Source organism: Prosopis cineraria, unplaced genomic scaffold, assembly GCF_029017545.1.
Source record: "Prosopis cineraria cultivar Desert tree isolate PC_DT_omini unplaced genomic scaffold, ASM2901754v1 PC8, whole genome shotgun sequence".
NCBI lineage: Eukaryota > Viridiplantae > Streptophyta > Magnoliopsida > Fabales > Fabaceae > Prosopis > Prosopis cineraria.
In genome coordinates, this window is record NW_026555339.1 from 12,140,587 (window position 1) to 12,212,675 (window position 72,089).

At 31.1% G+C, this 72,089-nt stretch overlaps 1 long non-coding RNA gene and 2 pseudogenes across 2 annotated transcripts; 1 reads left to right on the forward strand and 2 right to left on the reverse strand.

Annotated features, from left to right (window-relative positions):
• Nucleotides 1-5,646: 5,646 nt before the first annotated feature.
• On the reverse strand, nt 5,647-10,659 carry LOC129319006 (uncharacterized). Of its 2 annotated transcripts, none has more exons than XR_008595391.1 (5): nt 10,519-10,659; nt 10,201-10,389; nt 9,940-10,127; nt 9,063-9,131; nt 5,647-5,812 (listed from the first exon to the last, which is right to left on the reverse strand). It is a non-coding gene; the product is annotated as an uncharacterized LOC129319006 (long non-coding RNA). The 2 variants fall into 2 exon arrangements; XR_008595390.1 differs by lacking the exon at nt 5,647-5,812 and adding an exon at nt 6,299-7,993.
• Nucleotides 10,660-33,962: 23,303 nt separating this feature from the next.
• Nucleotides 33,963-36,749, reverse strand: LOC129317310 (probable E3 ubiquitin-protein ligase RHC1A; annotated as a pseudogene).
• A 32,064-nt stretch (nt 36,750-68,813) lies between these two features.
• Nucleotides 68,814-69,225, forward strand: LOC129317313 (uncharacterized; annotated as a pseudogene).
• The last annotated feature ends 2,864 nt before the right edge of the window (nt 69,226-72,089 follow it).

The following is a 72,089-nucleotide window of genomic DNA, read 5'->3' on the forward strand; positions in this document are numbered from 1 at the left end:
CCATTTGATTGATAACAACTAATTTTAATCAAAATTTTGTTCACGTTGATTTTACAATTAAACAGATTAATTTTGGGAGAATGACAGATTAATTTTGGGAGAATGACTTTTAAGACCTCTCAAGGAAATTTGTCATAATAAGGGTCCATCAGTTATGCATAGGGCATTATCTTGTGAAGACACATATGTATTATTGTTAAAAACTCAACCTTAACTTTGAAGTTTTTGTTAGGGTTTCCTTAAAATTTAAAAATTTAATGTTTAGCTTTTTAACAACAAAATATATGTGTTTTCATAATACAATATTTAGTGCAAAACTGATGGGCCTTTATTGTGATAAATTCCTTTGTGAGGGCCTTAAATGTCATTCTCCTATTAATTTTTACCATCATACACATGTTTATATATTTACTTAAAATAAGGTTAGATGAAAATTGTTACAACAATACCACTTGATTTTATTTTTATTATATACATTGATATTGATGTTGATGATTTTTTTTTCATTGTCATGCAAACCTAAGGGTAATATTATGAGTCCAATATTAAAAAGCCTTACAAGTGAAGTAGGATTTATAAGTTCAAGGGGCTCTCCATTCAAATGGGTTAGTCTTTTAAGATAAACTCTTCCTTTAAACTTGTACTCATAACAATAGTGCTTTCAATGAAAGGTCTATATCATGAAAATAACTACTCATGGAGGGTTTTGATCAATAGAAGATCGAGAGAAGTACGATGGAGTAAAGCTACTAGGGACGCTGGCTCTCGAATGAGGTGGCATTGTTAAGTCTAACATTGAGGCATAATTTGATTAATGAATATTTTAAAAAAAGTTATCACAAGAATAGTAGGGTTGAAGTAGAATAATGGATATGGATAGCTAGCCAGAGTAGGAAATAAAAGATGGTTGAACTAAAAAATGAATTAATTAATAATCACAAAATTGAGACTAAATCTTTATAATATGAAGACTATGATTTTTTTGGTTCTTTGGCCCATAAATATTTGGGCTACGATTTCATGTAAAGCACATTCAGTACTCAAGGGCTCTTGTCAAAAATCAAAAAATTTCTAGAGCCAAAGAAATAGTATAAATACATTTAGTACTTATGGAATAATGCCTAGAACTAAGAAATGAGTCGGTTAAAGTCCAAAAGAGTCCAAAATAGACTAGGAGGAATAAGTATATATAGGTATTTCTTAGGAGAGTAATAGTGGCATCTAAGATTAGCCTTAAAGAATAATCACTATAGTTTCTAAATTAATCAGAAGTAAAGTTATCTAACAACTTTATCTCAAGTATTTAGCCTCAAATTGAGATCCCAAGAGTCACAATTGATCTAAAAAGGGCTAAGTGAAATTGTAGTTAGATCTCAAGATCTCACATATAAATCCCATGATCACATTAAACTTACATATAGTACAAAGTTACTCACTCACAGAGTACAACAATTCTCTAGGAAGATAATAACCTAGGATGATTTTAGAATACAAAGATAACTACCTAGGAAGAGTCTAGATAAATATTATAGAGAGAGTACCCTTGACAAATCTTCACATGCAATTTAAAAGTCAATTTTTAAAGTTTACAAATCTTTTAGAAATTCACAACTTAACTTGTGTTTATGTAATTTATAACTGAGTTTGTCTTAATTAATTTATAAATCCTTTTCCAAAATTTATAAGTCCTCCTTTCAAATTTATAGCATAACTAGTGTATCCAAGATTTATAAATGAATATGTTTTTCAATACCAATTGAGTTTCAAATTAAAATAGTGTGATAATTTATAAGTCTTTGACCAAAATTAATGAGTCATCGTTATGGAATTTACAATTTATAAATATGTTTCTTAGATAATCTAATGTAGCTTAAATTCCATTAATCTAACCACCATTTTATCTGTATGGGGATATATGTCAGAATCTGAAAGTTGAGGGTGTGATTTTTAAACATCTAAAGATGAGGGATTTTCTATGCAATTGAGCTAAAGCTAAGAGCAATTACGGGTACTTTGCCCTGTTCAAAATTAATCTTTCTCATCCAAAAATGCAAAAGAACAAAAAACAAAAATAGAAAACAGAAAACATTCATTAAAATTTCAACTTTCAACTTTAGTGATTTTTTGGCCCAAAAAAGTTTCAAGTGCTTTGCCTCAATTGGCCCAAAAAAATTCACTTTGCATAAAAAATGACACTTGATTGATTTTTTTTTTTTTATTAAGATAGGTTTGGTTTGGTTTTTAGGAAGTGGTTTTATATGGATCAAGTTTTAATATTTTTAACATATAAAATTATATATTAAGGCTAAGCATAACTTTTTATTCCCTTTTTTCTTTCATATTACAACTTCAAGTCACATTCTCACTTTTCATTTATGAATGGAAATGAATGTCACGTCCAAATTAACAATATTCAAATTTCATGATCAATAAATATCATGGTATATGCATTTGTAAGTAACAAAAGTTAAGTTTCATTATAACTTGTCTCAATGTCTATAATTAACATGAATTTTATCAATAGTGTGTGTATTTATATATTCAAGTAATATTTGTACCTTCTTGAGTTTTCAACATGGAGATTGAACAACCTAAATCCAAATTTCAATCCTCAATACAATGAGCAAACTTGATTGCCCCACTCCAAACCAAGTTCCTCTCTTATATATTTCACTAAACACTTTATGGGCATCAATTTCCAAACCAGTCAATCAAACTTCTTAGTCTTTATATCTCTTGTCCAAATATTTCCAGTCATCAATACTTAAATTTACAATGCTTCTTAATAAGACAATTCCCTAAACAAATAAATTTAACTAAAGAAAACTAAATCAATCTAAACTTAACTTTTCCTCTAGCGGCAGCCAAAGTAATTGAAGAGAAATTATCTTTTTAGAAGATACCTTGGAACTTAAATTTAAGCTTACTTGATATTCCAATCTACCCTACACCTCTCTAGCAGCCCCTAAAATAGAGATGGAGGATAAATCAATTTTTAAATGTGCATACACCTCACGGACAGCCACTCTAACAGAGAAGGAAGATCAATCATTTATATGTGTGTGTATAGAAATATATATATACACATATATATATGTATGTATGTATACTGCCATAAGCTCCACAATACACACATAAAGCAATCAATGATAATAAAATCATAGCGCAAACATCTAACACATACCCACAGAATCAGGGAAGAGGAATTGAGAAATTGACATTGTCCCAAGCAAAAATACTTATGATTCACTCTCTAACAGTGGCGCTGAACCAGGAAAAAGAAATGGAAGCTGAACAATATACACTCATCCATCTTGCGCGAGAGCCAAAACAGGGGAGGAGGAAGAATGACAGTGGGATAGAAGAACCTCTATGGCAGCGAGCATCAGTGACGTGAGGTAGAGAAAATGATGAAGAACTCTGACACTCCCTCTTAGCAATACAGCAAAGGAGGGGGAGGAAAGTTTCATTCACGGTCACCGGTGATGGCAAGAGGGAGAAATTTTGATCTGTTACAGCAACCAGAGAGGGAAGAAACGAGGAACTACAATGAACACTCTCAAGCTTGCCGGTCAACTAGACGGAATCAAGAAGAGGACGAAGAGATCTAATGAGGAAGGACAAGCACTCTCTCCTCTGGTCTGGCATGTTCGAAAGAATGAAGAGAACGCTGAAGAATGAACCCAAATCCTGCATTAATGTGTCTGCCCCTTTTCTTGTTTGTTTTTTATAGGGCAAAATTTTAATTGCGAAAAGCTAAAGCAAAATAATAAAAATTTTCAGTCTTGGTCTTTGGAAGATTCAAACCCAAGACCGATTAAATAAGTGATCGCATAATCTCCATTAAACCGGCTGTTTTTCTCGCCAAATTTGTTCAAAAAATTAATAAAAATACTCCTAAAATATATCATTACCTATTTTAAATTTTACTTAAAAATTATGGGTTATTACAATTTAAGTGTCTTTGTTGCACTCTCCACAACTGCACAAGCCATGACAAGTAATATAATATTACTATTATTTCCATGAAGATTTATTTAAAAATAGGATCAACCAAAAAACTTAGCAAAAATTTGGTTAATAGACACGTTTACAACAGGGCAGAAAAGAATGAGTTTTTAAATGTTTAGGAGAGGAAAATAACCAAAAGGCAAGTTCAAAACACGTGCAGGCCTAACATGAATAATTTGCGAGCAAAAATAACCCTAAACCCTATATAATAACTATGCATGCATTTTGAAAACTTTAATTGCCACTCTTTTTTTCCTTTGACATAATTTTTTTATGCAACAAAATTCTAAGTATTGAGTTTTTCTTGTGTTAATTGTCATATATGCAGGAGAAATTCCCAACGAGATTAGTAGTCTTACAAATCTGAATAAATTATACTTGAGTACTAATCAATTGTCCAATCACATACGAAAAAGCATTGGGATATTGACAATGCTTCAAGAGCTATCTCTTGACAACAATAACTTAGAAGGTATATGCTTTTATATAAGTGCTCTTCACTTTTCTTTTACTACGATATCTTATACATAAGCAATCAGTAGATTTAGTACCTTTTGGCTGCATATCAAGAGAGAGATTTGGAACTTAGACAATGCTTCAATGGGTGTATATATTCTCTTGAGTTTAACAACATAGAAAGTAATCGATGAAGTAGTAGTGTTACTATCATTCTTTTTAAAATGGCTCTATCATTGTAAACATGACAAAAGTGTTGTTTATTTTACTTTAACTTTTTATGCACTGACACTATATGTTCTATTTTTTTTTTTTCATTGCAAGAAATATTCTCAATGAAGTTAGAAGCCTTGCACATCTAAAAATTATAGACCACCTATCAGTTAATCAATTATCAGGCCACATACCAAGAGACATTGGAAATAATTTAGAAGGTATATCTTTACCCCCAATATTGCGCTACTATCATTTTTTCTGTTAATATGATATTCTATGCATCAGCTATATATCATGCATATTAATAGTGGTTTTTCTTCTTTTGTTTCCATGATACAAGAGATGTTTATATATAGATATATTGGGGACTATGCCATTAAGACTACTTCAATGGTTATATATTTGTTGTAAGAGATAGTGGCTACATGACTAAGATATTGACTACATACCATGAGGCATTAGAAATTTAACTATACTTTATAGGGAAAATCACTCTAAGGTCCCATGGAAGCCTTAAAATACGTTGAGGTCCCATGAATTCAAGAAATCATTGCTAGATCCCAATGAACTTAAGGGTGAATAAGTCTGAAAATGAAATTACCCATTTACCCTGCATTTGAAATACTTGAAAATTAGTTTGTTTCCCAGTAACCCACGAAAGCCGAAACCCATAGTGAATGGTTCTGTGTTCCTCATTCTAACATCTTTCAAAGTTCATCGCCGACCACCGTTCTCACATTCGCATTCTGTCGGAGAAGACTATTATCACGCCCCAAAACTAGAGGGTAACTGGCATGAAATGTGAACCTTATCATATATCCTTTAAACCTTAAATTGAGAAATCTTTCCATTTTTAAAAACATAGTTGAATTTGTACTAAGAATTATAACATACTTAATAAAAATCATTATAATAAAAGTTTCAACATTTTTGAAGAAATTTCAGTAGACAACATATAACAAAATAGAATCCTAGTTATAGGTTATGTGGAGCATCTAACCTTACTTCAAAATAAAATACATGAATTCAAATATTTACATCAAAAGAAGATAGTACTAAACAAAATTCCACATAGAACAGTTGTATGCCCCTCAAAGGTCAGCGAGAGGATCAGCATCAAATAATAAATCTGAGACCAAAATAAATTTTTAGTGAATAGCATCCCAACAATAAATAATTAAATATGCATAAAAAGAAAGTTTAACAAAATTATGTGTAATAGAAATAATAATTTTTGCAAACAAATATTTAATAAACTTCATCATAAAAGAACTCTGTGTAACTTTAAATAAATTCTTGATTCATTAAAATATCATATCAAATGTTATTATCATGTAATTCAATAAAACAAATAATTGCATTAAATAATTATAAATATGCCATTAATCAAAATCAATGAAAAATAGATCCATCAAATAATAAAAAACTCATAATTATAAGAACTTATTAGAATAAGTAACAAACATGGACACACAATCCATGAGGGTAAATAACCAAATACGGCTTATGCCACGAAAACAAACGTAGACACATAGTCCATGAGGTTAAGTAACCAAACATAGCTTGAGCTACGAAACAAATGTGGACATGTTCTACGAAGGTAATGCTAACTAAATGCGACTCGGAGCCACGAAATCAAATGCGAGTATTAGACCCACGAGCAACAAATGTGAGTGCGACACTCACAAAAGTCAAACTAGTTAGTCATTGACCATGGCACGCCAAGGGTTAACGGAATTGCCATTAGCAACTAATGTTCTGTATAAGGTCCCCCTTCAAATCTATTTTCAAACATGTAAGAAAATTATCACTTTTAAAATAAAATTTTCATTTTCAATGTTAAACTCGCATGAATCATTTTTCTAAAGTAGTTCAATAATTTCAGAATGAAATCCCATAAGTAAAATCCAAACTTATATTTACTGATTAACTAAAATAATCAATTCTAGAAAAATAATTTCATGAAATAAAGTAATTTAATCAATAAAATATCTAATAATCACATTGTTGTTGTAAAAAAAAGAATTTGCATAAAAATATAATATTTTAATGAAGGAAATTTTTAGTGAAATATCAGTTAGGACGCTATCCACTTACTTAAAATTTCTTGAATTCAAGGATTTACCTTTCCATATCAATTAAATTTCTCCTCCTCCAAATATCCTATAAATTAAAATTAGATTGTTTTTAAAATAAACTATATATAATTTCAATTATTTTCTCCCAACATCTCTACTATCAAAATGTTGCTATAGTAAATTTGAAATTTTAAGAGAAAACTTTACACATAAAATCCTTCAAAAGCCATAGCTCAACACTCCATTAAATTACCATCTTCACTTAATCTTTTTTGTCAAACACCAACCATGTATCATTTTCAACCCCCTCATAAGGTCTTTTAAAATTCCAATCTCTTATCACACAATTCATCCACAACCATATAATTTTTTTTTCAAGAATTCAAATAGTTTGACATTAATCTCATGCTCAAATTTCATTTGGGGTCTCCAACTTAATTTCATAGAGCATTAGTACTCAACTTGGATATATCACTCACAAGGATTAATAAAGTAAAAAAAATATGTACTAATTTTTTTAAATTTTTTTTCAAGCTCAAGCAACTTCTTTCTCTTATATTCTATTTCCCAAAATTCTCTAATGTATAAATAAATAAGTAAATTAGCTTCCTAACTCCAATCTCTTCATTGAATAAATCAATCTTAACTTAGAAAATTAAAGCATCATCTTCGACATTTCACATGATAGCACTAAACCAGAATTTCAACTTCAATTTAATTTCTATCCTTCTCGTACAGTCACGACAACAACAAGTAAAAAGGAGAAGTTGGATCCTCAATTATGTCCACACCCCAAAATAGGAGGTGACCGGCACAGGATGCGAACCACACATACATCCCGTAAGCCACAAATTCAAGGTTTATTTCATTTAATTACAAAAAAGTACTCAATTATTCACTAACATTTTAATACTATTACTACTAATTATTTCAACATCTCGTAAAAATTTTAACAGAACCATCTTTGTAAATAAGATCTACCAAAAATTCTGTATCATAAAAATTTTCCTCAAACATTATATCTATCAAGAACTCGGCTCCTTCAAGCCAGCAAACAAAATGTATAATAAACTAAGGATTTTAATTATAAGTTATGTGGAGCACCTAATCATATCTCATGACATAATACATAAATTTCATATTTACATCAATAAGCCATGTTTACAAAGCAAGCCTCCACTCCGAAAACATCCGTCATTGGTAAGTAAGACGTACAGCGTCAATTATGCTATCTGAGACCAAATAATTTTCCAGTGAATAACGTCCCAACAATAAATAATTTCACATGAATAAAATGAAAAGTTTGAAATAGTTGTGTAAGTTAAACAGACAAAATCTTTATAAAAATTTAATAAACTTCACAATAAAATGGCTCTGTAAATTTCAAATAAAATCTCAATTTATTGAACTATCATATCAAATGTTAATTTCACTTGATTTTAAGAAGTCTCATAACGGAAATAAATACTTGTAAATAAATTACTCAATAAAAACCAATGGGATATCAAATCACCAATAACCAGATTCATAACCATAGGGACTTATCAGAACAATTATCAAACGTGGACACAAAGTCCACGAAGGTAAATAATCCAAACGCGGCTTGTGCCACGAAGACAAACGTGGACACATAATCCACGAGGGTAAATTACCAAACGCAGCCGAAGCCACGAAACAAACGTGGACACCCAGTCCACGAGGGTAATACTAACCAAACGTGGCTCAAAGCCACGAAATCAAACGTGAGTACAATGCTCACGAATAACCATCCCTCCGTTCCACGTGCGTTGGCCATCGCACGGGGCTAGCACCTCCTATAAACACCCTGCTAGCTAGGTGTACTATGGCGCGCCAAGGGCTAACGGAACTGCCGTTAGCAACCAATGTTCCGTATAAAGTCCCTTTTTAAAACCATTTTCAAACATGCGAGAAAATCATCATTTTCAAGATACAGTTCTCATTCTCAAAATCAAACTCGCATGAATACTTTTGAGCATTAAAACATGCCACGATAAAATTTCATATCTGAAGTCCATATTTGGCATTTATTGCATAACTCAGAATAACCAGGGTTGATAAAAAATAATCTCATCAATTTTTTTAAAAGTATTCATTATAAAAAAAAACATACGCATACCATAACTCAATTATCTTTCAAAACTTCTTTATAATTTCCCAAAATAAGAATTTAAATGACAAATATTCAATACTTAACATAATTGTCATTAAAATGATTTGCATAAATATAATATTTCAGAAACTAATTTTTATGATAATGCAGTTGGGACGCTATCCACTTACCTATAATATGCCCGAGCATCAAAATTCATTTCTTAGAACTTCAATCAACTCCTCCTTTCTCTTAGCATCCTATTCAATATAAAGAAAGATTTAATGGACTTACTTTAGTTAAATAAGTTATTTTCTAATATTGAAAACACTATAGTGAATTGACTTCAAATCATTATAATTTAATCAACCAAATCTTAATTTCTTCCATCCTTTGAATACTTTACATGCCTACTTCCCATCCAACAAATTGCTTATATCTTAATTTGTTTTCCCAACTATTCTTTAAATTATGTAACCAAACATTAATCAGGTTGCGTATAAACATATCTAAATACACACACACCCCCACATTTACTCTCTCAAGTCATCGAACATCTTTCATGCATATCAAGATTAAATAATTCAACAACACTAAGGTTTGTAAGTATCAACCATTAGACTCTCAAGAGCTTAGCTAATCAATTCTTCCTCAAATCTCAAGTTAATACATCAATAACCTATACCAAGTATGCTAAAAAAAATTTTTAGTAAACATTCAAAAAAATACATATTCAAGTAGACTCCACCTAACAGACATTTCATCTAACAACTTGTAAACATCAAATCTTAATTTATAATTCCAAATTAATTTCTTATTAATTCTCATTCTAGTCAAATTCTCAATATCAACCAATCTAACAAAATTTAATTCAGATTAGAATCCAGACCCATATATATATGTGTATATATATATATATATATAATGAAGCCTTGGAAATCACTTTCTAGCTCCCACAACAGCACGAGCAACAGCAGTAGAATACTCTAAAAAATTCTGTAATTTCAATATCAACTCACACTTCCTCTCACGCAAGTTCATCAAGGAAGAAAGCTGAAGAGTTCTCACCTTAGTTAGCCGACAGTGCACACACACAGAGGGAGGAAGAAAACTGAATCCACAACTGAACAGGGGAAGAAGAATATAGCAATATTTCTGCCTCAACCCACAAATTAATCCTTCCACAGCACCATATCAGCTCTTCCTTCACTTCCCAACCACAAACGAACAAAATAAAGGAGGAAGAAACCAAGGGGCTGTCAATCGAATAGGGAGAGAAGAGAAGATATTTGTCTGAACCAAAAAGAAGGAAAACAGAGCATCACTCACGAGAAGAAAAAGGAACTCAGCGCTGATTCGGATTGGCGATCAGTACACCCACTCCAGCGACCTGATTTCTTCCATCAGCCAACGACCCAGATGTGCACAGCAAGATAGAACAGTAGCACGAAAAAGAAAAGGAACAGAGGCAGAGAGCATGAAGAAGGACTCGCTAATGGCAGCACCTACAGAGACACACTGACAGCAAAAGAACAAGAAGGACGCTTCCAACCGTCCACAGCCTCCAGAAACTCAGCCTTTTACGCACACCGACGACGTAGATACAGCAAGGAAAACAAAACAGAGATAAGAAGAATCATGGAGAACCTGGGCATTTTTGCAAGGCAGTGCTGAGCATCCACGATCGCCGGTGACACGGGAAGAACATTGGAGAAGGAAGGATGAGAAAGACCGATGGAGAAGACAGAGAAGCTCGAAATTTCTAGACCCAGAATTTCTCTCCCTCTCTCCCCTCGTGCTCTGTTCTTGACCGACCAGGGAAAGAAATTTAAAGAGATAATGTTTATTAGGGAAAATTACAAGAAACCCTATAGATATTTTCTAAAATTACACAAGAGGTAAGGGCATTTTGGTAACTTCATTCGATGCCAACAAAAATGAAATTTTCTCTAATATAGGTAAGATTCGAACCTCCTACCTCCAAGTAACAAATTACCATAGTTCCCACTAAATCATTACTCCCTATTTATTATATTTAAAACAATAAAAAAAATCATTTAATTTATCTTCTTCCTTTTTTTTTTGAAAAAAAAAATTTTAAGGTTATTACAAATTATCCATTTAGTCATTTACACACAAAAACTATGAGAAATAAGTGGGCTCAAGACTTCTTTACCTCCATTAAAACTGGCATACATAAGGAGGAAGTAGTGACAACTGGTGCAAGAGAAGAGTGTCAGCCAACAAAAATGAAAATTTAACAACATTTATTCACTAAATCCTTCACTCAAGTATTATTACAAACACCTTGAGAGCATTACTCAAATTTCAATTTACAATAAGCCTTTCCATATTAACTTTCTCATCAACATTTAACTTAACATCCCAATAAAATTATATAAAGTATCAACCAATTCAAATTAGCTCTTAATTTCTCAAAAGATTCACGGCAGCAACAAGAAAGAAAATAGAGGTAGAATCTTCGATCACAAAAGGAGAAATAAGAAGCTTACCATATGCATGTGTAATGGCTAGAACTGAGGAGAAAGAGAGGTTTCAGGCGACACATATACGCACGCCAACCCTAAATAAGGGAATAGCAGATGACGATGACAAGGGAGGAGGATTCAGTGACTCAATCCCCTACAATAGCTGACAATGTAGAAGAAGAGAAGAGTAGCAAGTGGCAATGACAGCAACGAGAATAGTCAATGGTAATGTATAAAGAAGCAATCGACTCGGTGAAGGGAAGGAAATTTTAGACACTCCATCTCGCTCTCTCCCCCTTCACATGCTTTGTTTTTTTTTCCAAATGGCAGAGGGATAATAACAAAGGAGAAGATGGTGACTAAGGGCACACATAACAATGAGAGATCACCCGAAGCTTTGAGAGGCACATGGGGAGACAGAAATGATGAACTAGATTGAGAGTCGAAGGATTTAGAAATTATTTTTTTCCTGACATGTGCGTATGATTGAGAGAAAAAGAAATATGAACATTAAGGAAATTAGGAATATTACAAGAAAAGGCATAAAGAAAATTACAAAAAAGGATATAAAATTTTTTATAATTTAAAACAAAATGAAACCATACTTTTGGTAGATAAAATTTGAACTTGCGACCTTCAAGTAAGCAACCAACACACATTTCATCAAGCCACCACTCACCATTTTCTATAAAACTAAAACAATTAAATAAAATATAAATTAGAAGAGAAATTTATTTAATTTAAATTTTATGGTCATTACAACTATAATGTCTCTTATTAGAGAGTCCAAGACTAGGAGTAAATAAAGAAAGTAGCAACCTATCACTTTATTGACTTAGATATGCCTTAACTGCCATTATCGAACTATCTTTATAGTAGTCTAACCTGGCAAATGAATTTCTTAGATCCTAAAGAAGATATACTTTTGACTTGCTTAAGGATAATGGTATAATTGTTTGTAAACAAAAAGAAAAAAGGAGATAATGATCAGCTGTATAATGACCAAGGTTATATGAACAGTTTCTAAAATTACTACTAAAGTTTCCATTTCATCTTTGGGGACTTATAAATAATCAAGTATGTTTCTTGGTTGTTACAAAAGTGTAGCTGTGCATGAGATTTTTGTAATCAACTGTAATCATGGTTTTTCTTGTCAAGATGTTGGTGCGTTGATGACAGAATTCTTAATTATACTTAAAAATCTATAATTTTAAATATCTATAAATTTCTTCATTGATGACAACTGCTTTCTTTATTGACAACAACCATATACTCTATTGACAAAAAACATTTATTCCATGAATGACAACTAATTACTCCAATGACTACAACCATAAACTCTATTGACAATAACAATATGGTCCATTGACTAGTGAACCATTTTTCTCTGTGACTTGTGTTTTCTTCTTCTTTATGGATATTAATAAACAATGCTAGTGCAAAAATGTTTAAGTTGGAACTTAATATTAATGACTAGTATGGAAAAATCTCTTTTCAACATATCTAATTAAACTTTTCTATTTTTTTCCAAATAAAGGAAGATGGAAGAGAAAGTAAAGACAACAGTGAAAAAATATACTGTTCCATTTCATATGCACTACTCTCTTAGTCAATTTATTGAAGTAGCAAAGTGTGTGAAGGTAAATGAGAAATTATAAAAAAAAGGGTAGAGAAGTTAGGATTCAATAGACTACTTGATGTGTCTTGTAAAAAGTTTTTTGATGAAACTTTAGGATATAATTTTATTGATAATCATGTCTTTTTATATAGTTAGCCCATTTTGTGTAGTTAACTTGGATAATAATGTTATGAATGCTTATTACAAGTTTGTAAATGTGACAAATATTAAATGTTGACAAGTTTTTATCACGTTATTGATAAGTAGTTATTAATATATTGATAAGCTATTAATTCACCATTAACAAGTGCTGAGGCACTAGGTGCTGTTATTCCTTTCAAAAATTAACCAGTTAAAAGAACATGTTGACTACTTGCCATTAGAAATTAACAAGTGGTTATAACTATATTAAAAAGGTAATTATTTACCATTAATAAGTGCTGACGCACTAGGTGCTATTATTCCCTTTAAAAATTAACAAGGTGTAAGTACCTGTTGACTACTTACCGTTAGCAACTGACAAGTGGTTATAACTATATTGACAAGGTATTAATTCACCATTGACAAGTGTTAAGGAACTAGGTACTATTATTCCCTTTAAAAATTAACAAGATTCAAGAACATGTTGACTACTTGCCGTTGGCAATTGACAAGTGGTTATAACTATATTTACAGGCTATTAATTTACCATTAACAAGTGATGAAGCACTAGGAGCTATTATTCCCTTCAAAATCAACCAGGTGCAAGAACCTGTTGAGTACTTGCCATTGGTCATTGATTACAAGGTATCACTTCATTTATAAACTACGCATTCGCTATTGACAAATGCTAATATATTAGGTGTAATAAACAAAAAAACTAAAAAAAAATAAATTCTAGATACATAAACAAAAAATACACTTGTCTCTAATATTTTCTAGCATGGATTAGGATTCTTGTAAGTCTTGAAGGTATGACCAGTCTTATAGCATCTTTCACGATGATAAATCCTTTGTTTTAGAATTAAGATTCCCTTCTTTTATCCTTTGACCTACCTGAAGGCCTTCTAGTCATTGGTGTCCCCCTTATATGGAAAAAATATAATATATGTTCTCTAGAAGAACTTGCCATCTTACAGGTCAACCTGCACCATACACAGTGTATTAACAAACTACACATAGTGTATTAACAACACATTCATCCACTATTGACAAGATGCAGTGTTGTTTCATAGCAAAGATTTTCAACAAAATAAGCTTGCATCAAATGCTTGAAAATAATATATAAAATGTCTCATATGAAAAAAAAAACATAACATAATACATGTTTTTCAGTAGTACTTACATTCTTACAAGTTAACCAGCACAATACAGTGTATCGACAACTATTCATATCATATTAACAACACAAGAAAATACTATTGACAACATGTAGAGTTATTCATATCAGATATTTTTCAACGTATCAATGTTACATCAGATTATTACATATATTAGCTTTGCAAACCAAATGATTGCAAGTATACCCAAAAAGCATCATCCTATCCTTAACAATAATGAAATCATTAACACACAAGAAATTATTTACCCAGCAAACAATGGATATGCTACTATCAATCAATGATTTACCCAATTCTACGACCAACAATTGTTTACTTAGAAAAATTGTTTTTTGTCAATGAAATACTACTGTTACAGGTGAAATACTCCTACCTTGCTTAGATAAAGACAAGGGTTGTACTTATAGATTTAAGGAAGTGAAAATTACTCTACCATGATCAACGAGCATTGATATGCAGCAATCTTCAGTATATCTGATCATGGGTTTCGTAAGACGTGCAGGCACAAGCAAAATCTCATTTTTAATACTAGAGGGCAAATGAATAATTTCATTTTCAAACTTATTCACCCTTAACTTCCTTGAAATCTAGCAGTGATTTCTTGAATTTATTGGACTTTAGCATATTTTAAGTGCTTCCATAGGACCTTATAATGATTTTCCCTACTTTATAAAGCTTTATACCTTCTTTTAATAGCTTAGAAGGTACAACAACAATAAACTTTATTCAATTAAGTGGGGTTAGCTAAAGGGATTGATCAACGCCATTGTACTTAGAAGGTAAATTGACTAATTAAATTATTGTTGTAAAAATTAGAAGAAAATAATCAATGGCTCATGTTGAACTTGTTTTCAACAAATAAGATGTACAAGAAATCAATATATATATATATATATATAGATATATTGTTTAATAATTTGCAAACAAATTCATATGCTACAAGTATATAGTTCTAATTAAGTAAAATGAGTAGAATATTTTTAAGAGGAAAAAGTTGAGTAGTAAATATAAATATGTAGATCTAATAGATTTATTATCATCCTATAAAAATATCAAGTTGTTTAGTGATCAAATACTTGATCACATGATTCAATGGAAGATATAGTCTAAAATCCCTATATCTAGACTCCTTTGGAGCACCAAAATCAATCATATTCAAATATATCATTTTTAAGGACAATCAAGTATATAATTGAATGAAGAAACATTACATTAATTCAGTTAATAGATAAAATCATTATCAAAAAATCATAATTGAGCTAAAGGTCTAATTGAAGGTTTAGCTACACATGATGAATATTTCTTTCTTTTTTGCCAGAAAAAGGTTGTTTTATTAATATTTTGAAAAAAAATACTACACAAACTAATAGTTGAAGCCAACAAACACTAAAAAAAAAAATCTATCCTTACAATCTAATACATTAAGCTCACAAAAGAAACAATAAACAACAAAATACAAAACAAAACCAATATCATACCTTTCCTTCATAGAAGAATGATTACAACCAAAACCCAAATTACTATCAACCTGTAATAACCCAAAAAAATAATAAAAAAATTAAATATGTAATAATGTGTATTGATTGTAAATATATTAATTATTGGGACAAGTATGTTAAGAAGGGAAGCTGGTGTAGTGGTAGTTGTGTAAGTATTCCCTCAATAGGTCGGTTTGAATCTACTGGAAGCCACAAGGAGAATTATTTTTACCTTTTTGCTTTGTGAAATTACCAAACTATCCCTCTGATAAATCTGATATATTCTCCTCTGCTCCTTCAATTTTTCCAGAGAGATCGGCAACTGAGAGAGAGAGAGAGAGAGAGAGAGAAATGACTCTAATGCTTGGTCTTTCTGCTTCACCTCCTCCTTTGTCCTTTTCGACCACAATCTTTGCCAGTGTGATTGCGGAAGCTCCGTCCGGCACTGATCCAACAACTCGTGGCTTCTATTCCTTTCTTCTCCTCTGTTTTAGCTTACTAAGATTCTTTCTTCTGTGCTGTTGGTGACTGCATAGATGGGTACAAGAAGGTTTGCTTTCTTTTGCTTGCTTTATCAGTTACCAATCTGTTCATCTCTTCCTTGCGCTCAACGACAGTTTTTTTTCCTCCTTTGTCCAGGCATGATTTTATCTTCCTCTCCCTGTTCGTGCATGTTGGTTTATTAGAGGTAAGAAACGTGATCACTTCTCCTTTCCTTAAAGAATTTCTGTGCGTGTAAGTGGATAAAGTCATGGATATCAAAATTCAAATTTTTCTCTGTTGGTTTTGCTGCTATCGTGCTGCTGGAAAAAAAATGAAATGATAATGAAAATTCAAAGTTAAGTTAGAAATGGATCTTAAAGTTTCATAATGGTATATACGGGTTTGAATTTTAAGTTGAAGTAATTTGGTTTAATTGATTGATTTTGAGGATTTGGTGGGATGAAGTTGGAAGGAAAGGGCTTAGGCATGAGATTGAGATTGGTGCTTATAAGATGTTTGGTGAGATGTTTGTTTGAAGAGTTTTGCTAGATTTAGACTTTTTGAAATTCTATTTAGTAGGATGAGTGGCATGATCGATTCAAATTTTATTTATGTGAGTTTTAACTTGAGCATTGCAAGGAGTTTGATTCTTGAGTTATAGTGTGGTTAGTTGAATTTTTAGAAGATTTATGTTGAGTAATTTATAAATTCATATGTAAAGGGGTGTTTATCATTCAATCTTGAGAATACATTTAGGATAGTTGAGAAATGGGCAAAATAAGCATGATAAATTTAATTGTAGGTGTTTGGGAATTTTGCACCCAAGGTGTTTGACACAAGGTATAAGAAAAACCATATCTCATTTAAATAGTAGTTATGATTGGTATGATGTGAGGTAACTTGGTGGTAAGTGATGATGTTTGGAGACCATTAAGATATAAATTTTGGTTTTTAAAATCTTGAATACTTCCAAGTAGTTGGGATTGTGTTGGTAATAGAATAAAGTTTATATAACTATAGGAAGCAAATTGAGGTTTTATTTATTCATATAAGGTATGTGGAAGATGAGTCTCTTGATAAGAATTGAGGAAGGAAATCATTGGGTTTGGAATTTAGCAGGCAAGTAAATAGCACCCCATCATTTTTCAATTAAAGTAGTCTGTTTTTAAAAATATTACATCTTCATATAAATCATTTTAACAACTACGATGATTATTATGTACTTTGTTAATGAAATCATTTTGGTTTTGAAAATTTTAGAATGATGGTAAAAGTTAATTAAATTATGGTATATGCATGTATTTTCTTTATGAAATATATTTTCAAGATCGATGGAGGCCTCTTTGTTTATTTTACTTTTGAAATTCTTGGTTACTCATCTAATAAAGCTTATACATCTGCTATGAAACAATGTTTTGGCAAATTCTGAGATTTGAAATGATTCATGCGAGTTTGATATTGAGAACACAAAGTGTATTTCAAAAATGATTATTCTCACATGTTTGAAAAGTGATTTTATGAGGACTTTAAGCAGAACACTGTTGCTAACGGCAGTTCCATCAGCCCTTGGTGTGCCTTAGTTTATGACTAGCTAGTTTGATTTTTGTGAGCTCTATTCTCATGTTTGTTATTCGCACCCTCGTGGATTGGTGTGTCCACGTTTGTTTTCGTGACATAAGCCGCGTTTGATTATTTTACCCTCGTGGACTATGTATCCACGTTTGATACTTGTTCTGCAAAAGTCCTTAAAAATATTAGCTTTTAATTAATTTTTGAATAAACGCTTTATTGGTTTTATTTAATAAAGGGTACTTTTATTATTTATTTATTTATTTATTTATTTATTTATTTTGCTTTACAAGCAAAAAGAGTTAAACTATTTTGTTATTATCAATTTGGTGGTTTAGTACTTTGAAGTTATATGGAACCTCTTAATCTTCAAATTCATGATTACATTATATTGATTGTTCTCAACTAGTAAAATTGAATTTTTAATGTTTGCAGTTAGTAAGTTTGCTATTTTTACTCAATTATGAGTAAATTATCCTCCTTTAACATATCAGATTCAAGAAATTTTAACTCATTTATGTTTTATTATTATAATTGATATTTCTAGATATTGTGAGTTATTAATTTGAATTAATTTCCTTCCAATTATTTATTATAATAGTAAGTTTATTATTTTGTTCTGTTAAATTTTATCTTTGGGGATGCTATTCACTGAAAATTATTTTGGTCTCAGATTTATTAATTGACACTGGACCTCTTGCTGACCTTTAAGGGCTTGCAACTGTGTTGGATAAATATTTATTTTTGTAAATCCCTTCTCTTTTAATGTAAATATTCAATTAGATGTTTTATTTTTTAAAAAAAATTATGCTTTAGGAGCTCCACGTTAACTATAGCTAGGATCCTGATTTTTATTCTATTATGTTGACTATTTGTATCTGGGAAACACAGTTTCAACCTGTTGAATGCATACTATAATAATTTTTGTTATAGAGATTTCAGGAAATCTTATTTATGAAGAAGGTTCTGCCGAAATTTTTATAAAAATATTAAAACTTTTATTAAAACAATCATTGTTAAAGATGTCATAATTTCAATAAAAATATAATTATGTTTTTGAAAAGTGAAATTTCACTTAATTTGAGGCTTAAGGGATGTATGATACAATTCACATCCTATACCGGTCACTCTCTATTTTAGGAGTTTGACACAACCTTTAAATTAAATCAGCAAGTAAAAGATTATGCAAAAATGTAACTTCCACATCTTGCACAAGATCAAAACATTTCCAGTCGCAATCAACATTTAACATACATGTCAATATCCTGAAGAGCTCTTCACAAATCAATCTTGATCACAACCTTCTAGCCATCAAACCTTCTACTCTCCTTCAATCATTCCATAATAGCAAAATACTTTTCCCTAAAAGGAGATTCATCAATCACTTCTCTGCCTGATCCCACCAAAAAAACCTCAACCAAATCTCTACAAACCAAACTAATACTAGAAGCCTTCAAATTATTACAAAAGGATCATCAACATTGATCTTTACAAAGCCTAAATCAAGTTTCAACCACACCTTATATCTATAAACCTGGAACTTATTTTGCTTATGCACATGCTTCATCTCAACATGCCCCAACCTGCTATAGTTATCAACAATTCTAGTTGCATTAGTAATAACTTGTTTAACATCCACCTTCACCTTATCAAAATTTTGGCAACAACTAGTTTTCCAAATCTCTTAAAAAACAATAGCAATCAAATTTCTCTCCTAGGGCCCCCATCTCCTTGCTGCCAGAACATAGATTTAGTAACCAAATAGAAATATTAACAATACTATGATAATCAATCAACAAACCTATGCTACCAAACTAACAAGCCCTAACCCAAGGACAATAAAAAAATAAATGCTTACTATCACTACAATACACTAGTGGTAGTGAGCATTTAATACTATCCAAATAAAGTGCCTATGCAGAGCATCTTTCATTGCAATTGGACCATTTAACACTCTCCAAATAAAAAGCCTAATCTTTGGAGGAACACCAAGCTTCCATACCTTATTTTAGAGTTGTTTGGAAGGATGATTCAAGCAACTCGACCTCTCTTTCCCTTTTTTCACCTCCTCAACTCTAGCCAAATGATGGCTTAATTTAACTTTGAATTTTCCATCTCTACAATTAATCCAAATCAGCTTATCTTTATAAATCTCATTAGGAATTCTAATATCAAAAAAAAATTCTCATTTGTAGAAATCTGTAATAACCCAGAATCTTAGTAAGAATTAAAATCTATGATAAAGTATTTTAAGAGTAATTATATTAATTCCAAAATAAATTTATAAAAAGGGATTGGTGATTTAGTGGACATTTTGCTTGCAATTCATAATGAGGCTTTGTGTTCAAATCCCTGTAGTGACAGTGGAGGAGTTTTATTTTATGATTCAGCATTGAGTAAATTACAAAAATGCCCTAAAAAAACAGAAACAAAGCACAGATAATATATATATATATATATATATATATATATATATATATGGATATGTTGGTTTATTCTTTTCTTTTAGTTTTTCCCCACTTCGTTCGACTCTTTTCGGGACCTAAGTAAGATAGAGAGAGAAAGAGCCAAAACCTCATCCCTTCTGCCGTCAGTGTGCTTAAGTGAGGGTGAGTGATTTTTTTTTTTTTTTACGGTTGCCACTGGAGGTCATCGGATCTTCTCCTCCATTCTCGTCGTCGCTGTGGCTGTTGCTAGAATCATCTTCTCCTCTATTTCACATCTCTATAATCATTCCCTTCTTGTTCATGCTGTCTTAGTGCTATTGTGGCAGAGTTGTTGTTCTTTCTTCTTCCTCCTTTGTTTGTACTGTTTTGCTTTGGATGTTGCCGTATTCTTCTTCCTTCATCTTGTTACTGCTGTGCAAGGGTGGTGTGGAAGGGTCATTCTTCCTTTTTTACTCTGGCACGTCAATTATGTAAGATTAGAATATCCTCTCTCTCTCTCTCTCTCTCTCTCTCTCTCTCTCTTGCTACATTTGTGTGAATCTGGCTAAGGGGCTTTCGATTTTTTTTTTTATTTGTTCACTGATATGTTTGGGAGCGTGAGATTGAAGCCTTTCCTTGTGCAGCTGGGCGTTCAAAGAGGGAAAGGAAATTTGCTGAATTTCTTTTATTATTTCTTATATTAGTTTCTATTGAGTGTTATAAGAAATATAATGGAGATTAGATGTTGTTTACTTGTGATTTTTGCCCTTCTATACTTCAACATTATCATCATCAAATATGTATGCACTATGCAACATTTTGTCGGCTAATATGGAGATTTTGAAATTTCATGAAAATACAAATTTCAGTTGATATGCTAGTATAATAATAATAATAATAATAATAATAATAATAATAATAATAAATTTTACTTTGGTCATGGATATGTTATGATACTATTGTGCTTCCAGTTTTTCAGTCACCATGATGTATATGGGTTGGAAAGGAAATCTCTAAGTTGCATTGGAAGGGAAGAAAGACGAGAAAAATAACCTTCTAAAACTTCTTAGTTGAATTGAAAAAAAAAAATGAAAATGGAAAGAAAAGATACGATTATGCAACAATATTTTTCCAGCACCTCTTACTGTGGAATAATTCTAGGAGTCATTTCTTTTGTGTCTTGGAATAACCTTAATGTCTCATATGTGTTGTTGGTATTTATTTGTGTAATTCTTTCAATTGCCTCTGTTTAGATTGCATATATTCTATATACTAATTTGTGATTTTTTTTAAAGAAATAAATTGGGAAGCATATAACTTTACATAGATGTTTGGGAAATTTTTAGAAGAAAGATTAAGTTGTTTGTTGTATGGGTGAGAATTTATAGACTGATATTGTTTCATGAATTGATTGTATTGTTTTATTATTTAATTTTGGGATGTACTTAGGGTGTTTAATGAAATGTGATCGATGGATGTTGGTCTATGCAGCAAATAAAGTGTGATAAATGGAATATTGTTAATTTGATTGTTATTTGACACATTTTTTTCTAATGAAATGTTAGAAATAACAATGATATCACTTCGGGGATTAGGAAATTAAGGAACGGCAATACTACAAAAATGACTTATTAGGAATAAGTTATGCATTTGAGAATATTTTAGGTAAGTGGATAGTTTCCCAACTAATTTACCCATAAAATCATGTTTGAAATATTATATCTTTACAAAGATTATTTTAATAATAACTATGTTAAGTATTGGATATTTTTTAATTTAAATTTCTTTATTTGGTGACATTATAAAATGATGGTGAAGAATGATTAAATTATGACATGTGCATGTATTTTTCTTATGAAGTATATGTTCAAGATTTATGAAATTATTTTATCAATCTTAGTAATTTTGGTTTCGCAATAAATGCAATTATAGACATTAATTATGAAATTTTATCTTAGCAAGTTTTGACACTTAAAGTTGTTCATACGAGTTTGATTTCGAGAATGAACATTGTATGTTTATAGTGATTATTTTCTTATATGTTTGAAAAATAAATTTGGGGGGGACTTTATATAGAACATTCATTGCTAACGGCAGTTCCATTAGCCTTTAGCACACCTTGATCAATGACTAGCAAGTTTGCTTTCGTGAGCTTTGTTCTCACATTTGTTATTCATAGGTCTCGCACTCACATTTATTTCATGGCTCAAGCCACATTTGGTTACTTACACTCGTGGACTGTATGTCCACGTTTGTTTGTAGCTCAGGCTATGTGTAATTATTTACCCTTGTGGACTGTGTTTTAACGTTTGTTTTCATAACATCAATTGCGTTTGGTTATTTACCCTTGTGGACTGTGTGTTCACATTTGTGAATTGTTCTGATAAATCCCTAAATGTATGAGATTTTAATTATTTGATTATTTCATACTCTAATGGTTTTTAATTAGCAATTGTTATTATTTTTATTTATATATTTATTTATTTAATTATTTTGACTTATCAAAATTAAATGTTAAAGCTACTTTGTCATTATAAATTTAAAGCTTCTCGATATTAAAGTTATATAGAATTTTTATTTCGTGTTTACAAATTTATTTACATTGAATTGTTTTCTCCTTAATTTATGTAAATGTTATAGTTTCTTCATTTTAATTTTGCAAAAATACTATGGTTGGGATGTTATTTACTAAAAAATATTTTTAATTTCAGATAGCTTGTAACTTCCTTAGATCCTTTAAGGGATTTTGCTATTGGATTGAAGTTGTGATGCCATTTTGGTTAATCTTTATTTTATTTGAAATTTTAATTTATACATTGTATTTTATAAATAATGTTATAGGTGCTCCACATATGCTATGATTAGAGTCTTTATTTTGTAAATATTTTGTTTATTGGCTGAAGGAGATGAGCTCCTACATGTTATAATATTTCTTTAAAAATTGCAAGGAAATGTTGTCAGAATTTTCATATAAATATTAAAGCTTCATTTAAATGATAAGTATTTTTAAAATGGAACATTTCTTGAATTAGGCTTATGAGATGTGTGTTTAGGTGCATATCTCGTAACGGTTACTCCCATTTTTGGGGTGTGACAAAATCAATGACTCAATAGAACTTAGATCCTAGTTAATCAAACTAGCAAACTTGACTATCTTCAACTCCTCTCTAGCCCCCTTACCCTTCAATTTGATAATTTTCATACTTGGAATCGAATGATCCTTCTAAAGATTAGCCTCTTCACCATTATTAATCTTCCACACAGACCCATCCTTCAACATCACAATGCTCTATGCCTCTTCTTAGCTTCAAACAAGGTGTACTTAGGAAAACAAAGTCCATTCACATTCCTACCAAGAATCATCCAAATTTTGAATGAGCCTTCAAGCCATCTTAGCTAGAAGAGCTTAATTAAAATCTTGAAAATCTCTTAACCACCAAACCCCCTTCCTTCTTTGAATTCACCAATAAACTCAAAGTCTTCCAATGAATTTTGCCTCCACCATCTTCACCATTTCCCTACCAGAAATCTAAGATAAGCCTATCCAACTCCTTACAAGTCTTAGCTAGAAAAGAAAAGCATGCCATTAGATATACTAGAATAGCATTCACCATTGCCTTAATAAGTACCTCTCTACCAGAAAACATCAACAGCCTTTGCTTCCATTCTTGAATTTTCAACCCATCTTATTTCTAATAAAGATTAACAAGGTTGCCTTAGATCTACCCCATATAATAGGTAAACCTAAGTATTTTCAAGGCTAATCCGCAAAGGGGAGTTCCTATATGCTTGGAATTTACTAACCTAAATTGTCCCTCTATGTCCATATAATAGACAAGAATGTGTTTATCATTTGAATCCACAAAGGGGAGTTCCTCACACAAGCTATGATCGAGAATATAACATTACAAGTTTCTAAATTGCTAACAGAACATTGTGGTGTGTGTGTGTGTGTGTGTGTGTTTATTGTTTATTCCAAATCCACCAAATATTTCTAAGCATATTTCACATATAACATGACGGAGTAGATAAATAAAGAAATGTCTCATGTACATTTATATTCTTTTGTGAAGTTGTTACCAAATTATCAATAATTTTATAGGAATAAACATTATCTAATTCCACTCAAAAGAAAATTACATCATTTGAGAGTAAAGTCTAGCTAGCTAGGTAGATAACATAAGTGACTAAGCACTCAATTAAATGTTAAGTATCATGGGCAAATCTAAATTGCTCTACATGTATAATTTTATTTATTACATTTTTATGTTAACTTTAAATATTAACTTCATTGGTACTTCAATAAAAGTGTTTGCCAAGTTCAATGCCTGTGGAAATAGGCAATCTTAAACAACTTGAGAAGTTATTATTATCTCAAAACATTTTGAGCGGATCTATTGCATCAGAAATTTTCAACATGTTAAGTTTTAGAGTCTTGTCTCTCTGCAACAGTTCTCTATCTAGAAATCTTCCCTCAGATTTTGGGTATGGCCTTCCTAATCTACAAATGTTGTTCTTATGGGGGAACAACCTTTCTGGAAAAATTCCAAATACTATATCCAATGCTTCTAACCTAAACCTTCTAGAATTGAAGCAAAACAATTTTGAAGGGTTTTGCCAAGCACACATGGGTACTTAAGATACTTAGAAACCCTTTGGACATATGACAAAAATTTTAGCATAATGGATACTTTCAATTCTGAAAGTGGTTTTTTCAACTCATTTGAAAACTCTAATTATATCAATGAATCCATTGCATTTGAAAATTCCCAAGTCCATTGGAAACTTTTTTTAATTCTCTATTGGAGCTACAAATAAACTCTTATGGGATTAATGGTAACATACCATCAGAAATTGAGAATTTGTCTGGCTTGGTTACACTATCGCTAGATAAAAATGTTTTAATGGACCAATTCCAAGAACAATTATCCACTTACAAGCTCTTCAGTATTTGAGTCCTGTAGGCAATAAACTAGATGGTTTGATTGTTGATGAACTTTGTGAAACTAGAAAACTTGCTTATCTACACCTATCTCAAAATGAATTTTCTAGAGCAATGCCGCTTTGCTTAGGAAATCTCATGTCCCTGCAAAACTTCACTTCATCTCCAATGAATTGATTTATTAGATACCATCTTCCTTTTGGAATTTAATAGGTATATTGGAAGTAAACCTATCTTCCAATTTTTTAGTTGGAAGTCTTTCATTCAAGATTGGGGACACAAGAGCTCTTATATCATTAGATTTGTCAAGAAATCATATTTCTGGCATCATTCCAACAACCATAGGTTGCTTGCAAAATTTGCAATCTCTCTCTTTAGCAGATAACAAATTAAAAGGGAAGATTCCTAAATCACTTGGGAATTTGCTAAGCTTATTAGAGTTAGACCTTTCCCAAAATGATTTATTTGGTGAGATTCCTAAATCTCTAGAGTGACTTACATCCCTTGAGTATGTCAACCTCTCTCACAATGAACTACAAGGTGAAATTTCAAGTGGTGGGGTTATTAAAAATTTGACGGCTGAATCTTTCATGATGAATAAAGCTCTTTGTGGTGAGCCACAAATGCAAGTGCCTTCATGCAAAAAAGGAATGAGACAAAGTCAATGCATAAATTGATTTTGTTGAAATGTGTATTGCCCTTGGATTTGTCAACAATTTTGATTGTGACAAGCATTATCCTCTTTCAACAAAGATGAATAAATTCTAGGCATGCCATTAGAAAAGATCTATCCATTATGGGAATGTCAAGAAGGATTCCTTATTTTGAAATTTTGGATGCAACTCAAAGATTTGATGAGAGTAACTTACTAGGAAGAGGGAGTTTTAGTTTTGTGTATGAAGGAAAGCTTTCAAATGGAGCAGTGGTTGCAATTAAAATTTTCAATTTTGACTCCAAAGCATTGTCAAGAAGCTTTGAGGTGGAATGTAATGCAATGTGTAATTTGTGCCACCGCAATCTAGTAAAGATCATTAGTAGCTGCTCCAATATTGACTTTAAGTCTTTGATAATGGAGTTCATTGGTAATGGGAGCCTTGAAAGTGGATATATTCTCATAACTATTTGTTTGAATTTTTTTTCCAAGGTTGGATATAATGATAAATGTAGCATCTATTTTGGAATATTTACATCATGGCTTGTCAACACCAATAGTTTATTGTGATTTAAGGCCAAGCAACATTTTGTTGGATGATAATATGGTTGTGCATGTAAGTGACTTTGGAATTTCCAAATTTTAAGATAAAGGGAAGTCTAAGACACATACAAAGACAATACCTATAGTTGGTTATATTGCACCTAGTAATTATCCTAAACCTTGCTTCCTTTTCTACTTTTTCCTTTTGCACAATTATGTTTCAACATATATATTCACAATTTGCACACCCATTGATGCTCGTCATGTTGGCAAATATTAGTTTGTATTATTTACTTGATTATTTCTTCTAAGAAAACCCCGTTTACATTGGATTTACACTAGTAGTTGATACACATTTAATCTTTCACATATTGTAACCCTTTTTTTAGAGTAACGATATATCCAAACAAAAGTTTTCAAAGTATAACAAATTAATTATTATTTATTAGACATCCTAAACTTGTTTGAAAATATCCTATTGTATTTGAGAAAGTTTTCTTTAGCTTTTAGGGATCTAAAACCTATACATTTAAAGGATTTTTTTATTTTTTATTTAAACCTATTGTCTATATTTCCAAGAAATTCTACAAAATAGTACAAGAAATTGATAGCAATGTATTACTTTGTAAGCTATATTATGAGTTACTTGATCTTTAGATAGTTGATTAATCAAATCCTATGTAGAATATGGATCTATTGGAGTTATTTCAACAAAAGTAAATGTGTACAGCTATGGAACAACATTAATAGAAGTGTTCACAAGGAAAAAGCCAACAGAATATATGTTTATTGATGGATTGAGCTTGAAGAGATGGGTAAGTGAATCAATACCACATGCATTAATTCAAGTCATTAATTTCAATTTATTATAGCGAGACGAGCAATACATTGGTAATATTTTGATAACTACATCTGCTATTTTTGACTTGGCCATGAATTGTTGCACTAATTTTCCAAGAGGATGTTGCAATATATCACATGTTATAACATCATTAAACAAGATCAAGGAGATGTTTATGCAATGATGTCAAATTTAAAGAAATATCAAATCTATTTGCAATTCGTGTTGCTGTCCATCCTGCATTTCTATTGACTATCTCTTTAGAAAATGTTAGATGTAATACCTTGTAAGAAATGGTGATATTTTTTTTTTAACATTGAAGGAAAAGTATGAATTTTTTTTGTAATACTTGTTTCTTTTTATTTTTGTAGTAATTATCGTATTACATGGATTATGAGCCTTTTCATCAATGGTATGTAGGGGTCCATATGTTTAAGTTTTTAAAGAAAGTATCAAAAAAAAAACAATTATATTGGCTTCACAAAAAATATCGATCCAATATTCAAATAGAATTCGATGGCAATTAATTCAGTTTTAATTAAATCACTACACAACAAAAATGACAATTAAATCCTAAAAGATTGATATTTAATATTGACATGTAGGTACTTGACAATTTTTTTTTTTCAAAAAGTTACAATTAGTATGCTAAAGTATATATTTAGTCCTTTAATTTTACATAATATTTCATTTTAATCCCTTAACTTTATAAAGTATTTTTTAGTCTTTTAACCTTAACATTGTTAATTTTATCCTGACAAATTTTTACTTTAAATTTTTAAATATTGACAAAACATTATTAAATGTTGACATGTTAAGTTTAATTTTTCAAAATAATAATGATTAATACAAAAAAAATCATTTAAAACTAACGATATTAAAGTTAAATGACTAAAAAGATATTTTATAAAATTAAAAGATTAAATTGAAACCTTATATAAAGTTAAAAAAATTAAAAGTATACTTTAGCTTTGATTAAAACAATTACAAAATACAAACTTAAGAGTTTTAATTGTAGATAAAAACTTTAAATTTCAAATGTAACTTTCTATTTGTAATTGGGTTATTCATTTGTAAATGCCTAAATCAATATTTGGCATTAAGATAATTTTTTGCTGATCTAAATATCATTAAATCAATCTTCTGATATGTAAATGTCATTTCTCCAATCTTATTAATTAATTGAACCAAACTTGAACTTTTGTCTTCAACTCCAATCATTTTCATATATCTGTCTTTTATGTTTTCCCATATTTCACAGTAATCTTGATCAAGCAGTACATACTTTCCTTCTTCCTTTAACTTTAGATCACCTTATACTATAAATGGTGCCGATCAAAATGATGGGCCATAAAAATTAACTAACAAATTAATGTTACACAACATATGAACGTTGGAAAAGTGAAGAAAAAACACTCGGCTGTGATTCGGGAAAAAACTCTGGATCACTTGAAACTTGATGCAATCTTGTACTTGGGCTTTTAATTGGTTTATTGTCTATTGGCGAACTTCAACTTGGGATTGTCTTGGGCTCCACAATGAAGAGTGTCAATTTCAGTGGGTAGGATCATCTCATCAGATCGAAAACATTGTTGTATTTGGGCCTTCCAGCTTTTCCTCAAAAAGCAATGTAGAGATAGTAATAATTACATATCCAAATCATAAAAATATTACACATCATAATTATTTTATTTTTTAAATTATAAAATATTTATTAACTTTTCAAATCGTATTTTTTTCTCTTCATGACTCCATAATTTTAAGTTTATTTTATTTTATTTGGAGTCAATTTATATGTACTCTCTTCGTTTAAAAATATAAGACATTTTTTGAGAAGTTAAATATTTAAAAATGTAAGTCAATTTTAGTTTTTCGATGTATAATCATTATTTTTTTTCACAAAGTGCCCCTATTAATAATAACTTTATATTTAACAGGGATAAATATGAAAAATAGAATTAGTTCAAAAGTGGATAACTACTTTATTGAGGTGAGATTCAATTAAAAATGCCTTATATTTTTTAACGAATAGAGTATATATATTGTTATTTTTGTCCTTGTTTAAAATAATTAGCAATCAATTTAAGTTGGCATGAAAGGTTGGAGCTATCATCATTCAAGTGGTTGGAAATTCTCAACCGTTGTGTATTTTGCTCTCAATACCTTCTGCTTAGAGAAAAAAAAATGTATACTATTAATAGGGTCTTTTCCTTGTACCCACAAAAAAAAATAATTAGTATAGATTTAAAATATATTAATTTAATCATGATCAATTCAACTACAGTATAAATATTAGATATTGGATTGGATGTTAAATTAGTCAAGATAATGGTTCACAATCTAAACATTTAATCGTAAACCAATGTCTCCACCAAAATTTAACATTTAATCACAATCTAATTTCTAATACATTAAAAATTCTTCTAGATATGGGTGCATTCCATTGTGGAGATCCCATTCCCCATGGTTCATCCAAGGATATTGAGCATGCTAAAAGATTTTTTTGTTTCTTGTATAAATGCCAACAATAATTGGTAGGTCAATAAGCAGTCGTGGAGCCACATTAGTTTGAGGGAGCTGCATTGTTTGAGGGGGTGCAAATGCATTCCCTCACTTTTAAAAAAATTACAAGTAGGATATATAAAATTTACAACTTTACACTTCTTACTTTTAATATTTTGCACCCTCTAAATTAAATGCAAAACATTTAGGCTCAAAACTTTATTAGATATATAATATTTTAATGATCTAAATGAAATATGAAGAGCATATTTACAATAAAAGACCATATCAATCTATTCAATATAATTTTTTTAAATGAAAAATGATGATAAAACTATTTTTGTTATTATAATTTTAGTCTTAGAATAATTATTTTTAAAAAAATATCAATTTTTCAAATTATTTTGCGCCCTCCTGACTTAGGGTTTGGCTCCGCCACTGTCAATCAATGAGATTGAATACTTCTAAAATGAGAAGTCAATGCTTTGGTTATAATTGTGATCCACTACATGATTGCAATTGCAAAATACATGTTTCAACACAGCATCGTCTTTTTTGAGATTTTCCAATTGTGAAAGGTATGACGATACAGAAACCCAAAAAAATCCATCACAGTGCATTGTCCCCTTCCATTGAGTTAGAGCAATCACAAGGCTATCATGTGATATGGGTTCATGGAAAGCATCATTAAATCAGAGGAAATACCACGCTGATTATCTTTCCAAATATTAGCATGTCAAAATTTCTCAAGCTCACTGCAGTGGCATCAAATTTCTGAAACACCAGTCGCAATTATAATAAAAGCAACTAATCATCTGCATAAATTAGTACCATAAAAAGCAATTAAGAAAGGCTTCAGTCCCGCAAAATAATCTGGAATGGACGAGCAATTCCATAATCAACGACAATGAAATTGCACGATAGCAGGTGAAAGCTGCAGATTCATTCGACTCACCAAACACCAATACATGTATAATGTAATGACCTTAAAATTTTAAATATATATATATTCTTTTAATTTATATTTTATTTAAATTAATTTTTTTGACAAATGAAAAGTGATGATTTAGTAAAACTTATGTTAATAGTTTATTTGAAGGTCTAGAGTTTGAATTTTTTTAAGCAATGGGCTCAATTTTATTAGTTTAAAATTTTAAAAAAAATTACAAGAAGTGCCATTTTTCTTATGTTATTAAGAAAAAAATGCTGTGCCCCTTTATAATTTTTACGATTTCCTAATGTCTAGGCTTTTATTCTCCCATCTCTTGGTCAGAGCACGCACGAAAAAAAAGAAAAAAAGAAAAAAACAGAGACTTCTGGATCCTTCAACTCAAGGATTCTATCGATGCTATCTCCCTCCGCTCTTCTTTGATTTCTCCGGTGAGTTTCCACTGTTGTGCCGCCGGTCAAGCCTTCCCCTTTAGTCTGAACATTTTCCTCTTCTTTTCTTCTCTTTTTGGTGGTGCATAGCGTTCTGGTTAGAGGAAGCTGGAGGATTTAGGCAAGATGTTTCGAATCTTCATCCAGCTCTTCCATCCTCTGTCACTGTCTCCATCTCGTTCTTCTTCTTTTTCATCGTCCTGCAGCGTGTCGCTGGTGACCGTGGAGGAGTTCATAACTGTTGCTGTCTTCCTCATCTTTTTCCTGCTTTTATTTTCGTTCTGGTGTTGTTGGTGTGCGAGGAGCTGAGTAGTTAGAGCTGGAGGATCTATTTGTAAGTCACTTTGGTTCTTGGTTGGTTGTTGTGGCTGTATTCCTCCCCTCTCTGGTGCATCGTGTTCGGAATTTCCCTCCCCTGTTCAGCTTAAGGTGCGATTTCTTCTTCCTTTCGCCGGCTTTCTTTCGTAATTTCTGATACAGGAACTTCAAGTCTTCTTCCTATTTATTTTCGTGCTAGCGGGTGTGTGAGTTGATGATTTGAGTTGCAAAAATTTTCTCCTCTGCTACTGCTGCTGAAAGTGACTGGTTATATATATGTGTATGAAGAAAAAATTTAATTTAAGATGAAATTTATGGTCGTATAAGAGAAGGAAATGATGGAGTGGGTTTGAGTTTTAATTGAAGTTGATTGAATTATTGATTATAACAGTGCTATTGAAAATTTTAAGGAAGTGATATTGAGGAGGAAGAGGTTAATATGAGCTTAAAGATTGACGCGCATAAAGTGTTGGATTAAATGCTTGTTTTTTGAGAGTTTTTGCTAAAGCTCTAATGATTGAGGTAAAAATGATGATTGATTTAAATATTATTTAATAGAGTTTTAATCGGAGCATTGTAAAGGAATTTATTTAAGAAGTTATTGAGGTTTTATTTGAATTTTGAATTATTGAGAGTTACAAAATTAAAAAGTTATAAGGTACATTATCATTTTAAAAGTTATACTTGGATGCTTGGAAATGGTTGGATAATAGAATTAAAAGTTTCGTGTTTTATTAAATGGCTTGGAATGTCGCACATTAAATGTTTGGTAAAAAGCCTAAGAAGAAGTTTTTATAAATAAATTGTATTATTAAAACTTCAAAATTATTACTGTTAACTTTAGTTGAGTGGGTTCTCTCGAAATGAGATCTTGTTGGTTTTATATATTATAGGATGTTTGGAAGGAGGAAAGCTCAAATGGAGTCATAAGAAATGAGTTTGGAGCCTTGAGGATACTACAGGTAAGTGAATAGTGTCCCAACTGATTTTTTTTTAATCAAAATTTTCTTTACTAGAATATTACGTTTTTTTTTGGAAATCATTTTAATATCATTAATGTGATTATTGGATATTTGTTGATTAACATTATTTTATTTTGAGAAATTAGCTTTACCAAATTTGAAATGTTATTTGATTAATTGAATCAAGTTTATACTTTGATTATGAGATTTTTATTTTATCAAATATTGGATTGATACAGAGAATGATTCATGCGAGTTTGATGTTGAAAATTTTATTCTGGCAAGTTTTAATGCTTAGAAGTATTCATGCGAGTTTGATTTTAAGAATGAGAACTGCATCTTGAAAGTGATAATTTTCTCGCATGTTTGAAAATGGTTTTAAAAAAAAGGAGGGACTTTATATGGAACATGGTTGCCAACGACAGTTCCGTTAGCCCTTGGTGCGCCATGGTACACCTAGCTAGCAAGGTGTGTATAGGAGATGCTAGCCCGGTGCGATGGCCAATGCATGTGGAACGGAGGGATGGTTATTCGTGAGCATCGTATTCACATTTGTTTTATGGCTTCAGCTACGTTTGATTACATACCCTCATAGACTGTGTGTTCACGTTTGTTAATTGTTTTGATAAGTCCCTATTATATGAATTTGATTATTTGATAATTTTATATCCCATTGGTTTTAAATAGTAAATTATTTATAATTATTGATTTTGTTTATTTGCTTCCTTGCAATCAAGTGATAATATTATTTAATATGAGATTTTAATAGTTCGAGATTTTATTTAAAATTTTATAGAATCATTTTATTTCAAAATTTATTAAATTTTTATAAAGATCGTTGCCTCTTTAACTTACATAATTATTTAAATTTTTTTTATATTCAATTATTTATTGTTGGGATATTATTCACTGGAAAATTATTTTTGATCTCTTATATCCATGTTGACACCAATCCTCCTGTTGATTTATGAGAACTCGTAGATGTGTTGGGTAAAGAACTGATTGAAATTTCCTTTTTATGTAACTATCAATGCTTATGTATTTTATTTTGGAGAGATTTGGTTAGGTGCCCCACATATGCTACATCCAGGGCTTTTATTTTGGTATATATGATATCTGTTAGTTGAAAGGAGCTAAACTCTTGATTGATTGGAGATTCTGTGAATATTTTTGTATTGTATGGTTTTGGAAGATCCTATTTTATGGGAGAGGTTCTGCCAAATTTATTTATTTATTTTAATTTTTTTTCAAAAATTTTGAAAATTTGTTATAATAACCAATATCTAAAATGTTAAAATTTCATTATAAATTTGATTACATTTTAAAAATGGAATGAATTTAAGATTACAGGCTTATGGAGATGTGGTTTATGGTTCACATCCCGTGTCGGTTATCCTCAATTTTAGGGCGTGACATACAAAGTGATGATCAAAAGCTTCCATCCACCATCTGGCTTGCATACGTTTGAAATTTTTGAATTACAATCTTAACAAGAATTTTTTTTTCCCATGTCACTTAATTTACAAAAGCATTATTAGACAGTAACTAATACCAAGAAAGGAGAGGGAAAGAAATTTCATTCATCAAAGCGCCATCGGCTATAGTTTGTTCCATTGTTCTGGTCACAACTGTTGGAAGAGTTGCTACCTCTTGTCTCGGCATATTGATTACTGTTAGAGCTAGAAGAGCGGAATGGCCACAAAAATGAAAACAGATTTCTCCTTCCATGGTTCTGCTGGCTTTGCTCTCTCTCCCTAAGGCTATCATTGTTGGTGCTTTCTGCATTACTTCCACCTGAATTATGACTAGCATGATGACTAACTTGTCCATGTGGTGGCAATTTGACACGGCAAACAGGGCACAAGTTATGTTGAACCAACCCAGGAACAATACAATCTGAATGATAAATATGACTGCATGGCATCGCCCTAGCCTCAGAACCAAGTTCAAATTTGTCCTGACAAGCTGGACAGTGAGAATCAGAACGAAGATGAGCTTGTGTGATTGTTACGATAGGCATTGCATCAATTGAAGAACGTGAGGCTGGGGGGGACCATGCCGGTCATTCATGGTCAGCTGTTCAATAAGTTCTTCCAGTCCAGGCCCCATAAAGTAATCATTAACGTCAACACGCCTAGGACCAGCTCTAGGGATGCCGTTAGTCAAAGTAAATCCAAGAACCCGACCGAGAAATATCAAGTAAGGACCAGAACTAATAAAACCCCAACTCTGATCAGGACCCACGGCAGGTATAGATCTTGCTCTAGCAATGAAGTTTGGGTTTCGTCCAGCCATTCTCTGCCTTAGGACACTATCAGCTGAATCAAGAAATCTTGTCTCGCGGAATCTCCTCTGCATAACTGCATGAATCATGCACCAATAATGTCGGATACTTCATGAAAATCTTCCAGATTTTCTGTTCTTCGCATCTCGTCAAGTTCTATCACAAAGCCTCCACCACAATAAGGGCAAGTGAAATCTCTCCCTTCAAGTATGATTCCCCGTCTCCACTCATAAAACCAGTGTGTTGCTCCACTTGACACCCTCTCTCTTTCGCCAGCTTCTAAATATTGAAATTTGCACCTAAATGTTACTCATCCAAAATTTGGCTTCAGAAATAATATGTTCCCAATATATATAAAACTAAAATTTATCAAACATCAATCAAAGAAAAGAAAGCGCTGGATTAGCAACATGCCAATTGGCTCTGCTGGTGACTTTTTCCCATCACACTAGTAACCCAAAGTTGATATGCAAATATTTACAGGAGTAAAGCAGTAACCATGAGACAGAGCAAGGTCAACTCTAAAGGTTAGTTTAACAACAAATGGGCAAAAGCGAAATTAAAGCTTTCTCTTGACCCAAAGTCAGATAGCTTAATAAAAAATAACGTTCTAATCCTTAAAAAACTTATTTTTCAAATAGTAGATTCCATAAAAATTGAAGAAACGCTTAAATTGATTGCATGCTAATGACAACATATCAATATAAAACCCATAACCAGCAGCAATGTGATCCATTTATCGGGCTTCATGAAAATGTCTATAATTACTGTGTATACAAACTAGCTCCTTGTAATGACTTTAAAATTTCAAAAAAAAAAAAATCTCTCAATTTATATTTTATTTAAATTAGTTTTATGGCAAATGAAAAGTGATGATTTAGTGAAACTTATGCTAATAGCTTATTTGAAGATCCTGAGTTTGAATTCTTTTAAGCAATAGGTTAAATTTTATTAGTTTAAAATTTTGAAAAAATTAAAAGAAGTGCCCATTTCTCTTATGTTATTAGAGGAAATGCTATGCCCTCTCTTATAATTTTTGTAATTTTCTAATACTCAGATTTTTGTTCCCCTCCCTCTAGGTCAGACACATGCAAAAAAGAAAAAAATGATTTCTAGATCCTACGACCGAGGGGTTTTATGGATGCTCTCTCCCTTTGCTCTTCCTCAAATTTTCGGTGGGCTCTCGACGTTTTGCCTCTAGTCAAGTCTTCCCCATTTTCCTTTTCTTTTCTTCTCTTTTTCGGTGGTGCACATATGTTCTAAACCAGAGGAAGAGAGAGTTGGATATTTTTTTCTCAGTTCTAGTTGCTTTGAATCTTGGATTCGAAAATCCTTTCCTGTCATTTTCCTCTCTGTGGTCCTATCCTTTGGCTAGTGACCCGTGGCAGAGCTAAGATCCTGGGTCAGGAGGGCAATGATGAAGTTAGGATTCTCAATAAAAGGAAACATTTTTGTCTCTTCCAAATCAACTATTTTTCTTTTCTTCTTTCTTTATTCCCTATCTAGCTTTCAATTATAGATTCGTAAGTGCAATGAGCTAGCGAAAAATATTCACCCAATTTATTCTTGAGTTTTGAATCTTCATTATTTATCATTACCTTTTTTCTAGCTAGTCAACTAAGTAGTATTTAGGATGAGGAGCGAGTCTATTTAGTCATATTATATTTTTTATTTTTTAAACAATTAATAAATAATATTAATATTTAGGTATAGTGAAATTATAGTCTGATATTTATGAGGCTAAGTTAAATATTTGAATAGATCTGGGCTAAAAAAGTAAGATTGAAATGGGTTTAAAGTTTAGAATATGAAAATAAGGGGGGTGCAAAGTATAATAAGTAAAAAGTACAAATTGTAAAATATAAAAACCTATACTCCCAAACATGTCATTTTCCCCAATGCCCCCCTCAATTACATGTGGCTCCGCCACTGCCAGTGACAATAGCATGCTTTCCGTCACCTAGTTGTCTTCCTCATTCGATGATCTGCCTTCTCTACTCACGGCTGCGTTGTTGCCGGTGTGTGGGAGCTGATGGATGAAAGCCGGAACACTGGATTGAGCTGCTATCCATGATTCTTTTTTATTCTTGGTTTGGTTTTGCTAGCTCTATTCTTCCTTTTTCCACATGATGTATTAGATTTTCCCTCCCCTGTTCAACTTAAGGTGCAACTTCTTCTTCCCTTTGCTATCTTTGTTTGGTAATTTCTAGTATAAGAACTTCAAGTCTTCTTCCTATTTATTTTTTGTGTGAGCAGGCGTGTGAGTTGATGATTTGAGTTGCAAAAAATTTTCTCCTTTGCTGCTGCTACTGAATGTGACTGGTTATATATATGTATATGAAGGAAAAGCTTGATTTAAGATAAAATTTGTGGTTGCATAAGAGAAGAGATGATAGAGTGGGTTTGAGTTTTAATTGAAGTTGATTGGATTATTGATTATAACATTGCTATTGTAAAATCTTAAGGAAGTGATATTGAGGAGGAAGAGTTTGATATTAGCTTAAGGATTGATGCCCATAAAGTGTTCGACTAAGTGCCTGTTTAGAGAGTTTTTGCTTGAGTGTGTATTTTCTAAAGTTCCATTAGTTGAGGTAAAAAGCATGATTGATTCAAATGTTGTTTAGGATAATTATAAATCATTTAGATGGACTATGGTTGTGTTAAGAGGAACAAAAATTAAATTGAATGTAGGAAACTTTACAAAGGACTTGTTGATGCTTGAGGATTGTATGGTTAGCAATTTATAAGTTTTCATAACCAGGTAAGATTTGATTTAGAATGCATATAAAATGTTTGATGAAGGTTGTGGGAAGAGTGTAAATGTGAACAATGTTATTGTTTAGTTAAAATGTGTTAGTGGATTATTATGATTGGGCACGAGAAAGGAGTGCAAAAGTCATGAATTTATTCAGAATGAAAATTTAAAAATATTGGTATCCAAGAGCAATGTGAGAATAGATTACAACAAGTGAGTAATAATTATGAGTTTTATTAAATTTTAAAGATGCAATTATTATTATATTGGATGTTTCAAGAATAAACCTTGTTGTGAGGAATGTTAAGGGATAAATTACAATGTGGGGATTATCTCAAATAAGTGGATAGCGTCCCAACTAATTTTTCAATCAAATTTATCTTTACTAAAATATTACATTTTTGTGTAAATCCTTTTAATAACAATAATGTGATTATTATTTATTTTGATACTTAAATTACTTTATTTTGTGAAACTTTTTACCAGATTTGATAATTTTAGTTAATTAATAAATAAAAGTTGGGACTTTGATTATAAGATTTCATCCTATCAAATATTAGATTGATACAGAGAATGATTCATGCGAGTTTAATTTTGAAAATGAAAACTTTATATATTACTAACAATTTTCTCACATGTTTGAAATTATATGTAAAAGGAACTTATTACAGAGCACTAATTGCTAACGATAGTTCCATTAGCCCTTGGTGTGCCATGGTCAATGACTAGCTAGTTTAATTTTTATGAGCTTTGTTCTCATGTTTGTTATTCATAAGTCTCGTACTCGCGTTTGTTTTCATGGCCTCGAGCCGTGATTGGTTAGTATTACCCTCGTGGACTCTGTGTCCACATTTGTTTCGTAGCTTTGGCTGTGTTTGATTATTTACCCTTGTGGACTGTGTATCCATATTTATTTTCGTGGCATAAGCCGTGTTTGGTTATTTACCATCGTGGACTATGTGTTCACGTTTGTTAATTGTTCTGATAAGTCCCTGTAATTATGAATCCAATTATTTGATTATTTATATTCCATTTATTTTATTTAGTAATTTGTTTATAAAAAAATTATTTCATTTATGTGCTTTTTTGAAATCAAGTGATATTATCATTTGCTATGATAGTTCAATGATTTAAGATTTTATCTGAAATTTTATAGAGCCATTTTATTATGAAGTTTATTAAACTTTTACGAAAATTGTTGTCTCTTTAACGTACATAAATATTTCAACATTTTCATTTTATTTATGTTCTATTGTTTATTATTGGGATGTTATTTACTGAAAAATTATTTTTGATCTCAGATACCCTAATTAATGCCGATTCTCCTTGTTGATCCATGAGAACTCATAGATGTGCTGGGTGAAGAACTAATCGAAAGTTCCCTTTTTATGTAATTATAAATGCTCATGCATTTTATTTTTGGAGAGGTTTGGCTGGGCGCTCCACATATACTATATCTAGGGCTTCTATTTTGGTATATATGCTATCTGTTCATTGGAAGAGCTAAGCTCCTAATTGACATGATATTTTGTGAATATTTTTGTATTGTAGAGTTTCGAATGATCCTATTTATAGGTAAGGTTTTGTCAAAATTTTTACAAAATTTTTTAAACTTTATTATAATGACTAATATAAAAAAATGTTAAAATTTCAGTATAAATTTAATTATATTTTAGAAATAGAATCAGTTTAAGATTAGAGGCTTGTGAAGATGTGTTATATGATTCACATCCCGTGTTGGTTACCCTTTATTTTTGAGACGTGACACTCTTAAATTTAAAATGGTAGAATACACAATGGGGCAAATGAATGTTATGTCATATACTTCTCCTACCACCTAATTTCCAGCTAAGAATCTGAAAGTGAGCAAAATCACTTTGCACACCTGATCTCCCGGTAAATGGTAAAATATATCTCTAGTCATTAAACAAATTTGACATGGAAACCTAAAGGGCATCTCATTCTTCAAATATTACTGAACCAGTTAGATAGGATGCTTGATATCTTATCTTATGTCTTCCCACAACAATCATAATTACTCTTTTTGTTTAATTTATTTTCAGTTATGAGCACCATAAAGAGAGGCTCTGGGTCCACTGATTATGGTAGATTAAATATCCGTACATATTCTCCCAGAAAATTCAATGAATATATATTTAAACAACTGAAACCGGTCGGAATACTGAGCAGAGAAGAGAAGAGAAGAGGGAAATCGTGGGAATCTCCGCGGGAAAGAGAACAATCCCTGCATCGAAATACTGATCAGAGAGTGGCAGAGTAGTAGCGGCGGCAGAGAACGGAGAAAGAAGGGAGTGAAAATGGTGGAACCCTAGATAGGGAGCAAAGAAGAATGGCTTAAAAGAGTGAAAGAAGGACACGTGCAAAGCAGTGGGTTAAAGCAAAAGTTAAGGAAAGCTTCAACAAATGACCCTTGATTAAATTTATTTAAATTCAAAACTCCCTAAATTTTTGAAATTTTATTGTAGTTTAGGATACTAATTTGATGTTAAATTTTTAAGGGAAATGATAAAATTATCCCTCCTTTAAATTAATATCAGAACTTCCCTACTTTACTTGTTTATTTACTTTTAGAATGTTGTTAATTGTCCTATTTAACTTGTTTTTATCTTGGGTGTTTAAATTATCTTAAAAAAATCTGTTAATTTATATATTATATGTTGTTTATTTACTTACGGACTATTGTTAATTATAGAAAAACAATCATTTTCCATAGCCCTATGCTCTTGTTAAAAGTGTGAGGAAAAAATTGCTTTAAAAATAAAAATTTAGGACTATTAAAAAAAATACAAATTAGCAAGGAAATTTAGTAGGAGATTGTCTATTTTTCTCTAAAATATCAAATTAGCGAGGGAAGATAATTTCATAGCTCAACTTAAAATTAGCGAGGAAGATAGTGATGAACTGTCAATCACTTTTTGAAATATGACAATTGGTGAGGAAAATAACGAGAGACTGTCAATCTCTTTTTAAAATAAGATAATTAGTGAGGGACTACTGATCCTTCTCTAAAATAATATAATTAACAAAGAATTTAGTGAGAGATTCAATCCCTAACTAATAGCTGTAGAAAAAATTTAACTTTTGCCAATGACTATTAATTATATATTTAATTATTTTCATTTACAATAAAAATTAAATTTAAAAATTAACTAAAATACTCATAATATTTAATATTTTCTTTATTTTAGTTGATTTTTATTAATAAAATAATATTTTATTAAAAATATAATATAAAGAATAATTTAAAATTTAATACTTGAAAATAAAATTTAATATGTATATATGTATGTTCTTTTTATAATATATTATTTAATATATTTATGTAGTTAAATAATATATATTTAATTTCTCAGATAATGACTGTAAGTGCCTTTCATTCAACTGGCAAAGAAGGAAAGTATAAATCTTGGAAGGTACAAGGTTAAGGGTTCAAGTTTTGACTTTAACATAACTATAATGAATATGTGATATGGTAAGGAGCAAATGACATGGTGTAAGATGGACAATGATATTTCATGAGTTATCACACATGTGGCGGGTGATGGGGTATAAGATGGTAGTGACATGGCAATTGATGAGGCACAAAATTATTGATAACATGTCATAAGTTGACGCACACATGTCGAGTTTAAATATAGGCATATTTAGTATATAGACATATTTAGTGAGGGATTAATCATCACTAAAGTTATCAAATTTTGAATAGTATTAGTAAGGAATGTGGCCCTTATTAAAAATTAACAGTGGAAATACAACCCCTCAGTAAATTTAGCAAGCTTTTTTTTAGTTATGAATTTAACAAGGCACAAAAACCCTTGTTAAAATGCAACTTAGTAGGGGGAAGTGGCATTTAGCAAGAGATTTTTATCCTTCCCTAAATTTTATTTTTCTAGTATTGGTTTCTCACAGAAAAATTTTAGGACATTCTTGCATTTTAGTTCTTAAAAATTTTTATCGAATTATATTTGGCCAATTATATTTTTTATTGAATTCTTTTTCTTTACAAAATGAATACTCCCTCCATTAAAAAATGTAAGACATTTTTTGAGAAGTTGGATGTTTAAAAATGTAATGCATTTTTATCTTTTGAAGTATAATTATTGTCTTTTTTTCAATAGTGCCCCTATTGATAGTGATTTTATATTTATTATAAGGAAGTTAATAGGGATAAATATGAAAAGATAGGGTTAGTTTGAAAGTAGGTAAGAACTTTATTGGAGGTAATATTCAATTAAAAATACCTTATATTTTTTAAGAGAAAGAGTACCATTTTAGATATTCATCTATGAAATTATCCAGGGAACAAATGAATCCATGCAAGTAAAATACTTTCAAGTTGATGTTCAAATATTTAAATTATAATAACCAGCAAGAAACTATTCACGCTTTTCTATCTAAAGTTGCTCATAAGGGTAATATTTCATGGGATAACTGCTTCTCTCTGCAGACAGAGAGAAAAAAGAAGTTTAAAAAAATATTTGAAGATTTGATAAGCATTTTAAGAATTTTTTTTATTCTTTGATTTATTTCCAACTCTGAATAAATGTAATTGTTTTATTATTTAGATCAATCTCAACTTTATTGAGAATTTTTTATTTACTTAGGGTAATATATATTGTTAAGGAAGTAAGGTCTATAAAAAGCCATAACCCTTCATTTATATGTCTATAAATTCTCTACATCTCCCTCCCTTCTCTTGCTTTCCCATGTTTATTTCTCCTTGAAAAGAAAAAAAAAATTATAATTATTCCTCACATTTCATCTAGATATTAGTCTAATGAGAGTGAGAGACAATAAAGAAAACAAAATTTTGTTTTCCATTTCATTAATAATCGTTGCATTCTACTCTATTATAAACTCCTAAACATGCACTAAACCCAAAATTGTTTTTCATTTGCATCAATTTTTCGGATGTGTTGAGGTCTTCTAATTTCAATCGTGCAATAAATTTCTTAGTAAAATTGTACATGAAATTAATCTTGAGGTTTATTGACTTGGTCAAATGGAATTAATACACTTGGAGGAATAACACGCCTATCTTTTTATTGCAAAGATTCAAATGTGGAAGCATGGAACTGTTTCCCACACATAAGAATTTGATTAACAGTGCATTTGGGTTAATGAAAATTTAGATTTAAATTAAATTTGTCATTTGAATACATAAAGGCCTATGGGTTTGGATTTGATTTAAACTTAAATCCATGTTTTATAACAACTAATTCGTAATTTCAAATTATATCTATATCCTAGTAATTTGAAATTCTAGCTACTTTAACTTTAATGACCCCTAATTTTAAATAAATAAAAAAATAAAGTTCTTTCAATTAGTATTTTATTTAAATTATTTTTATAGCAATTAGAGAGTGGCAATTTAGTGAAACTTATGCTAGTATTTTTCTTAAAGATTTAAAATTTGAATTCTACTAAGCAAAAAATTTAGTTTTGTTTTGGTTTAAGTTATAAAAAATTTGTGCCCTTTTTATAATTTTTATTATGCTCTCTTTCACAATTTTCCTTATGATCTTTTTCATAATTTTTCCAATTTTCTAATACTCAAATTTTTCTTCCCTCCTTTGCGATTTGTGCTCCAGAACCACGAGAAACAAGGATATGAATCATGTGTAGTGGGAAAGCGTGCAGTGGATGGGAGGTGAAAGATTTTGACCATGAATTCTTATGTAATGGCTAATAACAAAAAAGTATATAAAAAGGTTACTTTGATAACACATAATGATGTTTTATCCAAAATAAAATTTTGTAAAAAAAATATAATATTTTTAATAAATCTGTTAATAACTAATTTAGACAATACCTATGGATAGTTCAATTTAATATAATTTTTTATTTTTTATAAATTAATTATCCAGATGTACTCTAAAGTCTAGATAGTTTATAACTAATATTAAATTTTTTTTACAATCCTTATAAATTTTTTATTTTAATAAATATAATATTAAAAATAAAGATAATATTTCTAACACTTTTCAAAACATATTTTCTTAAAAAATTATAAGTTAAAAATTATAAATATAAACCAAAATTAAATATGAACTGTCTAGAGCACATCTGGATAATCAATTTATAAAAAATAAAAAAATTAATATTAAATTGAATCATCCAGATAAAATTTGTATTGTCCAAATTAGTTATTAATAGATTTATTAAAAATATTATATTTTTTATAAATTTTTATTTTAGATAAAATATGATTGTGTGTTCGTAAATGAAGAACCTTTTTGTACACTTATTTGTTACTAGCCATTAGATAAGAATTCATAGTCAACATCTTTCACTTCCCATCCACTACATGCTCCTCCATTGTACATGATCCATATCTCGAGAAATAGAGAGACCTTCACATGTTTTCAGCTTTCTCTCTTCCTCGTCGTTATTCTTCATTCTTCTCCTCACCAACACTGTTGTCCCTCCATCCTTTCCCCATTATCATCCGTCCGCCACTAGAAAGTGAGTGATTGTCATTTTTTTTTTTCCATTCCTTCTCTGCTGTAGGCTGTTAGAGGTGATTATGTGTGTGAATTTAGATTCAATCTTCCTTCCTCCTCAACTATTAAATGTCCGTGTATGTGTGTATTATAAGGTCAAGTCTTCTTCTCACCCTCTTTGAAGAAGAGCAGCTAGGCAAAATTCTTCTCCTCTTCTTCAGTGGTCCATGACCATGAACTAAAATGTGACAACTCCTATTGCACTTTGGTAGAGGTAAAACACTAATTCTTCAATATTTCTATCATGAGATTTGTAGGGAAACTAAGGTGTTGTTTTGATTAATGTTGGATGCTACTTTATTATTATGCTTATATGAAAATTTGGTAAAGAAATTAGATGTTCGAAATTGTTGATTTTGCATGGATGTTTGTCATATAATTTAGTTAATTGAGAATGTTCTTATAATGCTTGTGAGAATGCTTGAAAGAAGAAATTGGTGGGAATAAAATTGTTAAATTTTATAGTAGAACCTAGAGGAATTATATATGCAAATTGAGGAAATATATGTCTTCATATAAATTATAAGTTGATCTACCTATTGGAATTATACAGCACCTAGAGGGAAATTATTAGAATAAATAATAATTAAAATTTTGTTAAGCTCAGAATAAGAGTTATCAAAAATTTTGAATGTTAATTTTTCTTGTTTATTATAAGAAAGGAAATGTATAATGACATGATAATGGTTGGATTATGTGTTAGATTATTTGGGGCATCACTAAAGTAAGTGAGAATTTGAGGGGTCAAGTTTTAGAATTCTTAAAAATTCTCAGGTGAATAGATAACGTTCTGAATAAATTTCTAGTAAAGTATTTACAAAAATTTTGTTATTTGAATTTTAATATTATTCCCTTGTAAATTGTATTAATATCTTTTTCAATTCAACTTTTATAATGATTATTTTATTGATGATGATGTCTTCATTTTACTAATAATTTATGTTATTATAGCTTAATTATTTAATTCCACGTTTGATATGAAAATGAATTTAGACAATGGAAATTAATAGTTAAATAGTATGGTTGAAGATGAAAATTTTAAAATTGTTTTCTTGCTCTACAAACGCTTGGTTTTTATTAAGGGAATTGAGTTCAAAATGTTAGTTACTAATAATAGTTTCATTCACCCTTGGAGCGCCATAGTACACCTGTCACGCCCCAAAATTTGGAGAGTGACTGGCACAAGATGTGAATCATTTCACACATCCCTGTAAGCTTTAAATTGTAAATTTACTCTATTTCTAAAATTAATTCAGATTTATATTGAAATTATAACACTTTTGACACTAACAATTATAATAAAGTTTCAATATGTTCATAAAAATTTCAACAAAACCCCTCCTGTAAATAAAATCTCTCAAAATTTCTACAGTATATTGATGTAGTCAAAATATTAAATAAATCAGGAGCTTGGCTCCTTCTAGCCAACAGACAGCATATATATAAAAATAAAAGTTCTTAGTTATAGCTTATGTGGAGCATCTAATCGTACTTTTCAAAATAAAATAAAAATGAGATATATAAAAATTTATAATTACATCAAAAGAAAAATTTTAATCAACCCTCCACATGTCTATAAGTGCTCGAGGATTGGCAGAAAGATCCACATCAGCTCAGGTGTCTGAGACCAAAATAATTTTCCAGTGAATAACGTTCCAACAATAAATAATTTAACATGAATAAAAAGAAAAGTTCGAAATAATCATGTAAGTTAAACAAACAACAATTTTCATAAAAATTTAATAAACTTCAAAATAAAATGACTCTATAAAATTTTTAAATAAAATCTTAAACCATCGAAATATCATAACAAATGTTTTTATCACTTGATTTTCAGAAAACACATAAATGAAATAAATGATTGTAAATAATTTACTAGATAAAACTAATGAAATATAAAATCACCAAATAGTCAAATTTACAAATTTTTAGGGACTTATTAGAACAATAAACAAACGTGGACACATAGTCCACGAAGGTAAATAATCGAACGCGGCTTATGCTACGAATACAAACGTGGACGCACAATCCATGAGGGTAAGTAACCAAACGCAGCCGAAACCACGAAACAAACGTGGACACATAGTTCACGAGGGTATCGCTAACCAAACACGGCGTGAAGCCATGAAACAAATACTATGCTCACAAATAACCACCCCTCTATTCCACGTGCGTTGGCCATCGCATGGGGTTAGCACCTCCTATAAACACCTTGCTAGCTAGGTGTACTATGACGCACCAAGGGCTAACGGAATTGCCGTTAACAATCAGTGTTATGTATAAAGTCCCTTTTTTTAAAAAAAACTATTTTCAAACATGCGAGAAAATTATCACTTTCAAGATATAGTTCTCATTCTCAAAATCAAACTCGCATGAATACTTTTAAGCATTAAAACTTGCCAGAATCAAATTTCATATCTGATGCTCATGCTTGCATTTATTGGATAAAGAAAATTTTCAACATCGAACTCACATGAATCATTCTCTGTATCAATCCAATATTTGATAAAATAAAAATCTCATAATCAAAGTTCAAACTTGACTTAATTGATCAAATAACATTTCAAATTTGATAAAGCTAATTTCTCAAAATAAAGTAATGTTAATTAATAAATATTCAATAATCGCATTAATGCTATAAAAATGATTTCTAGAAAAATATAATATTTTAGTAAATGAAATTTTGATTAAAAAAAATCAGTTGGGATGCTATCCACTTACCTGAAATGTTCTTAAAGTACAAGATTCTCCTCTTACCACATTAATCGATTTTTACCTTTCTTCCTAACTCCCTGAATATAGAGTGTATTAGGGACTTAATATACTTATAACAATGCTAAAAACCTTCTTCCAACATTAACACACGCACACGCACACACACAACGATTATAAATTTAAAACTTTAGAATCCATAATGTACACGAACATTTATTTGTTGACGTAACAAATTTTTCAATTCATTCAAAAGAGCTTTGTAGCATTCAAAGCTATTATCACATTATTTATCAACAATCATATATTTCTTAAGAATTCAAGTAATTTGATCCTACTTTCATACTCAATTTACCTTTGAAATTTTCAAATTAAATTCATAGAGCAACAACACTCAATTTAGACATATCCCTCACAAGAATCACTATTTTTATTTTTATTATTTTTTTAAAACAAAGCTTCTAATGGCCATTATGTCAAACACCTTATATGCATAAATTTTTCAAGCTTAATCCAAATTTCTTCCCATTTGTTCCATCTCTCGAAATTCTCTAATATGGATAAATAAATAATTCAGCTCCCTAAGTTCCATATTCTTCTTTGAATAAATCAGTATTAGCTCAAGAGAATCCAGATTCTCATCTCCTCACATTTCACACGGTAGCAAACTGAGAAAAGAAACCAACCACAAGCTACACTAATTAAACACACGCACGCGCGCATAGTAGTGAAGGCAAATTTCACAACATATTCACACGCACAAACTTAACTGAAAGAATAGTTGGAAGTTCCAGCCATGAATGTGCAGCACCGACAAAAATGGAGGGGAAGGAGAAATCAACGAAAAGCAGAGGAAGAAGAAGCTATGCTGCAAGAGCAATACCTACAGTGATATACGGACTGAGAAAGAGTAAGGAGGAAGTTCCAGACCACCCGCAGCCTTCACAGTAGTGATCGACGGCAACACTAACCAGAGAAAACAGAACCGAGATGGGGAAGAAGAACTAACAGAAGGGAGATCCCAACTAGTACAACTCTCCAACGGTAGTAACAAAGAACCACGCCGGCGACAGTAGCTGGGATTAGAGCCGAAAAATAGAGGGAGAGAAGGTAATTCTTCCTGGCTCTTGAATGTTTGAAATTTTAGAAGGAAGAGAAGAAAGAAATGGGCGGTGGTGCGTGCATGTGTTCTGAAATTCCTCACCTCCTCTTATTTATTCATTACTTTTTTATTGCAGAAGGACAAAAATGGAATTTGAGGTTAAAAAAATCACTTTTAATATCTAGAAAGTTTGATCAGGGGACCACCTAAATAAGTGTCTGCTTAATCTAATTTCTACTAAACTGACCCTTTTTTCTTATTGAATATGTCCACGAAACAAATACAATACTGTTAAAAAGGTACTATTACATATTTTAATTTTACTTAAATTTTTTTCAGTAATTATAAGAACTTAATAAATGATTTGCTGCCACATATATCACTAGGCTACACATTTTTTTTTAACATCTACAAAATTTTGAAATAAATACATAAAAATGTTATAATTAATATAATTTTTTTAATATATATATTTTAAGGCTGTTACAATACCAATCTAGTAGAGTGCTTGCAGGAGATACTAGCCTTGTGCGAAAAGCCAACACATGTGGACCAAAGGGATGGTAATTCATGAGCACTATACTCACGCTTGTTTTCGTGAGTCTCATGCCTGCACTTGACTCATGGCTCTTACTGCACTTGTTTTGTGGTTTTCAACCACATTTGACTAATTATTTATCCTTATAGACTGTGTGTCCATGCTTGATTGGTTATTTACTCTCATAGATTATGTGTCCCCTACTTGTTATTCATTTTGTTAAAGTTCTCCTAAGTTAAAATTAAAATTTATCATCTCTATAAATTCTCTAAAAGTATCTACCTAATTGTACCATTAATTACTTGAAATTGTCATGAGCTGTACAAATCTTCATAAATTTATACTATTCAATTAGCATTGCTTAATTTCAAGATTGTATTATTGAGGAAGAATTGTTCTTTATTGTTAATTCAAGTATATGTTTCATTTTATTAAATTTTTTTAGACTAAATTTATTAGTTCTATCTTCAAAATTTTCTTAATTATAATTTTGATTAGAATGCTACTCACTGAAAATTTTTTTGGTCTCAGACATTATCATTGACCCTGTGCCTCCTGTTAATTATTGAGAGGCCCATAGTTTTTTGGACAATGGAAGCACCTTTTGATAATCTCTTTGGTGAAAACTTGTATTATGTTACATGATTATAATTTAGTGCTCAACTCATATATCATAATTAGATCCTAGTTTTATTTTGTTGGTATGTAATTTGCTAATTTGGAGCTAGTTTCCCTTATTGGATTGGTTTACAGGTTTTGATATTGCAAAAATTTCACGAGGTCTAAATGATAGAGAAGACTTTGTTAAAATTTCTACAAAACATCTGAAACCTTACAAACTTTATTATTGTATATAACTTATATATCGATAATTTAACTTAACCTTTAGTAATTGAGGTTTATGGAATGTGAGTTTATCTCATATTTCATACCGATCATACCCTTAATATCAGGGTGTGACATTAACTCTCTAATTTTCTTCATGTTTTAATTATTGTTATTTCGTAACTCTAGTTTCTTTTCTTATTTATCATGTCCCTCACCTATTAAAAAACAGATGTAAGCTTGTCACTCTTATCTAGTCTTCGGTTTATGTTTCGAAACTTGGTTCATCTCACTTCTTCCTTTTGAAATATGTTTGCACTGTCTAAACATGATATTTTAAACACATGGATTTTAAATGCAAGATTTAAATCTAAAATTTACATTTAAATTTATTAATCCAAACACTACACAAAAGAATTCTAAATTTTGAAAAAAAAAATTGTTTAACTCTTCATAACAAGATGAATGATGATAATTGACTTGCCTTTGCTAACTTTGTTCTAGCCGAGTGATAAATTCTTGTATCAAGACTCGTAAAGTTGTGTTCTGCAAACTCTAAATACTCATATTTAGAATTATAAATTCATGTTCTCTACCAAAAACCATACTTGATATTCAATCATATAAAATTACACTCAGACTGCAGATTTATAGCGCCAAGTACGAGTATTCACTATTAATTAGCACTCAGATATCATAAATTTACAAGTTGCACAGTGCGAGAATTTACACTCAGAGATTGCAAATTTAACAGTGATATGAAGGGCAATTAGGTCATCTCAATTTATTTTTCTGTGCATGAATGACTCTAGATTTTGTTCCGACCGTTGAATGAGTCAATAGTGATAACATGTATCGGAATTGTGAGATTATAAAAGGCAAGCAATCCCATCTGTGCTCTCTACACCAAAAAATAGATCAATATCTAAAGCAGAAATTAAGCCCTAAGCAAGATATGGTCCCCAGGTTTTTATTAGTTATGCTTTTGGTTGCTGTTGAGTTTCTGATCCCAATCTCTCTTGCCGATGCGGCGGAGCATCATAAATACTCCTACAGGCCTCAATCTGGGGGAGACGGAGATCCCGGCTCCCCACATAAATTCTACAAGATACCACCAAAAAGCCCACCACCACATAAACATCCACCACGACGACCACCACATAAATCTCCATCACGACCACCAAGCACGCTGGAGAATGAGCCTCAAAACTGAAGTAAATGATCACTGGAACCTATATGCCTGAACTAGAGTTCATGTTACTCATGTTTTTTGTATACTTGTATGCACTTATTACGAAGTATTGCCTACTCATTGTTTCCAAATTCCCATGGTAGGGCAAGATAGCTAGCTCGAAGGCAAGCATGTAATATAAATATTTTACATCTCATAGTTGAAATCACTTTTATATTTCTTTTACAGAGTGCAACTAATGATTTTCTTTTTCTCGTTGAGAAAATTGAATTTTTGTCTAGAAGCTTTCTAAACCTTCTCTTATTAACTTCAATTAAGGATATGATCAAACTAGGTTTCATTAATGTCCAGAACGAAGTTGGTTCAAATGTAATATTACCGGTGACGAAATTAAAATTAAAAACACAACCCATCTGAGTTATTCACTTCGCTTGACATCACTCAATTATCTCCTTCTTTAAGTTTATTTGCCAAATAAATACTCTCCCCAATCTTATTTATAAATAATAATTTTTAACATGCTTTACTGGAATTGAGAAAAATCTTAAACATTATTAACTAACTCTCTAAAATTCACTGAGTTTTCAACTTTATCTCTGTTGAATACATACATACTTTAAAAATAAAATACTCTAGTATTTGACAACTTTCTTAACATTTAATAAGGGTAAAAAGAAAAAGATAAATACAATAATCATTGAGGTGCTCTATAAATAAAATTATAATAAATGTTCTCTACCAGAATAGAAGCAAGGAGTATGTTGCAAAACATTTTGTGCAAGTTTTGTAATAATCAAAGCCATATATACTAAAAGCGTCGTTATCGACATATGCCTAACTGAACATACGGCAATCACATTAGCTCCCTCGCCGAAACCATTGTTTGGATATTTCTATTTAAAAAAATAATAACTACCCATTTCACGCCTTATATTGTGCAAGATATTTGCAAAAGCCCTTTGGTAAGATAGGATGAGCAGGGAAAATCAAGGATTAAGATATTATACTTAAATACTCTATAGAGAAAAAGCCAAAACAAAACGTAGGTACGGTTCACAATTGAATATTAAATGGGTGGTAAGATATTAAGAAAACACAGGCATTCAACAACTAAAATACGATCCGATTCAATGGTTCCGATAGTTGCCAAAGGATGGGGCCCAATATAAAATTGCAAAATTATGTTAGGTGAACGTAACATCAACGATTATTGATAGTTTTGTTAATAAAATTACATTATTTTACTCCGATTTAAAAATTAAATCTTGAATTGAATCCCATGGGAAACTTTATGAACTATTCTTATTCCAAAAACTCCTATAGTTGTGCAATTTTTTCCAAGGAAAGAGGACACTGACTTGACATAAAAAATTAAAGTTGTGGAAAGAATGATAGTTAAGTCTTAAAAAAAATTTAATGACAGCCAGGTTATCAATAATTTTTTTTTGAAAAATCAACTGTAAATAAGGATTCAAATAAAAAATTATTTTATAAAAAAATTTGTCCAATACTTAACTGTCATTAATTTATCTTTTTAAAACTTTATTGCCATCCTTCTATTTTCCTTTCTCCAGGGGCAGCTGTGAGCTAGAATAGACAGATCACAATTGAAAATTCATTTCTTTTTGGACCACATAATTGAATTGTGAAAAGATATAAAAGCATCTACGTTCGCGGAACTTCAACAATAGTAAGTGTTGTATTCTTTTTTTTTTTTTGAGCAAAAGTAAGTGTTGTATTCAAATGGGCTCCTTTGTTGACCACATAATTGAGTTGCGAAAAGATGTAACAAGATCTACATTCGCTGAACTTCAACAATAGTAAGTGTTGTATTCAAATGGGCTCCAGCTCATGTTCGAATTCTTGAACAAATGGCAATCTTTTTGGCTCCATCAATGAATTCTAAGAGACTTGGAAATCTCCTTGTTTATAGAACATCAGTAATTTTTTTGGGTAAAATAATAAATTGGCTCATAAATTATATCTAAGTCTAGAAATATCTATGACCCTAAACTTATTCTTTGTACAATAAGCCCTTTAAATTTTGAAAATGGTTCAATCAAGGCCCTGGTGTCATCAAAAGTTTACTTTGATCGTGAATTGACTAAAAAATAATACAAAATGACATCAAAAATTACAAAAGAAAAGACCAATAAAATTTTCTTAGTCATTTTCTATAATTTTTAAGTTATTGTTTATAATTTTTGAGTCATTTAATGTAACTGTTGGCTCCTTGTTTATGACAATTTTTAAGGGTTTTTTTGTGTCATTTTTTGCCAACTAACAATCAAAATTAATTTTTTTTAGGGTAGGCATTAGATTCCACCATTTTTAAAAATTGAAAGAGAACATTGCATTAAAAATGAATTTAGGATCCTAAATACTTATAAACCTATAATTTAGGAATTAATTTGCTTTTACCCTGTTTTTTCAATGGCAGACAAACTAATTATAATATGAAAATTTTTCATTGTCTGTGTCTCTCTGAAGGGGCGGAGCTCCTCATATCATTTCATTTTTCTTGACTTCGAAATTTATGGACACAAGAAGGTGGATGGGAAGTAAGATGGTGGTGTTGGATAATTTTTAGGCTTTGATATTCGTGAGAAATCCAGAAAGAGGTGAAACCGGAGGTTTAATGCATGAGAAAGCTAAATGGAAGCAAAACAAGAAGGCTAGGGCTTCCATAACCATCTATTCATGCTCCATCAATCATGATTTGTAATCTTCCCCTAATGAACATGTAACTCTTCCATAATTACCTATAATTTTCTGTAACTCTCCCTTAAATAATTTCAGTAACTCTCAGTTTTAGACTTAAGTTTTGTCTGGATGAACTTAATACCCACAGTAGTATAAGTAGGATTCCGTTGTTACATTCCGAGGCAAGCAAGATAAACAGGTTTCCTTTACAAAGTGAGAGTGTTTTCCTCTTTTTCTTCAGTTATACACTAGAGGCAGCAAACCAAGAAGCTTCTTCAAAACGCAGCGTTGAAACCAGAAGGGTCACTGTAGGCAGTCAAAAAACAACTTGACCAAATATAATATAATCCAAGGACAACCTGCTCTCGATATCATATTAGCACATGTAAACTTGAATAAAGAGAAGAAATGGACAACGCTTCATTGATGACTGTAATAGAAAATTACGATGAGAAAATCCTTCACTTGAAGGATTATACAATTTATCCTAAAACTCTTTAAGCTGTTATTCTAGATCTAACCTATAATATAAGTCATTGATAACTAATTTATATTTTAAAAAATTTAGTTAAGATCTTGATTTTTTTAAAATTGTTCACATTTTTTCAACCGTGCCTTTGAGTGTAATAAATATAACATTTGACTTATTCAATATATCCTCATTAATTACTAAATAAAGTAAGGGTGTAATTGAAAAAAAAAATTATATAACACCTATCCAATGCCCTAAATTTTGGCTAAGCAAATCTTTTAGAAAATGACTTATATTATGGTTCAAAGGAAGTAACACATAAGGAGAGTATTCAAGTTCCCCATTGTTGCCCTCTAAAATTTTATGTCATTTTAACACATTTAATTTTCTTGTATTCTAATATATTTTAGCACAATTATATATTTTTTTAATTATCCAAATTAGAAAAATCTATATCTTGTATTGGATTTGCAAACCTTGCTTTATTCACTATTAAAAAAATAGAATTTAGCAAGGGACAAATCCCTCACTAAATGCCATTTTTCCTAGTTAAATTGTGTAAAGAAAGGGATTTTGTCCCTTGCTAAATTCATAACTGAAAAAGAGCTCACTAAATTTAGTGAGAGATTGTGTTTCCTTGCTAATTAACAAGAAATTTAGTGAGAGATTCAATCCCTCGCTAAAATTTAGTAAGAGATTTTTAGCGAGAAACTGAATCCCTTGCTAATACTATTCAAAATTTGATAATTTGGCAGAAAATTAGTCCCTCGTTAATCACTCGCTAAATATGCCTATATTTAAAAATAGTGATGTCACATCACCCGTCATGTATGCGTCAACTTATAACATGTCACCAACAACCTCATGCTTCATCAACCATCATGTCACCTACTACCACGTAGGCCATCACTCACCACATATGTGACAATTCATGACATATTATTGTCCTCCTTATGCTATGTTACTTGCTTCTCACCATGTCATATATTCATTATGTTTATGCATGCCAGAGCAAAGACCTGAATTCTTAACCTCATACTTTCCAAACATTGTGCTTTCCTTCTTTGCATGTTGAACTGAAAGGTATCTATAGTCATTTAACTTCATAAATATATTAAATAATATATTATAAAAATACACACATATATACATATCAAATTTTATTTTCAATCATTAATATGTTAAAAATATTTATATTTTATTTAGATTATTCTTTGTATTATATTTTTAATAAAATATTATTTTATTAATGAAAATCAACTTAAAATAAAGAAAATATTAAATGTTAAATAATTTTATTATGAATATTTTAGTTAATTTTTAAATTTTATTTTTATTTTTAAATAAAAATAATTAAATGTATAATTAAAAGCCATTGTCAAAAGTTAATTTTTTTTTATAGTAATTAGCTAAGGATAGAATCCCTCACTAATTATCTTAATTTATATAGGAAATAGTAGTCCCTCGCTACTTCTCTTATTTTAGAGACAGATTAATAATTTCTCACTATTTTTCTCACTAATTTTAAGTTAAGCTACGAAATCAACATTTTTTGCTAATTTTCTCACTAATTTGATATTTTAGAGAGGAATAGACAATCTTTCACTAAATTCTCTCACTAATTTGCATTTTTCTAGTAGTGATTGTGATACTTTTGGGCTAAATTTATACTATTATGGTTTAATGTTAGATGAAAGCATTTATATACCTTTGATGATGCTTTTTGAAAGGTTTTAAGATGAAGAATTGAAGTGCCCAATGGGAGAATTGTACCTACAATAATTCTTCTCAATTATTCCTCCTACACATGAAAAATAAAAACCTAACATAAGTGTAATTGGAAAGAAAATTAATGTTACCCCCTATAAAATGGCTGCATATTGAGCCCACACCAACATATTGGCACCATTCTTCCATGACTTTATCTATGATGGCATCCTCGAATTCTACAGTCTGGGTAGTATTGTAATATAAATGATCACAACAAAAAAATCACATAAGTAGAATAAAATGCAAGTAAATCCAAATTCTCAACACAAAATTATAGGTAGAATTCAACACAAAAATTCATGTTCCACATAATATAATTCAACAGAAGCACTCTTGAATAAAAAGTAACTGTCCCCCCCCCCTCAATTCTACCCTTTGAATAAGTCAATTTCTTCCTTTTCTTTTAGACAGAATCAATAATTTAATTACATTTTTTTTGATGAAATGGTTAAAAATGACTTGTATATAGAATCAAATGTAATAAATGTGCTATGCCTCAAAAATAGAGTGTGACTATGTGTGCAAAACCCATATCTTATGAGCCTTACTTTAAAGAACTTCAAATTTTAAACCATAAACACATTTAACATTGAAATATGATTTTTTTTTAATACTTTTCATACAGATAACAATTATAACTTCCTATAAAAATTTTGGCAAAACTTCCAAAAATAAGGGGCATGTTTGGTAATCTGTTACAAGAAGAGTTTTCTATTTTTCAAAACAAAAAAAATAAAAAAAATATTTGGTAATGTTTTTTCATAAAATGTTTTGGAGAACAAAAAATAAAATATTATTCTAGAGAATAGAAAAATGAAAATTTTTTTTAAGTGTTTTGAGATTATCGTTCTAAAAAATAAAGAAGAATAAAAAAAACACCTATTTTCATTATTTTTTATTTTTAAAACATATTATATAAAATACCAATTCTCGTAATAATAAAATAAAATTAGTTTCAAACATACACTAAGACTTCTTCAAATTTTACTAGAAGAGAGGAAAATCACAATCCAATAAAAAGACCTTCTCTCCTCACTAACAGGCAAACATTACTAGAAAAGACAAGAACCCTGCCTGTGTCTACGCGAAACACCTAGGACAAACTAAATTTATATAAAAAGAAAAATTACAAAGATTAAATTTACATCTAGTTGAGATTTGTCTAAAATGATTCTTCTACTTTAGTTCAGCGATAAAGCCTCTCTATGATCAACTCAAAATATAAGTTCATCTATATGTCCAAAGCCAAAAATTAATGAAAAGAAAGAATATTAACGAGACAATTTAAGGGTAGTTTAGTAAAGTTAACCAATTAGAATAACAAAAGCTATAGTTGATAATTTAAATCAAGTCCGATGGATCAGCCTAAAAAATTTAAGACCAAATCCAAAAAGATATTAATTTTTTAATGTTTGGCTCAAAAAAATTCAAGCCAAGCTTGATCATGTTCGAGCTTAGCCGAATACCAAAATAAAAAAATAATTTTTTAAATAATAAAATATAATAAATATTAATTAATTCTTTAAATTTTTTCATTTTATACTAAAATAATATATATCTAAGTATATTATCATAGTTATTTTTTAAAAAAAAATGTATATTTTTAGTACTTTTAAACAATAAAATATCTCAAAATAATATTTAAAATATATTTTAATATTAATTTTTATACTTTAAGACCCAATTTTTTTAAAAAAAGTTTTTAATCTTATACATCATTTGTGTATCTAAAAAATATATTTTATATTTTTTATAAAATAAGATAATTAATTTTTAAAGTAAAAATAAAATTAAAAATAATCTCAAAAATAAAATTTGGGTATGTAGAAATTCTCAACTCTACTACTAGATAAACATAATAAATATAACAATGTTCTTAAATAATTATTTGGTTATTGTCTATACCAAATTTGGTTAAAAATTAAGAATAAACTAGAATAAAAACCTCTTGTATGTAAGGGTTAAACGATATAAAAAATTAAAAAAAATAATTTCAAAAAAAAAGTATTTTACTCATAATTAAATGATTTTATTTTATGATATAATGATGACTATTTTTCTTATATTTTTAAAAATGAAAAGTACAATTTAAAATTATTAAAAACTTTGAACTAATCAAGACAATAATCTTAAGTTAGAAGTCTAACCATGATTGAATTGAAATGAACTTGATCATAATTAAAACAATATAATATAATTAAAATATATAAAATATTATATATGATCATGATAAGAGCAATATTTAAATAACTAAGACATTAATTTATAAGTAAAGAAAACATTAATAAATAAATTACACATAATACAATAAAATAGTAATATAGCTACTTAAGTATAAAGTCAATAAATTATTTTTTTATTTTATTATTTTAAAATTAAAATAATATTTTATACTTAATAGAATTATTTAAAAATTTAAATTGATTCAAAAAGTAAAAAAATATTTTTAAAAGTTTCGGATATTTAGGCCAACCTGAATAAGCCCAAAACTCGAAGGTGTTAGAGTCAACTTAGCTATATGGACTTTTTAGAAAGGATATGATACTTTAAACCCGACCTGAATAAGCTTAATCCATGCAAATTATTGGCTCTAACAAAAGCACATATCTCGTATGTCAAATTATTACAAATAAATACATTACCATAAATGTTCGATTAATGATGATAAGAAATCAAGTTCCACTTTTAAGATGCAACATCGGCTTTAAACAATTAAGGCTTATGTAACTCACTATTTGGAATCCAAACATGTGAAAAAAAGAACCACCTGTATCACAAAATCAATTTAAAGGCAATAAATTTTAAAACAAATTCTCTGGTAGGATTTGATCAAAATAAATAACAAGCATTGACACAATTCACGAAAGTAAATAACTAAATAAGCATGACTAAAAGCTATGAAATAATTAAGCACAGCTAAAAGTCACAAAATAAGCACAGGCGTAAAACCTACAAATAGCAAGCATGAATACCAAGCACATGAATAATAAGAGTGAGTACAATATTCATGAATAATAAGTTAGCTAAGATTTAATTATGGCACACAAAGGGTTATGTAACATCCCAATTTAAATTTTAATAGTTAATTTGGGTTAATAGAAATTTAAAAAAAAAATTTAGAGGTAAATAAATTAGTAGAAAATGATCATTAAATCTAACTTAGGATATAATTCTAAATTAAATTTTTTAAAAAAAATTAATTAAAAAAATTATTATTAATTAATTAAAAAAATATTATTAAATTATTATTATAAAAAAAAGGTATGCAAAAAAAAAAAGAGAGAGAAGAAGAAAAAGAGAAGTTCGCTTCGTCCGCCGCCTCAATAGTAACAATAGTAAAATAATAATAATAATAAAAAAAAGAAGAAGAAAGAAGAGAGAGAAAAGAATAAAAAAAATGTGTGAGACCCACTGAATTTTTATAAAAACTCACCTGTTCCTTCATTTCTTCATTCCTTCTTTCGTGTGTGAGCTGAGGCAGAGAGAGAGCATCTGTGAGCCAAATTCACCGGTGCTGGGTTTTAAGGTAAGAGTTTTTAATAGGATATTTAAGGTGTGATTTTAAGCTTTTTAAGACTAAGTAAGTGTTCTAAAATTTTTTCTTAGTCATCCTTCTTCTTTGGTTTCTGAGTTTGTAGTGGTAGAAAATTTAAGATCTGGAAGAGGGATGAATTTATGTTGAATAAATATGGTTTTTGAGGTTGTCAGTAGTATAATAAATGTTATAGAGTATAAATTTGTTAATGGTCTTTGAATTTATGGCTTATGGATCAAATTCTAAACTAGATCTGAAAATATATGTTGATTTATTGAGGTTTAGATGATTATTTGGGATGAGAAATGAATTATTATGGTTATAGGATTATGATTCTAAGCTAGAGACTCAATTTTTAATTTTTGGGTATTTTAGGTACGAATTTATGAAATAAAAAGAAAATTTTGATAATAGAAATTAGTTTAGAAGTTGATTTTTAGATTATTAATGTTTATTGATAATTAAAAGCGGAGTTAAAAATTATACTTAATAGTATTAACTATAGATTTGTATTAAGATTGAGATTAGGAATTATGTTATATTTTTAATTCTATTATTAGAATTATTTTATTAGTTTCAAAAATTGAAACTAATATTTATAAATAATATGTTATTTGTAGATTGTATTACTGGTGAAGATTGTGGTGAGAGAGAAATTTTAAGGAATAATTTATTGAAAAAGCCACAAGGTAACCATGCTTTTAATTTGTGATTAGTGTTACTTCATGTTAATTGGGTGATTATTGAGAAAATTATGAATTTTGTAATATTGTATAATTGTGCAATATTATTATGAATTTGTTTAATTATTGTGGGAGGTGTTGGGAGACTTGCTATTATTGTTGTATTTATGTGCCACGTGGTACGCCCCTATTGGAGCTCAATAGGTGGCTTGTAAGGGCTCGGGCTAATCTACCTTTGGCCGGGTAATTTAGCACCGAGTGAGGGCTACGGCTCGAGGTTAATGGAGGGATATAAGGATGGTTGTTTGTGTGTATTGTAATATTTCTTATATTTGTTGGAATTATATTATTTTTAATTCTCACTTAGTAAGCACACACTTAACTGTTTGTATACACTATCATAAATTGGCTTTGGTTACTGGGACTTTTGAGTCTCATTATGTGGTTAACAATTTTCAGGAGAAGAGCCACGAGTGACACGTGGAGGAGTCCCAGAGGCTTAGTGGTATAGATCCACTGTCTCTTTTGGGTATTTAATTTATGATTTATAATGTGTTATATTGCCAATATTAGGGCTTTTTGTTTATTGTCAATTATATGAATATATAAATGTAATCATGTCTTTCAAACTATTTCTATTTTTGGTACAATTTGAATGACTGTAATTTTAATATTTGGTTTACTTTGGATTGGTTAAAATGGCATGATTATAAGGCCAAATAACTGGCTTGTGTTGAAAATTGACTAAATTGCTTATTTTACTTGTTGGGAGTATAAGGATGGATAAATGTAATTTAGTTTACCTGTTGGGAGTATAAGGATGGACAAATGTGATTTAGTTTACCTGTTGGGAGTATAAGGATGGACAAATGTGATTTAGCCTAATGGCATGTGGGAGGTAAAAATTTATCTGAAATGTTATAGTGTGTGAGTTGAAGCCAATTATAAAATATTTTATATCGAAATTATTGATATAAAAATGTGTTGGGTGGCTGTAACCCAACTATGGTTGAGTTAAATTATTTTAAAAAAAAATTTTGGTGTGTTACAAATTTTGGTATCAGAGCTACATGTTTCAAATTCTTATAAATTATGAAATTGTTATACATTAACCTAGTTTATTGGCAATATACATTAGTAAATCATAATACTTCTCCATTATTTTTCTTGTCTTGAGATTAGTGTTAATTTAATTATGTGACTTCCATCCTTTAGGAGGGGAGAGATGGTGTCCAAAACTAGGAGAGGTGGCGAAATTGTCGGTGATTCTATAGAGCCAATAGGAAATGACATACCTTTACTGCCACAACCGGAGCCCACACAGCAACAAATTGGGCAGGGCGAGCCCATACAGTCACAACTAAGGTAGGATGAGCCAACCATGAGGCAAATGATGGATCTACTATATAATCTTAGTGACCGCATGAAGAGACAAGAAGAAGAGTTGGCCGCTTTAAGACAATATAAGGAGAATTCCAACCGAGAGGGAAATGGCCAACAAGAAGGAAGCCATACCAAGGTATTTAATGCGAGCCAATCTGCTGATGAAGGTTTACCTCCTTATTCTCACCATGAGACTAGTTCGAAGAATGTGAGGCTCCACTCTGACCAACAGACATCCACAATCACAAAGATCTGGAGTACTTTTCGTAAGTTTAATCCTCCTACTTTCGATGGAAATCTTAAGCCAGCGGTGGTTGAAGAATGGATAGATTAATTGGAGAGTATTTTTCGTATGGTTGTGTGCACTTCTAATCAAAAGGTGCAGCTGGCAATATTCCTACTACAGAAGAGTGCTAAGAAATGGTGGGAAACATCAGGACCGAAGGATGATTCCTCTCTTACTTGGGAAGATTTTAAAGCCATATTGTTCGAGAATTATTTTCCTACTGCACTGAGAGCAGAAAAGGAGGCTGAGTTTCATGCATTCCGCCAGGGTGATTTAGATGAGGATGAATTTATTGAACAATTCTCAGAATTATCTAAATACTCTACTTACCTCCAGAAACATGAAGACACGGAGTGGATGGCTGAACGATTACTAGAGAAGGCGAGGCCTGATCTAAGGGAACAGTTAGCCCTTTTTGAGATCAAGACATTCAGTGAGATGTGCAATAAGCTTCGAATAGTTTCTCGGAGGAAGAGAGAGGCTAGATTAGAAGCTGATAGAGAGAGGAGGAAAGAACCTCATGGGAAGCCCCCTATCCACACCAGACCCATTGGTGGAGTAGAGAAGAGGAGCAGTCAAGTTTTTGGAGGCTTTAGAAATCAGAAGAAGAAGGGCTACTACCATAAGGGCCAAAGCTACAGAGGGAATCAGAGTGGGAGTCAAGGGTCCTACAGGAGCTTAGCTACCTTTAATCCTACTTCCGGTGCTGCTAGTAATCAAGCATGCAGTAAGTGTGGGAAGTTTCATTCTGGTGATTGTTGGGTTTGTTACATCTGCCAGAAGCCTGGTCATATTGCCCGATTCTGCTATCAAAATCAGAATAGGGGTAATGATTAGAGACCTACAGTACCAGCACGAGTGTATGCCCTCTCTAGGCCGGAGGCTACTAATAACCCTAATGCTATCCGAGGTATAATCCGAATCCTTGATAATGATATTTGTGCTTTGTTTGATTCGGGTGCTACACACTCTTTTGTGTCTGATGAATGTATGAAAAGATGTAAATTGCCTGTGTGTACCTTACCTTTTGATGTGAAGATTTCTACTCCTGCTGGTTTGACTGTAAGGACTGCTAAGGCATGTCTAAATGTAGAGGTTGAGTATGAGGGTCGAAAGACCACCATTGACCTCATTTGTTTGTCTTTGTCTGGGATTGATGTTATTGTGGGGATGGATTGGTTGTCTGCAAATGGAGCTGTACTTGATTGTCAGAAAAAGAGTGTGTCACTCTCAATTCTTACTGTAACCCCTGTAGAGTCCCAAAGTCCTATGTTGTTGTCTGCAGCTCAAGTAGAACAGTGTATAAGAAAGGGCTGTCAAGCTTTTATGATTTTCTTCTCAATCAAGGCAGAGATTGAAGAAGGTGTAGATCAGATTCCAGTAGTGAGAGAATTCCCTGACGTCTTTCCTACTGAAGTGATCGGTTTGCCTCCAGAACAAGAGGTTGAGTTCTCGATTGAACTTGTACCTGGTACGGGGCCTATTTCTAAGGCACCCTATAGGATGTCTCCATCGGAGTTAGCTGAGTTAAAGAGATAAATTGAAGAGTTGTTAGAGAAGGGGTTTATCAGACCGAGTGTATCGCCATGGGGGTCACCGGTATTGTTTGTGAAAAAGAAAGATGGAAGCCTTAGATTGTGTATTGATTATAGACAATTGAATAAGGTAACCATCAAGAACAAGTACCCCTTACCTCGAATTGATGATTTGTTAGACTAATTAGTCAATTCAGCGGTGTTTTCTAAGATTGATCTAAGATCAGGGTATCATCAATTGAGGGTTAGAGCAGAAGATATCCCTAAAACTGCTTTTAGGACTAGATATGGGCACTATGAGTTTCTAGTGATGCTATTTGGGTTAACAAATGCCCCAGCTGTCTTCATGGATTATATGAATCGAATCTTCAGGCCTTATCTCGATGAATTTGTTATAGTCTTTATTGATGACATACTTATTTATTCTCGGGATGAGGTGGACCATGCTAGACATCTTAAAATTATTTTGGAAATATTAAGAGAGCACAAGCTCTATGCCAAGTTGAGCAAATGTGATTTTTGGCTTAAAGAAGTTAAATTCTTAGGCCATGTTGTTTCAGAAGAAGGGGTAGCAGTGGACCCTAGTAAGATAGATGCAGTGATGAAATGGGAGCAACCTCGAAGTGTGATAGAGATTAGGAGTTTCTTGGGTCTTGCAGGCTACTATTGTCGTTTCATTAAGGGTTTTTCACAAATTGCAATGCCCTTGACTAAGTTGACCAGGAATGATGCTCCATTTATTTGGACGAACGAGTGTGAAGTTGCCTTCCAGGAGCTAAAAAAGAGGTTGACCACCACACCGGTGCTCACCTTACCTGTTCCAACTGCTCCTTATACCTTGTATACTGATGCTTCTAAGAAAGGTTTAGGTTGTGTATTGATGCAGGAGGATCGAGTAGTGGCTTATGCCTCTCGACAGTTGAGACCTCATGAGGAAAATTACCCTACTCATGACTTGGAACTTGCTGCTATGGTATTTGCCTTGAAGATTTGGAGGCACTATCTTTATGGTTCTTCTTTTGAAGTCTTCAGTGATCATAAAAGTTTAAAATATTTGTTTGATCAAAAGGAGCTCAACATGAGACAGCGCAGATGGATTGAGTTTTTGAAGGATTATGACTTTAAGTTGAAGTATCATCCAGGGAAAGCTAACGTAGTCGCCGATGCTCTAAGCAGGAAGCTTGTACATACTGCTCACATGATGGTCAGAGAACATGAATTATGGAGTAGTTTCCATGCAGTAAATGTAGAAGTAGTCGAGAATCGTTTGGCTGCTCTACACATTACTGAATTTGAGAATAATTTTTGGGAAGAAATTAGAATTGCGCAACAGAAGGATAATTATTTGAATAAGATTAGGGTAGAGATTGGGGCTGGAAAGGCTGAACATTTTGATGTGACCGATGATGATGTCGTAAGATATAAAGGTAGAGTGTGTGTGCCTAATGATACTCGATTGAAAAATATCCTACTTGAGGAGGCTCATCAGAGTAAATATACCATTCACCCAGGAGCAACTAAGATGTATCATGACTTAAGACGTGGTTGGTGGTGGCCAAGGATGAAGAGAGATGTAACTGAACATGTAACTCGTTGTTTGACTTGCCAGAAAGTCAAAATTGAGCATCAGAAACCAGCCGGGATGCTACAGTCTTTTGATATTCCAGAGTAGAAATGGGACAGTATTTCTATGGACTTCATTACAGGATTGCCTAGAACATCTTCTGGTCATGACACTATATGGGTAATCGTAGATCGACTCACCAAATCAGCTCATTTTCTTGCTACTAATATCAAGTATTCTCTTGAAAAATTAACTGAAATCTACATAAGAGAAGTGGTGAGATTGCATGGAGTACCGACAAATATCATATCTGATCGTGATCCGAGATTCACATCAAACTTTTGGAAGTCATTACAGGAAGCCATGGGTACTCGTCTGAGTTTTAGCACCGCTTATCACCCCCAGACCGATGGGCAAACGGAACGAACCATACAAACTCTTGAAGACATGTTAAGAGCTTGTGCCATTGAGCTTAGAGGTAATTGGGATAGTCACTTACCATTAGCTGAATTTGCCTACAATAATAGTTTTCATTCTAGCATTCAGATGGCACCTTATGAGGCATTGTATGGAAGAAAATGTAGATCGCCACTATATTGGACAGAATTAAGTGAGAGAACTGTTTTGGGGCCAGACATTGTTGATGAGACTACCCAAAAGATTGCTTTAATCAAGCAAAATTATTCACAGCTCAAAGTAGACAAAAGAGTTATGCGGATAAGAGGAGAAGACCGCTTGAGTTTGAAGTAGGTGACCATATATTTTTGAAAATCTCTCCGGTAACTAGTGTTGGAAGAGCTATTAAGGCTAAGAAGTTGACACCAAGGTTTATGGGGCCTTTTGAGATCTTAAAACGAGTTGGACCAGTAGCATACCAAGTAGCATTACCACCCCAAATTGCTGGAATACACAACGTATTCCATGTGTCACAACTGAAAAAGTATCAACCAGATCCTTCCCATATAATTGAACCCGAGGAAATTGAACTCAGGGAGAATTTGACATTCAAAGCTGAACCAGAAAGGATTGTGGATTACAAGGACAAGCAATTAAGAAATAAGACCATTAGATTGGTTAAAGTAATTTGGAAGGGCACGACTCCAGGTGATGCTACGTGGGAGACCGAGGACAGTATGCGACGTGATTATCCTCGTCTTTTTGATTAAGTGAGTAGTTAATAGTTATTAATTTTAAATTTTGAGGACAAAATTTCTAAAAGGAGGGGAGAATTGTAACATCCCAATTTAAATTTTAATAGTTAATTTGGGTTAATAGAAATTTAAAAAAAAATTTAGAGGTAAATAAATTAGTAGAAAATGATCATTAAATCTAACTTAGGATATAATTCTAAATTAAATTTTTTAAAAAAAAATTAATTAAAAAAATTATTATTAATTAATTAAAAAAATATTATTAAATTATTATTATAAAAAAAGGTATGCAAAAAAAAAAGAGAGAGAAGAAGAAAAAGAGAAGTTCGCTTCGTCCGCCGCCTCAATAGTAACAATAGTAAAATAATAATAATAATAAAAAGAAGAAGAAAGAAGAGAGAGAAAAGAATAAAAAAAATGTGTGAGACCCACTGAATTTTTATAAAAACTCACCTGTTCCTTCATTTCTTCATTCCTTCTTTCGTGTGTGAGCTGAGGCAGAGAGAGAGCATCTGTGAGCCAAATTCACCGGTGCTGGGTTTTAAGGTAAGAGTTTTTAATAGGATATTTAAGGTGTGATTTTAAGCTTTTTAAGACTAAGTAAGTGTTCTAAAATTTTTTCTTAGTCATCCTTCTTCTTTGGTTTCTGAGTTTGTAGTGGTAGAAAATTTAAGATCTGGAAGAGGGATGAATTTATGTTGAATAAATATGGTTTTTGAGGTTGTCAGTAGTATAATAAATGTTATAGAGTATAAATTTGTTAATGGTCTTTGAATTTATGGCTTATGGATCAAATTCTAAACTAGATCTGAAAATATATGTTGATTTATTGAGGTTTAGATGATTATTTGGGATGAGAAATGAATTATTATGGTTATAGGATTATGATTCTAAGCTAGAGACTCAATTTTTAATTTTTGGGTATTTTAGGTACGAATTTATGAAATAAAAAGAAAATTTTGATAATAGAAATTAGTTTAGAAGTTGATTTTTAGATTATTAATGTTTATTGATAATTAAAAGCGGAGTTAAAATTATACTTAATAGTATTAACTATAGATTTGTATTAAGATTGAGATTAGGAATTATGTTATATTTTTAATTCTATTATTAGAATTATTTTATTAGTTTCAAAAATTGAAACTAATATTTATAAATAATATGTTATTTGTAGATTGTATTACTGGTGAAGATTGTGGTGAGAGAGAAATTTTAAGGAATAATTTATTGAAAAAGCCACAAGGTAACCATGCTTTTAATTTGTGATTAGTGTTACTTCATGTTAATTGGGTGATTATTGAGAAAATTATGAATTTTGTAATATTGTATAATTGTGCAATATTATTATGAATTTGTTTAATTATTGTGGGAGGTGTTGGGAGACTTGCTATTATTGTTGTATTTATGTGCCACGTGGTACGCCCCTATTGGAGCTCAATAGGTGGCTTGTAAGGGCTCGGGCTAATCTACCTTTGGCCGGGTAATTTAGCACCGAGTGAGGGCTACGGCTCGAGGTTAATGGAGGGATATAAGGATGGTTGTTTGTGTGTATTGTAATATTTCTTATATTTGTTGGAATTATATTATTTTTAATTCTCACTTAGTAAGCACACACTTAACTGTTTGTATACACTATCATAAATTGGCTTTGGTTACTGGGACTTTTGAGTCTCATTATGTGGTTAACAATTTTCAGGAGAAGAGCCACGAGTGACACGTGGAGGAGTCCCAGAGGCTTAGTGGTATAGATCCACTGTCTCTTTTGGGTATTTAATTTATGATTTATAATGTGTTATATTGCCAATATTAGGGCTTTTTGTTTATTGTCAATTATATGAATATATAAATGTAATCATGTCTTTCAAACTATTTCTATTTTTGGTACAATTTGAATGACTGTAATTTTAATATTTGGTTTACTTTGGATTGGTTAAAATGGCATGATTATAAGGCCAAATAACTGGCTTGTGTTGAAAATTGACTAAATTGCTTATTTTACTTGTTGGGAGTATAAGGATGGATAAATGTAATTTAGTTTATCTGTTGGGAGTATAAGGATGGACAAATGTGATTTAGCCTAATGGCATGTGGGAGGTAAAAATTTATCTGAAATGTTATAATGTGTGAGTTGAAGCCAATTATAAAATATTTTATATCGAAATTATTGATATAAAAATGTGTTGGGTGGCTGTAACCCAACTATGGTTGAGTTAAATTATTAAAAAAAAAAATTGGTGTGTTACAGGTTAACTAAACTGCGGTTAATAACTAACATTCTAATTTAGTCCTTCAATCAACCAAGCATGCATGAGTCCATATATAATCAAAATACCATTTCTTTTCAACATGTATTTGCATAACCCAATTTGTCAATATTTTCCCCATGCATGATTTAAAATAATTAATCATTCCTCAAATTAGAAAATCAATCATTATAAATATACTCAATAAACAAGGATGCTCAATCAAAAAATAATCATCTCTCTTCTTTAAAACTGAATAGTATAATGAAAACATTCTCGACTATAATAATTGATACATTAGAATTATATAGATACAATCAATCATCAACCAATATTTTGAAAAAACAAAATAAAAAAATGTTTAAATGAGCTAGTTGAGACTTTATCCACTTATCTGAAACAATCCCAAGTTCCAAAAAGTAATTTACTCTTAACACCCTTCACAATAAGGTTTATCCCTGAAACATTTCACAATAGTTCGTCCACTTAATTATTTTTACTATAACCCTTGCTATCCAACATTAATCTTTTCGTTTTCAATCCAAATACATTCATTTCCTCCACATTTCTTTCTAACCCAAACAATTATAATAATTTACTGACACATACTTTAACTAAACAATATCATTATTAAACTCTTTGCTTACATATGCGCCTATTATACTATTAAATAACAATTGAACCTGCAGCTACATGCTCAAAAGCAATTTAAACTCTGAAGAATTAAATTTGGAATAACTCACTCCTACCATTAGTTTTTAATGTGTGTTAATTTAAATATAACACATTTTCTCTCACCCACTCCCTCATTAGTCTGCCCACATTTTCTCTCACCGGGGATGTTCGTGAACCAGTTTCATGCGTGAACATCCATGGCTGTCGTCCTGCATGGTAGGGATAACGGTGAGCAAGTGGGGGCTACGGGAAGGAGGCAGCACGTGGGAGAGGTTGAACGAGTTGCCTATTGGAAGCTCCATTCCCACACCCTGCCAACTGGGTTATCTTGAAAACCAGCGGATCGAAGATTTGTAATTCCTTAAGCAAGAAACAGAGAAAAAAACTCAGATTTTGATGATGGTAGAGAGACAGAGAAACCGAAAAAATAAAAGCATGTGATGGATGAAGAAAGGAGCTGAGTTAGGGCGTCGATACCAGAACAGACATGAAGGTCTGTGTTGTAACATGTAAGAGAGAATTGAGCTTATATGGCAAGCGAGAGGGGAAGAATTAAGGTATGGAGTTTCGGTCGAAAGAGTGCTTTTGTAATTGGCTTTTGTTGGGGGACCTTAACAAAGAAAACAAAGGAACAAACATGAGTCCGACTGGCTTCTCTTTGCTCTTCCTTCTGCCTCTGGCCCTGGTGTCCATTGCAGCGTCCCAGGAAAGAGCCCCCCATAGGGCTTGTCGATAAGAGCCCCGTGGCTTTTCCGCCATCAGCATGTAACTTCTTTCATCCGAATGCAAGAAAGCCAGAGACTGCCCGGAGACGCCTGTTCTGCATCCAAATGCTCACGGCTGCCGGAAGCGGCTCAAGTGGAAGCTCAGATACATGAAAGCAAAGCCTTGACTTCCTAAAAGGCAGAAAACAATTTGAAGTCTCAACTTTTAACAGGAATGCGACCCCTCCCCTTCCATGTCTCACTTTCTTATCCCTTACAACCAGTAGTTCGCTCCCCTTTGCTTGACTAGTTATATGGTGACGGCTAGCCAGTGTATGTATGGTTATGATAGTGACTTATTTGATTGTCATTGAAATATCTCCACTGTCATGTTTGTGATGCGTAATACTAATATGCATGTATAGATTACATGTACTTGATATATTGATTAAATCCATTTTGGATCACTCATTTATAATACTAATATGCATGTATACACGCCACCTCTTTCACCTGCCTACTGTAGCTAGCCACTTTTGCTTTCCAATATTAAAGCTAGCACAGTTCTCTCTCTCTCTCTCTCTCTCTTGCTTTGTGAAGAGAGAGAATATTTCTAAAACTTGATCATAATGATGAAGCCTTCTTCTAATGATCAAAAGAATAGATTGAAGAAAGGTCCGTGGCTCCGTGGACTCCTGAAGAAGCAAGATCAAAAGCTCATCGGTTATATTCAATGGGGCTTCCTTCCCAAGAATGCTAGTAAACTACTCCAATGGGGCTCTCCACAATCTCATCGATAAAGGAGATTGCCTCATCCTCATCAACGTTCAGCCTCCCCACTTTGATCACACCAGCAAGCAGCTTTTCCACAAAAAATGAAACGGTGAAGAACCAAATATTTAGAGTAATGGACGTTTAAACTAAATTCACGGTAGGGTGAGATTTCTCCAAGTTAAATTATTCAAGATTCAAAATATACTAAATACGAGTTTAAAATTCAACTCGACCGTAGGTTTATATTTCAAGGTTCAAATTCCCATTTCACCCTTTAATATATTTGAAGTTTTAAATGAATAAAATAAGCTACAGGTAAAAAATAAATAAATAAATAAAATATAATTTTTGATCCCACCATTTTGCTTGTGTTTTGTGTTTGGTCCCCACATTTTTTTTAATATTTTAGATTCCTATACTTTTATTTTTTATTGTTTTAAGTCCCTTCTCAAACAAAATGTATAGAACTGTCAATTAGACCCAGCAGTTGAAGGGCCATGGCCTAAATAGGCTAGCCTTTTAAGCTCGATTTTACTTTAGGATACCACTTTAGCCGGGTCGGCCTTAGCCCTCAAGACTAAAGGGTCGACCCTTAAGGCCTTGGAGGCCCAATATGTATACACTTTTTCAATTTTTCAATTTAAAATTCTAAAAACATATTTAAAATTCTAAAAAAGTTATTACACATAACATTAAGTATAGCATAATAAGTTTGAGACAATACACACAATAACAAATTTAAGTCTTATTAAAAGTAGTAACATTACAAAATTAACATTGATAATAATTAAACTTTGCTAATATCATCAACTAAATCTTGATGAGTTTCAATATCATCAAGATCAAAATAATTTGATCCTTCTCCTTGTGTAGCCTCATTAGTGGCAAAAATATTTAGCTTTTCATATCTTCCTTCTGCATCATCATTATCTACGGTGAGCAACAAATCAAGCATGACTATGAATCTGCTATAGATAAGGGATGAAGTAGATGACTCAAGTTCTGAGCAAGGATGAGGGGCAAAGCATGGGTGTAGTGACAAATCACAAAGGAAAGAAGGGTTGCTGCCATTGGCCGTGGCCGCAGTTGGTTGATGGATGAAGCGAGATGCAAAGGAAGGATGGACAAAGCAAGGTTGCAATCACACTATCACAGCCACTCACAAGTTATAGAGTCACAGCCTCACAAGGGCGACTTCGTGCGTGAAAGGTGAAATCGTGAATGAAAGCTTTAAGAGGGACTAAGAGACAGACTAGAGTTTTCACTTTTTTACTTCTTTTTTTTATATTCAATTTTTTAAAAAAAGTAAGAGGGCTTAAAAGAGCTGGCCCTTTTATTTTTGAGCTTAAAAAGGGCTGGCTCTTTTAAACTTAGTTTATCATTTTAGACTTTAAAAAGATAGCCCGGTCCTAGATTTTTTCACTCTTAAAAGGGTTAGACCAATTGACTCGACCCTAATTGATGGCTCTAAAAGTGTAGGGACCTTAGAGGGACCTAAAATAATAATAAAAAGTGTAAAGATCTAAAACACTGAAAAAAATGTGTAAGAACCAAAAGCAAAACTCGAACAAAGTGTATAGACCAAAAGCTAAGTTTTCCCATAAATCAATCAAATGAACTTCATAGATCCCATATCACTTTCCAATACCTATATATAAGCAAGCTTCTTAATCCCAAGTTGCAGCATAAAAACTTCATCACCCATGCCTAGTTATTCAATTAAATCAAAAATTTTCCTCTCTCAGGTTTCATTAAATACCGTACATGCATTTCAAAATCAAGTCATACAAGTACTATAATTTATAAGTTACCAACCATATAACTCTCAAGCATCAACATATTCTTTGTAAGTTTTCCTAAACTCAATTTCATAGAAAAATATGACTTCAAAATATTAAATTTAAATTTTGGTCTTTAATACAATGAATATATGTAATTACTCCATTCCATCTCTTCTACACATTTTAACAAATAGCTTAGGGGCATCAATATTCAAATTATATTATCAAGTTTCTTTTGTCTCCAAATCTTTTACCAGCAATTTCGGTTATTAATACTTCAATTTACCAAGATTTCTCGGTCTCATTTTTTTTTTTTTAACACAGACCATTTAAGCTCAAAGAAGAACTAAATCCACATTTATCCCCATCGATAGTGACCTAAAACAATCGTACCCAAATTACTTAAGGGAAATATTCTCTTAAGCTTTAATTTTAGTTTGCTCGAATCCTCTCTACACATTCATAAGTGGCCGCAGAGCAAGAAAGGAAGAAAATCACAACCACA